This window comes from Gopherus evgoodei, chromosome 2 (genome assembly GCF_007399415.2).
Source record: "Gopherus evgoodei ecotype Sinaloan lineage chromosome 2, rGopEvg1_v1.p, whole genome shotgun sequence".
Classification (NCBI taxonomy): Eukaryota; Metazoa; Chordata; order Testudines; family Testudinidae; genus Gopherus; species Gopherus evgoodei.
In genome coordinates, this window is record NC_044323.1 from 2,763,702 (window position 1) to 2,833,911 (window position 70,210).

Genomic DNA, 70,210 nt, shown 5'->3' on the forward strand with positions numbered 1-70,210 from the left:
CCCTAGGCGCCTCAAAGAGGCAATGCTTCCCCTCTTGCAAGCACAGAGTCTCGGTGTAGCAGAAAAGGTTTAATACATGAGATAAACAACAAACACTAAATTGGGAAAAACACCTCAACTAGAGTTCATAGACCAAACCGTGAGCAAAGACCCACCCCAGGAAATTGGGCTGTGTCCTCTTTCCTGGGCTCTTGAGTCCAGTAACCCCTCAAATCACCCATATTCCCAAAAGTCCCACAATCCCAAAAGTCTCTGTCCTGGGTCAGTGCAGCCCCAAAGTTCGAGAGTCTATCTGCAGAGGTCCCCCCCCCAGCCTGGGCAGAAAGGGGCACCTCCTGCCTCTCCGTGGGTTCTGCTCCCGCCTTCTCCACGAAGTGCTCCGCTTTACTGGCCGCTCCACTCTGCTCCTCCAGCCGTTCTTACAAACTGCTCCGCTCCGCCAGCTGCTCTGCTCCACCAGCTGTCCCGTGAGCTGCTCCAGTTGTCCCTGCAAACTGCTCGGTCTGTGGGCCGCTCCACCCGTCTCACAGCTACTCCGCTCTGCCAGCCGCTCTGCTCCACCAGCCGTCCCCACAAACTGCTCCACTCCACCAGTGGCTCTGTTCCACAGTATAGCTTTGGGCTCCCCACTAGTTAGCACAGTACTCAGTGCTCTCAGCTCAGTAATTTCAGCTCTTTAGTGATTTTCAACTCTTAGTGATCTCAGCTCTTAGTAGGGGAGCCCCAGTGCTAGTGCACCATTAGCCCAAAGTTCAGCTCAGTAACCTGTATTTAGATTCTTGAGGGAATAAAAAAATTAACTCTGACATCCCACAGTGGAGAGAGGAGGGGCTAGAACTGGTGCGTCTGGCTCCACAAGGAGACTGCACCACCAGGCACAGATACCTGTCCCCAGCCTCTCTCAATTCTCTGGGTTTTGGAACCCAGGTTCCTTGTCTAGCAAGTACCACCCAACTGAGGGTGAGTCATTTGTCACCAAGCAGTCCCACAGCTCGGCAGTCTGGGATAGGGTAGGCGTGCCTATGCAAATACACTCTCTGAAATTCTTTCCACCAGATGTCAGTGTATAGCTTATCCTGACTCTGCTTACACTATATCTTGATTTTAGTAAAGCTTTTGACACAGTCCAACATGACATTTCATAGAATCATAGAAGATTAGGATTGGAACAGACCTTAGGAGGTCATCTAGTCCAACCACCTGCTCAAAGCAGGACTAACACCATCTAAATCATCCCAGCCAGGGCTTTGTCAAGCCGGGCCTTAAAAACTTCTAAGGAAGGAGATTCCACCACCAGCGGCAGCTCTAGACATTTAGCCGCCCCAAGCCGCAGGGGGCGCTCTGCCGGTCGCTGGTCCCGCGGCTCCGGTGGACCTCCACCGAAGCCGCAGGACCAGCGGACCCTCCGCAGGCACGCCTGGACCCTCTCCTGTCCACCACCTCCATTGGTAACCCATTCCAGGGCTTCACCACCCTCCTAATGAAATAGTGTTTCCTAATATCTAACCTAGACCTCTCCCACTGCAACTTGAGACCATTGCTCCTTGTTCTGTCATCTGCCACCGCTGAAAACAGCCTAGCGCCATCCTCTTTGGAACCCCCCTTCAGGCAGTTGAAGGCTGTTATCAAATCCCCCCTCACTCTTCTCTTCTGTGGACTAAACAAGCCCAGTTCCCTCAGCCTCTCCTCATAAGTCATGTGCCCCAGCCCCCTGATCATTTTCATTGCCCTCCACTGGACTCTCCAATTTGTCCAAATCCTTTCTAGAGTGGGGGGCCCAGAACTGGATGAAATACTGTGACGAACTGGGAAAGTTCTTAATGTTTGCTCAGAATACTGTATTGGTGCCTCAGTGTCCCCACGACAGTTCTTAAGTATCTGGCAGAGGAAGTGGCCAGTGCACCTAAATGCCTGACACTCTGTCTCCTAGCAACTGATGGCCTGGGCCCCTCCTCCGCAAAGATGCCAGCTGAAGGTGTTGGAGACAAAGAGGTCAGGTGACCTCCTGGCCCGCGAAAAGGGCTGAGCAGAGGGTAGGGGTGGGGGGGTTGTTAGGCTGGAGCTGGCTGGGGACAAGGAGTGAAATGCAGATGTAGGGGTCTGGCTCACTGCCCCCCAGAATGGACTCGGCCGAGGGGTCCGGTTCGCTGTATCTACAAGCTCTGTTTTAGATCCTGTTCCTGTCATCGAATAAACCTCTGTTTTACTGGTTGGCTGAGAGTCACGTCTGACTGCAAAGTGGGGTTGCAGGACCCTGTGGCTTCCCCAGGACCCCGCTGGGGCGGGCTCACTGTGGGAAGTGCACGGAGGGGCAGAGGATGCTGAATGCTCCAAGGAGAGACCCAAGAGGTGAAGACTTGCCCTGAACAAGTCTGCTCCAAGGGAGAGGAGGCTCCCCAAAATCCTGACTGGCTTGGTGGGGAGCAGTTCCAGAGCATCGCCCGGTGACTCCATGACGAATACTTCAGATGTGGCCTTACCAGTCCTGAATAGAGGGGAATAATCACTTCCCTCGATCTGCTGGCAATGCTCCTACTAATGCAGCCCAATATGCCATTAGCCATCTTGGCAACAAGGGCACACTGCTGACTCATATCCATCTTTTCATCCACTGTAATCCACAGGTCCTTTTCTGCAGAACTGCTGCTTAGCCAGTGGGTCCTCAGTCTGTAGCAGTGCATGGGATTCTTCTGTCCTAAGTGCAGGACTCTGCACTTGTCCTTGTTGAACCTCATCAGATTTCTTTTGGCCCAATCCTTCAATTTGTCTAGGTCACCCTGGGTCCTATCCCTACCCTCCAGCATATCTACCTCTCCCCCCAGCTTAGTGTCATCTGCAAACTTGCTGAGGGTGCAATTCATCCCACCATCCAGATCATTAATAAAGATGTTGAACAAAACCGGCCCCAGAACGAACCCCTGGGGCACTTGGCTTGATATCAGCTGCCAGTTAGACATCAAGCCATTGATAACTACGCATTGACCCTGACAATCTAGCCAGCTTTCTATCCACTTTATAATCCATTCATCCAATCCATATTTTTTTAACTTGCTGGCAAGATTACTGTTGGAGACCGTATCAAAAACTTTGCTAAAGTCATGATATATCACGTCCACCGCTTTCCCCATATCTACAAAGCCAGTTATCTCATCATACAAGGCAATCAGGTTGGTCAGGCATGACTGGCCCTTGGTGAATCCATGCTGACTGTTCCTGATCACCTTCCTCTCCTCCAAGTGCTTCAAAATAGTTTCCTTGAGGACTTGCTCCATTATTTTTCCAGTGACTAAGGTGAGGCCGACTCGTCTGTAGTTTCCTGGATTCTCCTTCCCTTTTTTAAAGATGGGCACTATATTTGCCTTTTTCCAACTGTCCAGACCCTCCTCTGATCACCATAAGACTTGCATAAGCAAATGAGAGGAATGTGGTTTAGAAGAAATACTAAAAGGTGTGTGCAACACTGGTTGAAAAAACACACTCAAAAAGTAGTTATGAATGTTCACGGTCAAACTGGGAGCGTGTATTTAATGGTGTCCTCCAGTGGTCTCTCCTGGGTCCATTACTATTCAATATTTTCATTAATGAGATGGATAATGGAGTGGAGAGTATGCTTATAAAATCTGCAGAGGACACCAAGCTGAGAGGGGTTGCAAGTACTTTGCAGGAAGGATTAAAATTCAAAATCACCTTGATAAATTGGAGAACTTTTCTGAGATCAACAAAATAATATTCAGTAAAGACAAGCGCACAGTACAACACCAAAGAAGGAAAAATCAAATGCACAAATACATAATGGGGAATGACTGGCTAGCTGGCAATACTGCAGAAATGGATCTGCGGTTACAGTAGATCACAAACTGAATATGAGCCAATGACGAGATGTTATTTTGAGAAAGCTAAATATCATTGTGGGGTGTCTTAAGAGATATGTCATATGCAAGACCCAGGAGGTAATTGTTCCATTCTACGGGGCACCGGTGAGACCCCAGCGGGAGTGCTGTGTCTGGTTGTGGGTGCCACACTTTAAAAAATACATGAACAAATTGAAGAGAGACCAGAGGAGAGCAACCAAAATGATAAAAGGTCTAGAAAACCTGACCTATGAGGAACAGGGGAAAAAACTGGGCATGTTTAGTCTTGAGAAAAGAAGACTGAGGGGGACCTGATAACAGTCTTCAGATGTGTTAAGGGCAGTTGTAAAGAGGATGGTGATCAATTGTTCTCCATGGACACTGAAGGTAGGACACGAAGCAATTGGCTTCATCCGCAACTAGGGAGAGTTAGGTTAGATATTAGAAAATACTTTCTAACTATAAGGATAGTTAAGCTCTGGAATAGTTTCAGCATTAACTGCACTTTTGATACCCTTCCCCCTTCGCCCTCATTCCTTGGCACCCACAATTTAAGCACACACTAAAGATTCCAGGAAGCACCCACCAGTCTTATGGGGTCCCTGCCAGGCCAAAGTCTTTCTAACACTTCTGCAAAGGTTGAGGCCCCCCTTGGACAGAAGGCCATGTCCGTTTGGTGGATCAGAATCCGTGTTAGTTTAAACTCAGACTATTTATACCAAAGCACTTTCTCTGCTTGTCTCTGGAAACCCCAGTTTGAACCAATCTATTGAAACCTCTCCAGAGGCAGATGCCTCTCTAGAATGGTTCAGTTTTAGTGACTCACCTTAATCACCCCCCAAATTTTTGTGGTTCTGGAAGTAGGTTTGGTACCCCTCCCCCAGGGAGTAGGACACAATCACACCGAAGCCATTTCTAGGTTTAACGCATTGATCCCCAAAGATCCTGCAGGGGGTCGCAGTAGCTGTCACACACAATTCTTTTCCCTCAGCTCAGGGTCTGCTGCTGAGCAGTGAATGTGCTGGCTGCCGTGGACACAGTGACCCACCAACAGGGCCATGCCGCCTCTCCTCATCCAGTGCTGGGAAGGGCCATCATGTCGCCCTACTAGGACACCCCTGAATGTCACTCTGACCTTGCGGGATTTGTTGTTTGTGCACGTGAGGTTTCCCAAAGGCTGTTGCTTCCTTTTGCAGGAAATATCTGTTGGCAAATGTGCCAGGATAGCAGAGATGGGAACTCAAGTCAGCTGGAATCATGGGGTTAGGCTGCACATCCCACATTCACAAGAGTGTACGGCTTTCAGTGTCTGGAGGGCAACAGCCCTTGCAGCTTTGTTTCAGGGAAACCCACCGCCAGGGAGATATCTCACTGCACTCATTCTGCTAGTGATCCTCCTGGGACAAATGTACCTGCATCTCTAGGCACCCAGGTTATAATCAATGGAAACCTCACCTGATGGTAACAGGCATAACTCCATTAAATTCAACAGATCAAGAGGCACTATTACCACCAAGGAATTTATCCCATAGGTAGGGTATGATTTTTTCCATTGTGTGTGATGGCATGTCTGCCTTGGGAGAGAGAGAGAGAGAGAGAGAGAGAGAGAATGTGTAGGTGTGTGGTGGAGGACAGACTGACAACTTTGTGCACACATTATAGACTGCTAGACACACTTCTGGGCAACGCTCACTTGTCATTATATGACTAAACTCTTCATTGAGTTTGACCTGTGAGAGACACTGGTAAAGCATAGGGACTGAATGGATTTGGAATTTTTATACAAAATATCATCTGACCGATAGATGCTTGGTCCAATTGACAGGAGCTGCAGAGAAGAAGGGTCTTGTGCTAACAATGATGTCATTGTAAGAAGAGGCAGAGATGAGGGAGCTTCCAAGCTTTTGCTGAGAAAGTTATTTGGAACCACATAAAATATGTAACTGAAGCTGCCGACCTTCATAGCTTTCATAGTCATAGTTGTTAAGGCCACCAGGGACCATTGTGGGCGTCTAGTCTGACCTTCTGCAGAAAATAGGAGAGGCCAAAGAACCTCAGCCAGTCATTTCTGCCTCAACTCTGTAGCTGCCATTTGAGCGAGAGCAGCTCTTTTAGAAAGAGATCCAGTCCTGACTGAAAGTCTGCAAGTGATGGAGAATCCAGAACATCCTGATGTAAATTGTTCCCGTGGTCAATTACCTTCACTATTCAAAAAAGCACCATATTTCTGCTCTGAACAGTACAAGGGCTCCAACTTTTAAGCTCAAATCTGCAGTTATTCTAAAGGACAGAATAACCTGTGCCCACATGGACCGCAATGAAGACACAATGGGGTGCCACATGGGTGCCAAGATCTGTCTGTCTGCACAATATTGTGGAATTGGGGTTTTACTTAGCACAGCAAAGAAATGGACTAGAAACTCTATTCCAGTGAGCAAACCACTGCGGGTGTTATCCAACTAATTTCTGTTTCCTACATTCGCAAAAGAAATACCATCGCATTTGGGAAGCAAACCTGCAACTGCCATAACGTTCCAGTGCTGTGTAGGTGAGAGCAGGAGACCCATTCTGAATAACCTCAGGACTTAGCTCGTTCAGGTCAAAGTACTTTGTTCTAAAAGCAGAATTTATATTACATTTTATGTACTCAGACATTGTCTGATTAACCCTCTCAACACCTCAGAGACCCAGGTCTAGAGAAATATTATAATCTCCTTTGCAGGGAGTTCCAGGCACAGATATGCCATTTATCTTTGTTTCCTCTAACAAAAGTATAACCCGAGAAAGGAAAGGCGCTATAGTTCTGTGTAGGGTAAATCACAGACTGTCCAACACAACAGGACACAACACACACGTGTAAGTCACAATGGGTGTATAGTGTTCTGAGATATTTGTATTGTGTGGTGATGGGCACAGGGTGTTTGAAAACCCCAAAGACATTTCTAGGGGAAAATGCATGGCAAAATTGTTTATTATCAGTGATTTACATCACAGCAGCCCCTGTTCAGAGCCGGTATGAGAGTCCCATTGTGCCAAGCACCATAACCAGGAATCAAGCCTGGAGTTGGTTGGTAGCCACCATTGATGAGGACAGTCTTTAAGGCCAGCCTGTACTGAGATGGCCCCAGGGTCCTCTTTAAACTAACCTGTCTTAAAAGCATTTCATGTAAACTAGGGGTCTCTCATTAGCTGAAGGCTTCAGGAGGGCACACAAAGCTCTATGAAAACAAGTGGGATTCCTGAAATCTGAGGCTTCGATCTCTGTGCTCTGGATCCTCCGAACTTTGGAAAGGGAGTTCAAGGCGTGTAGGTGCAGCTTCCTCGCTCTTCTGGGGCCGAGAGCTGGGGAGTTGTGGAGGAGCCTGCAGCATGGCACGGTTGTGGCGACCGTATGAGCAGGGAGGATTGCGTTGAAATCAGTACTGGCTGGTCCTGGAGGGAGGGGCTGGATTCCAGAATCTGGGGAGTGGGAGACACAGAGAAGTTGCGCTGGCTGGCTATGAAAACGGCAGCTTCCCTCCAGATCTGGGAGACCGGGCGTACAGGGAAGATACGTCAGTGAGATCTGGAGAAAGAGCTGCTTGAAGGACTTGTACTGCCACGAGGAATAAATGTGGGTCAGTTTCTCAAGGCCACATTGTGTTTCAGACAGAGGAGCCTGTGCTCCGTGCTCGGAGGCTTTCACTGTAGTGCAGACACACTGGTAACCAGGGCTGGCTCCAGGCACCAGCTCAGCAAGCAGGTGCTTGGGGCGGCCAAGGGGAAGGGGCGGCATGTCGGGCTCTTCAGCAGCAGGTCCCTCAGTCCCTCTCGGAGGGAAGGACCTGCCACCGAATTGCCACCGAAGAAGAAAGTGGCACAGTGGAGCTGCCGCCAATGGTGATCATGGCTCCCCACCTCCCGCGCCCGCTGCTTGGGACGGCAAAAACCCTGGAGCCGGCCCTGCTGGTAACACAGGGCAAACCAAGAAGAACCTCCCAAATTTCAATTAAGCAGGAGCGTTGGGATAAGCAGGGTTCAGTGATCAGGTTTGTGCTAGAGAGCTGCACGGAGAAAGCACAGAGACATCGGACAGATACAAGAGAACATCTTGTTACAGATGCACTTTCAAGAAGGAGACTGCAAATGTTTGCAGGCCCCTTGGCTGGGCAGTGCTAGACCTTAGGACTGCAACAGAGCTGCAGTGGGACTCTCAGAGCAACCGCTATTCAATAGAGCATCAGAAACTAAAGACTGGGGGCTGAATTCTTCACTGCCATGAGCCTCAGGCTTCTTATTTCATATGACACTAGCACCTACACATACCAACCAAGATCAGTTATGCTAAGAGCTGTACACGCACATAGGACAGGAGAATCATTGCCCTTACGAGTGTTCACTCTAAACAGGCCAGACGGATGAAGAGTGAGATCCCTAGTCAGAGATGGGGAACTGAGCCTCAGACAGATAAAGTGACTTGCTGGAAGTCACACATGGAGTTGACAGAGTTTGCAAACTAATGGCCAAATTCAGTCATCAAAATCCAAACTGTGACCAAGTACAAGTCTGCATCAAGCTATACCCTGGGGGGCACATGCAAGAGGCTCCCCCTAGGCTGAGAGGGAAATTTCAGCTGGACAAAATATGATTTTGTGATTACGGTTTTCCAATCATTATAATAAGTACATTAAATTTTATCAAGGTACAAGGATCAGATGAGCTAACAGGGGAGTGTTATAAGACACTTCAAGAATTTCTAGCATTTCAGCAACTGACTGATAAAGAAGCAAGTGGTCCGAGCGCACTGCCACCCAACCCCACCTGGCACAGCACCAGCTTTAATTCACATACTGCACAGGGAGAGATGGAATTGTCAGTTACAAACCCCGTCCGTCCTGCCTGGATTACAAAACCGTAGCTAAACGGTCAGCCAGCATGTGCAAGAAATGAGCTGAAGAAAGAATCCCGAGACTTCCTGTTCTCATCCTGTAGCAGAATCCTGATGAAGAGGGCTTCATAGCCAGCAATACTGTCCACGCTGTTTACTGTATTTTATGTAGGAGGGAAAGTATTGCGAGGGCCCCACTCGGGACACAGAGAACGTGCTCTAATCACATAAAAAGAAGAAGTCTGATTCTTTGATTGTTGTGCTTGACAGAACTGCAGGACCAGTGGATGAAGAGAAAGTGGTCGATGGGATATAACTGGCTTTTGGTAACACATTTAAGACAGCGTCTCATGAAATCTGACTCTCAAAATTAATTCAGCTTTTCCTGGGCAGGGACACAGCCACATGCAGTAAAATTGGCCATCTGTGAATACAGGATAAGGAAAATATGGCAGCAGCCTACAAAGGACTTAACCCATGAGAAGGGGATACATTTCTCAAGGGGGCTAGGAGTATGACTAGGAGCAATGGAATAACATTAAGAAGGGACGGGTTAGGCTGACTCATAGGAAGATTTCATGATAGCAAAATCTCTCAGGCTTTATAACAGAGTCTTCCTATTGGACATGGGGAGCCCCACTGCTAGGGATACAAAAGAGCAGGCTGGCCTCCCATGAGCAGTCCGGTGTGTGGTCATCCACTGTCGATGAACTGTACGTTCCCCTTGGATTTAGTGGTGGCACCATCAAAACCAATGACCTAGACCTACTGACTGGCTCTAGGGGAATGCTTGTTGTGCGATTTCTGGACTGAGAGCTGTGCGGTAAAGCTCTGATTGTCTGGACTTTAGGGGACAGGTCTTCTAGTGGTGTAAATCAGCATGGAACCATGAAAGTCAATGGAGCTATGGCAACTTATACCAGCTGCGGATCTGGCCCAACAGAATTAAGACGTAGCTCAGCCTTTCCCAACACAGAGGCCGGCTCTAGATGCCCCCTATCCACCACTAGAGCTTGTTTTGAAATTGGTGCACATGATTTCAGCAAATCCTCCTTTTCCTCTGACCGAGCTCCTCCCTGTTCCTGCCCTGGAGGCTGGCCAATGGAAACGTCCTGCAGATGGATGGGGAAAAGCCACCCGTTAAGGGAGGACCGAAGCAGGCAGTCAATGAGGCACTAGCCCACATGGAGGAGGCAGTGTATAAAAGGGCTTCCCCCAGAGAGAGACTGGGCTGCCCACCCAGCTCTCACTGAATGCCACAGGGCACAGGATGGAGACCAGCCTGAAAGTCCTGCTGCTCGTCGGGGTAGTCACAGCAGCCTCCACACCACCATCATTCCCTCTGCCAAGCCACGAGGATGCGGTTTTAGCTGCAGTTCAGATCTACAACCAAGAGCCAGGCACAACACTGGCCTATCGGCTCCTGGAAGCTGAGCCGCAGCCAGATTGGGTAAGTGACCTGGGGAATCGCTTTGTGGCCTGTGTATATACGATGCCGCTTGAGCTCGTGGAGCAGGTCAATGGAAATCGCTGCCTCTGATGCTAGACTCCTGTACCTACAGTCTGGTATTTGCAGCCTCGTCATTATCCAGGGCTGATTTCTGGTGGTGCCATGAAAGACAGTTTCTGTTCACAATCCAAGTAGGCAGAGGATGGGGAAGGGGAACAACAGGGAATTTATCGACAAGCCAGCTGGAGTCACTGAAAGCAGCGTGGCCAAAATTGATTATAAAGAGGGAGTGAAATATGTGCAGGGACGGGTAGCAGCCAGACAGCGATTTCCCTGTATGACCACACAGCAGTTTCCTGGTCCCATTGCAGAGGAAGGGCCTGACACCAGCAGTTCATTCAGATTCAGCAGGCAGAGAAGGTTTCCATTTGAATTATACTCTGAGCAATTCAGGGCAGGGACCATCTTAATCTGTATTTGTACAGCACCTGGCCCAAAGGGGGTGACCAGCCACTAGTGTTCAAAGAGAATGAGTCTGCCCTGAAAAAATCATGGGATTGGCTTACAGGTCTTGAATTTTCTTAAAGTAATACTTTTGTTTTCTTTTGTTTTTCCTGTCTGAATTCTGAGCCTTTACAAATTAATACTGATTGATCATTGAAGACTTGGATTTCTGAAGCTTTAAAAAGGCTTCAGAGGAGAAATTCTTTGAATTCAGTGCCCTCTCTGGGCCTCGTTGCGCAGAGAATTCCAATTTAGCAGCATGTACAAGACAGATTTAATTTAAAGACATTTGATAGTCCATTATTTATTAAGTGGTAACAAAGTGCTGGACACTGTTCTTCCCGGAGGGACCTAATTGAGATAATATTTATATCCTAGTAGCATTAGAGGTTCAAGCCAAGACCACAGCCCTCTTGTGCTAGGTGCTGTACAAATACATAGCAAGAGACAGTTCCTGCCTAGAACTTTACAATCTAAATAGATAAGAAAAAGGGTGGAGAAAGGACATATTATTATCAGCATTTTAGAGGGGGAAACTGAGACACAGAGCAATACCTGGCAATCAAAATAAGCATACACTATCCTATCTTCTAATGTATGTAATTTCTCATTAATGCCCTGTTTACTGACACCTATGCTGACTGGAAAAGTTGCCTGAGTTACTGTTTATGTTCAGTTCAAGCTTATGTTCCTTTTTACCTGCTCTGAAACGTGAGTGTGCCCCAAATTGGCATCCCCTTGCTCAGCAGAGCTGCTCCCTCTGCGTATGCAATCAGAGCTGTTGGCCAAGAGCTTTGAAAGCAACAAGTGATTTCAGGTGCCCAACTTGAAACACTATTTAAGGGTCTGATTTCCAGAACATGCTGAGCACCTGCCCTCTGAGCATCAGGCCCCATTCAGGATCTCAAATAGGGTGCTCAGTTACGAGGCACATAAATTCACCAGCCACGCTCTAAAATCCTGGCCCATGGCTAACAGAAATGCTCTCTCCTTTGTACTCCAGCTGGCTCTGCAGAGTGGGAGGTGGATTCTGTTCCTTCTCTTGCACCATCAACAGCAGGTTGTTTACTGCGTTCCCACGCTGAGGCAGGAGAAGGAAAAGCAGGGCCTGAGCTTCAGAGCAAAGTTCGGTTTGCAGGACTGACAGCTAGGGAAATGACCATTGTTTAATGACAGGCTTGTTCTCCTCTGGTCGCAGCGAGGTCAGTGGAAGTTGAGGGCACTCAGCCCCACACAGGAGTGCTCAGAGTGGTACCCGATCAGGCCCAAAAGGAGGAAACTTTGGGGCCCGATCCTGCAAACATTGGCACATGCAAGTAACTTCTGCAAGACAGGAACCTACATATGGAAATTGCAGTGAGGCAATAAGCCCTGGAATCCCAGGACCTCACTTGGACCATGTCATTTCTCACCAGAATCGTACTTTCAGGAATTAGAGCACATAGAAAATCCAGTCATCAGTGTTTGTGTAAGAGAAAGGCAGGAGATGGGGGAAGAATTGGAAGATTCCAATGATTTGTTCTGAACCTATTGATGGAGAGACATGAGCCAGACCTGCATCTGGTGCACATCGGCTTCACTTGCGACAATGGAGCTGCACCAGATCTAGCCTGTGGCATATAAAGTTGCCTTCCTGCATTAACGTTTGAACTGCATTTGAAATACGTAAGGCCCTAGACAGCAGCTGAGAATGATTATCAATAACTTATGACGTCAGTAGACTAGAGGAACGGTTCTCAAACTGCGGGGCGGCCTTGCAAGGGAGACGTGGGGATGTGTCAAGGGAGGCAGGAGCTGGCTGCTTTTTTGGAAGAGCTTTGGCTGTTAGCCCTGGCGGATAGGGCTCGAGAAGGGATAAAGGGAACAGATGGAGTCCTGCCACTCTGGGGCTGACAGCCAGAGCCCCGCCTCCCCGGGGCAGTCACCATCAGATTCCTGCCGCCGGGCAATACCGTAATACAAGATTAATAGAATTACAAGGCCAAAGTGGAGCCTGGTGCCTTGTTGCTCACAGTGAAAGTTTGTTTTGTTCTTTCATTTAATTCTTCTTAGGACGTGTCTTCAAAAACTATCCAGTCGCTGACCTTCACTGTGAAAGAGACAGTGTGCCTGGTATCAGAGAAACGTGACCCCAACCAGTGTGAATTCAAAGAAGACGGGGTAAGGATCACCTGCTGCAGGGAGACACCTCCCTCTGCACCTTAAGTTGACCAATAGCATCTGTCAGGTCCCAAAGCCTCACAGAAAATGTGTGTTTCCAGCAGAGACATAAAGGAAGGAATGGGGACAGGGGACAGGGCCCTTTCCGCAATAGCCTGTTTACTGATCCTTACATCAATTCACAAACAACAACCATCCATTCATCCAACCCCTAATTATAGGACTGGATAGTTTTTAATCTCTGGTTTGCTGTTGTCAGTGGGGGCACTATTCTACCGGGAAACCCTCACTGAAGGCACAAGGAGAAGGGAATGCAGCTTGTGTAAAATCTTATCAGTGATACACTAGCATTTTGATGTCCTTGATGAGATCAGGGCCCCCTGGTGTCAGGTGCTGCACAAACACAAACAGTCCCTGTCCCGCCCCAAAGTGTTCACAATCTAAATAGACCAGACCGAGAAAGGCTGGCCAGGGGGGAGTGCTCTTATCCCCGGGTCACCAGTGGGTGACGTGACTCGCTCAAGGTCACAGGACAGTGGCAGAGAGAATTCAACCCAGGTCTCCTGAATGGCCCCTCTCATGCAGCTGGAGTACACAAGGAATCGCACAGTGAATGCTTGCAAAGTAAAGAACTATTCAATATGAGCAAAGGCTACTTACAATGAAAGCTTCTCAGAGCAGGGACCATCTTTCTGATCTGTGTTTGTACAGCTCCTCGCACAATGGGGTCCTGATCCAATGTGATGTCCAAACCAGGCTGGAGGCTGAGCCTCCCAACCTCCTGCTGAACTTGTGACCAACCCACATCGGGAAGCAGGTCTCCACAGGCGAGTGGCCTGAGCGGTAGCGCTCCCGGACAGTAAGATGCTGAGGTCTCTTTTCTCTCCCTTGCAGCTGGTCAAAGACTGCTCTGGATTCTTCTCCACTGAACAGGACCCCCCTTCCATCATTATCAAATGTGAGGAGGCGTCTGAGAAGGTGAGTGGCCTAGACGGCCTCCTCTCTGCTCACGGCTGGGCTGACGCAGGGTTAGGGGTTTCCCTCTCTGAGATCCTGGCCAGGTATTTCACACTGACCAAGTGTCCCCAGAACAAGTGTCCAGCTCATCTGCTGGCAGCGAGTTGGCAAAGGCCTCCTGCCCCGTGAGCCTGGAGGTGGAACCTACAGCCACCAGCAGAACCGCAGGGAGCAAATTATAATCTCACTGGGATAAGTAAGAAACCTAAAGCTCCATATAGTGCCTGGGAGCGAGGCAAGGGCAAGGGAGCTGGGGAGGCTCCTTACCACCTGCCTTTGTCTGGCAGTGACATTTACATACGTTGTACGATGCAGACACTGAATGGCCCCTTGTCCCACACTCCAGATAAAAGGCCCCAGCATGGCCCCTCCTTCTTATCCTAGAACAGGGACCTGCCCAAGGTGGGCGTAAGGGTTACAGACAGCAAAGGGGGAGGGGATAATGGCCGAGTTTATAATCCTATGCCTTCAATGGCATGGCCCTTGCACCCTGTCCCTGCAGCAGGCAAGCTCCTGCCCCTCCCTCAGAGTCACTGAACAATGTCACCCTCTGTCAAAGAGCCCTCACTCTTACACTCTCTTACACTTACAGGGGTTACACTCACCCCTGAGGGCTACTCCTCTCCCCCACTAGCCACCTAGGCCCACAGTGACACTGGTCGGATGCCCTGTGCTGCTCCACAGAGGCCATGTGCTCCTGGGGAGAGGGCACTGGATTGGGACTCAGGAGACCTGGGCTCTACTTCCTGCTCTGCTACTGAGCAGCCGTGTGACCCCAGGCATGTCACACTGTCACCCCCTCACCCTTTACCCCTCTGTCTATCTAGACTGTAAGCCCCTTGGGGCAGAGACTGTCTCCCACTGTGCATGTGTACTGCGATTACCACAGCCCTGATCAAAGTTGGGGCCTCTAATCATTGCTAATAACTAATGAAACACAAAAGAGAACAAAGTAACAGCCCCGGACCTGCAGGAGACGGGTTCAGTCTGAGTGGAGAGTCTGACCCTGACCTCTTTTCTTTCTAGCCTAAAGTCGTCACACGCTGGGGAAGTTGGGGGAGAAGCATTGTTAGAGGTTTATTTGGTATCATTGGCTAAGAACATCCAAAGAGAGAGGAGATGAAAGTGAACCGATGCTGCCAGATCCAGCTGTGGCTCCGTTTCTCCTCCACTGGAAGCACCATCGGAAGCAAGGCTTAAAACAATCTGAACACCTTCAGAGTATCTGCTTCTATCCGCTGCTTAGCAGCTGTTGCAGTGCTGCTCCACAGGGCTCCTCTGCATAATAAATTGGCATTCTGCAAACCTATACTGTTGTCCTCTTTCTCCATATTGTGGGAGGAGATAGGGACATGAACTGGAGTGAGTCACCTGATTGTGCTACTGGCCAATGAACACCCTCGACTAGGAGTCACACGCCATCCTCATTAAAGAGACCCAATGCCCAGGGCTGTCCGGAGGGAGGGGGGCAAGTGGGGCAATTTGCCCCAGGCTCTGGGCCCCACAGGGGCCCTGTCATAGTATAATTCCCAAATCTGGACCTTAGTGTCCAAAATATGGGTACTAGCATGAATTCCCCTAAGCTTAATTACCAGCTTAGATCTGATAGGCTGCCACCAATCAGGACTTAAGTAGAGCGCCTGATAGACTCTGGTGTCCCCAAACCCTTCCCTGGGGATCCCCAAGACCCAGATTCCTTGAGTCTCACAACAAAGGGAAATAAACCATTCCCTTCCCCCTCTTTACCTCCTCCCAGATTTTTCCCGCCCTGGGTACCCTGGGAGATCACCGTAATTCAAATCCTTGAATCACCACTCCCCCCTCCCTTCTTCCCTGGAGAGAGATACACAGACAAATGCCGAGAGAAGGTTTTTCTTCCCTCTTTTCCCAGAGGTAATACAGCTTCAAGTTCCGTGAATCTAACACAAAGAGGAAATTTACCTTTCCCTCCCTGCTCTTTTTCCCTTCCCCCCACCAATTCCCTGGTGAGTGCAGACTCCCTTCCTTCGAGCCTTAACTAGGAGAAAAAAAATCAGACAGGTCTTAAAGCAAAGCTTTTAATAAAAAAAGGAAGCAAAAAGTAAAAGGTTTATCTCTGCAATTTAGATGGTAAACAGTTACAGGGTCTTTTAGCTTATAGAAAATGGATAAACAGCCTTATCCAGAAAAGATACAATTTAAACTATTTCCAGCAGACTACACAGTTGCAAATACAGAAAAACAATGTAAAAGCCTATTGTCTTTCTACCGTTGTACTTACAAATTGGAAACAGAACATTAGGGAGCCTGGAGATTCTTGAGGTCCCTCTCAGAGCCCAGAGAGAGAACAGCCCAAGAACAAAGGACCCACACTCAAACTTCCCTCCACCCGGATTTGAAAAAGTCTTGTTCCCTGATTGGTCCTCTGGTCAGGTGTTGTTTGTTAACCCTTTCCAGGTGAAAGAGACATTAATCCTTAGCTATCTGTTTATGACAGGCCCTCATGAAAATATAGTATTCTATAGTATTGCAACTTTTTTTTTATGGAAGGGGCCCCCGAAATTGCTTTGCCCCAAGGCCCCTGAATCCTCTGGGCACCCCTGCCAACGCCTTCCCTGTTGCTACAGAGATCCAGACAGTAAGGGTCAACTTGTTAAAAGTGACTAGCCACTGTGGGTGCCCAACACAGGATGTCCTCAAAGGGGCCTGGTTTTCAGAAAATGCTGAGCAGCTTCCCTCTGAAAATGTGTCCCCTTCAAAGCCTCTCTAAGTTTTGAGGCAGCCAAAATCAATGGTCACTTTGGAAAATTGAGTACTCACGGCATGTAATGCTTTAGAAACTGGAATTTGCATTCATCCACCACAAGATGGCAAAAAATTGGCCTTGAGGCTCTAAAGGCATGGGTTTAAATAGCACATGCAAGCCCTGGATATAGTCACTGAGGATCTTAAATGGGTTAACAGTCACATCCATCGTGGATTCATTCCCTCAGCCTCCCTGATTTACTGCAGGTTCCAGCCAGAAAGTGGGTAACACCCTCTGTCCTACTGGTTTTATGACCCAGGTAGCCCCATAACCCCCAAAGAAATCACTCCCTGCTGGTTCAGTACATTCCAGCAAGGAGGGACTGACAACATCCTGTGTTAAAGGCTTGATGGTGCTCAGGTCCCTTTGCAGACTCCCTGCCATGGGGGGAATTTTTCCCTAAAAAACAAGATGGGGCTGCTCCAAGGTTTCTCTCAACCAGGCACACCCGTACAGAGTTCAGTTTCCCAGCATAGCTTTCAGCATGGTGTTGATAATGAAAGAGGACTCCACAGCTCCTTTCCCACCTTCCTGTACACCAACCCACAGGGACAAAATCCCAAAGCAGGGTCATTAAAGGTACAAATTCCATCAGACTGAAAACCCTCCAGCTCTTTGGTGTGACAACAAACCTGATTCTGCCGCCCTTATGCTCTAACCTTAAAAATCTATCAGCTGAAGTCATCAATGATATGAAGTCTCAAGAGAGGCAAAATGGCTGCATCAGGCACTCTTTAGTGACCTGAATATTATAAAGTCGAAACATGGACAAATTGCTGAGGATGAGTAGAAAACAACAACCCAAGAACATAGGAAAAAAACAGGAATGCCTCTGGTATCTCTCTTTAACAAAGGGAACAAAGAGGACCTGCGGAATTACAGACAGTCAGCCTAACTTCCATACCTGGAAAGTTACTCAAACAGATCATTAAACAATCCCTGTGTAAGTGCCTAGGATATAACAGCATGATGAGTAGTAGACAAAATGGCTTGTCAAGAAGAAATCATGCCAAATCAACTTCATTCCTTTCTTTGTCAGGTTACTGGCCCAGTGGATAGGGTGAAGCAGGAGATGTGCTGTATCTTGATTTTAGTAAAGCTTTTGACACAGACCCACATGACATTTGCATAAGCAAATGAGAAAAATGTGGTGAAGATGAAATACTACAGCATGGGTGCAACACCAGTTGAAAAACCATACTAAAAAAGTAGCTATGAATGTTCACAGTCAAAGTGGGAGGGTGTATTTAATGGTGTCCTCCAGTGGTCTGTCCTGGGTCCATTACTATTCCATATTTTCATTAATGAGGTGGATAATGGACTGGAGAGTATGTTTAAGAAATTTGCAGAGGACACCAAGCTGAGAGGGGTTGCAAGTACTTTGCAGGACAGGATTCAAATTCAAAATCACCTTGGAGAACTTGTCTGAGATCAACAAAATAATACTCGGTAAAGACAAGTGCAAAGTTCTACACCAAGGAAGGAAAAACCAAATGCACAAATACGAAATGGGAAATGACTGGGTAGGTGGTAATACTGCAGAATATGAGCCAATGACAGGATGCTATTTTGAAAAAGCTGAATATCATTTTGGGGTGTCTGAAGAGAGATGTCATATGTAAGACCCAGGAGGTAATTGTTCCGTTCTATGGGGCACCGGTGAGACCCCAGCGGGAGTGCTGTGTCTGGTTGTGGGTGCCACACTTTAAAAAATACATGAACAAATTGGAGAAAGACCAGAGGAGAGCAACCAAAGTGATAAAAGGTCCAGAAAACCTGGCCTATGAGGAAAGGGGAAAAAACTGGGCATGTTTAGTGTTGAGAAAAGAAGACTGAAGGGGACCCGATAACAGTCGTCAGATGTGTTAAGGGCCATTGTAAAGAGGATGGTGATCAATTGTTCTCCATGGACACTGAAGGTAGGACACGAAGCAATTGGCTTCATCCGCAACTAGGGAGAGTTAGATTAGATATCAGGAAATACTTTCTAACTATAAGGATAGTTAAGCTCTGGAATAGTTTCAGCATTAACTGCACTTTTGATACCCTTGCCCCTCTGCCCTCGTTTGTTGGCACCCACAATTTACGCACACACTAAAGATTCCAGGAATCACTCAGCAGTCTTATGGGGTCCCTGCCAGGCCAAAGTCTTTCTAACACTTCTGCAAAGGTTGGGGCCCCCCTTGGGCAGAAGGCCCTGTCCATTTGCTGGATCAGAATCCGTGTCAGTTTAAACTCCAGTTATTTATACCAAAAGCACTTTCTCTGCTTGTCTCTGGAAACCCCAGTTTGAACCAGTGCATGAAAACCTGTCCAGGGGCAGGTGCCTCTTTAGAATGGTTCAGTTTTAGTGACTCCCCTTAACTGAGAGTAGAATACCATAATCCCGAAGCTATTTCTAGGTTTAATACATTGGTCCCCAAAGATCCTGTAGGGGGTCGCAGTAGCTGTCACATGCAGTTCTTCTCCCTCAGCTCAGGGTCTGCTGCTGAGCAGTGAATGTGCTGGCTGCCGTGGTCACAGTGACCCACCAACAGGAGCATGCCACCTCTCCTCATCCAGTGCTGGGAAGGGACGTCATGTTGCCCCACTAGGACACCCCAGATTGTCACTCTGACCGTGGAGGATTTGTTGTTTGTGAACTTGAGTTTTCCCAAAAGCTGTTGCTTCCCTTTGCAGGAAATATCTGTTGGCAAATGTGCCAGGACTAGCAGAGATGGGAACTCAGATCAGCTGGAATCATGGGGTTAGGCGCACACCCCACATTCACAAGAGTGTACGGCTTTCAGTGTCTGGAGGGCAACAGCCCTTGCAGCTCTCGGTCAGGGAAACCCACCGCCAGGGAGATATCTCACTGCATCCACTCTGCTAGTGATCCTCCTGGGACAAATGTACCTGCATCTCTAGGCACCAGGTTATAATCACTGGGAACTTCACCTGATGGTAGTAACTCCATTAAATTCAATAGATCAAGAGGCACTTTTACAATCAGGGAATTTAATTCATAGGTAGGATATGATTTGATCCACTGTGTGTGAAGGTGGGTCTGCCTTGGGAGACTTTAGACGTGACGTGTGTGTGTGTGTGTGTGTGTGTGTGTGTGTGTGTTGTGGTGGACAGACTGACAACTTGGTGCTCACATTTCAGACTGCTCGATGCACTTCGGTGCAACACTCACTTGTCTTTATCTGACTAAACTTCTCACTGCGTTTGATATGTATGTGAGAGGCACTGGTAAAGCCCAGTGACTGAGTGGATTTGGAATTTTCATGCAAAATATCATCTGATGGAGAGAGAGGAGCAAGAAGCCTGGTCCAAATGATAGAAGCTGCAGAGAAGCAGGTTCTTGTGCTAACAATGATGCAATTGTAAGGAGGGGCAGAGATGAGGGAGCTTCCAAGCTCTCCCTGAGAAAGGAATTTGGAAGCCAACAGACGTGTTACTGAAGTGTTGCTGCCGACCTTCATAGCTTTCATACAGTCACAGATGTTCAGGCCAGCAGGGACCCCTGTGATCATCTAGTCTGACCTGCTGTGGAACACAGAACAGGCCAAAGAACCTCAGCCAGCCATTTCTTCCTCAAGTCCGTAACTTCTGTCTGAGCGAGAGCAGCTCTTTTAGAAAGAGATCCAGTCCTGACTGAAAGCCTGCAAGTGATGGAGAATCCAGAACATCCCGAGGTATATTGTTCCTGTGGTCAATTATCTTCATTATTAAAAGATGCACCATATTTCTACTCTGAACATTGCAAGAGCTCCAACTTTTAGGCCCCAGATCTGCAGTCATTCTAGAAGACAGACCCCTGTGCACACAGGGACCCATAGAAAACAATGGGGTGCTACATAGGTACCAGGTTCTGTCTGTCTGCACAATACTGTGGAATTGGGGTTTTACATAGCACAGCAAAGAAATGGACTAGAAATCCTATTCCAGTGAGCAAACCACTGCACATCTTACCCAACTAACTTCTGTTTCCTGCATTTGCAAAAGAAATACCATCCCATTTGGGAAGCAAACCTGCAACTGCCATAACGTTCCTGTGCTGTGTAGGTGAGAGCAGGAGATCCGTTCTGAATAACCTCAGCACTTAGCTCGTTCAGTTAGGAGTTCTTTACTCTAATAGCAGAATTTATATTACATTTTACATATTCAGACATTGTCTAATTAACCCTCCCAGCATTCCTGAGACACTAGGTCTAGAGAAATATTATAATCTCCATTGCAGGGAGTTCCAGGCACAGTTATGCCATTTATCTTTTGTTTCCTCTAACGAAAGCATAACCCGAGAAAGGAAAGGCGCTATAGTTCTGTGTAGGGTAAATCACAGACTATCGAATACAACAGGAAACAACACACACATAAGTCACTATGGGTATGTAGTGTTCTGAGATATTTGTATCATGTGTGTAACAGACACAGCATGTTTGAAGACCCCAAAGAGCCATTTCTAGGGAAAAATTCATGGCAAAATTATTTATTATCACTGATATACATCACAGCAGTCCTCGTTCAGGGCCTCAGTCAGGAATCAGAGTGGTAGTCAGGGGTCGGGGTAGTCAGAGGGCGGGGAACAGGGGGTTGAATGGGGGCAGGAGTCCCGGGGGAGCAGTCAGGGACAGGAAGAAGGGGTTGTTGGATAGGGCAGAGGTCCCAGGGGGTGAGTCAGGAATGAGAAGAGGGGTTGGATTGGGTGGTGGGGGGAGGGCAGGGTTTCTGGGGGCTGGCAGGAGACAGGGAGGAGTGGATGGGGTGGCAGTCCCAGGGGGGCTGTCAGGGGACAAGAAGCAGGGGGGATCGGATAGGTGGCAGGGTCGGGCCACGCCTGGCTGTTAGAGGAGGCTGTGCCTCCCCAAACTGGCCTCCATACAATTTCAGAAAAACAATGTGGCCCTCAGGCCAAAAAGTTTGCCCGTCCTGGTCTAGATAATACTTAGTCCTGCCATGAGTGCAGGGACTGGACTAGAGACTTCTCAGGGTCCCTTTCAGTCCTATAATTCCATGATTAATGCCACTTAACTTTGCCTCCAAATAAGCCAGAGCCTGAAAAGTAGGGCCCTACCAAATTCACAGTCCAATTTTGGGAAGTTTCATGGTGATGGGATTTTAAAAATCATAAATTTCATGGTTTCAGATATTTAAATTTCAAAATGTTGTAACTGTAGGAGTCCTGACTGAAAAGAGAGCAGTGGGAGGGGGGTCACAGTTATTGCAGGGGATCGCAGTATTGCCACCTTTACTTCTGCTCTGTGGCTGATGGCAACAGGGGGAGGGATAGCTCAGTGGTTTGAGCACTGGCCTGCTAAACCCAGGGCTGTGCGATCAATCCTTGAGGGGGCTATTTAGGGATCTGGGGTAAAAATCTGTGTGGGGATTGGTCCTGCTTTGAGCAGGAGTTTGGACTAGATGACCTCCTGAGGTCCCTCCCTTCCAACTCATATTTTATGATTCTGTGAATGCTGCCTTCAGAACTGGGTGGCTGGAGAGCGGCAGCTGCTAGCCAGCAGCCCAGCTCTGAAGGCAGAGGAAGTAAGGATGCTCTGGTATGGTATTGCCATGCTCAGGGCCAGCACTTCCAGTAGGCGAACCTAGGCGGTCACCTAGGGCGGCAGGATCTGGGGGGTGGCATTTTGCCACCCTCGGTGGAAATTCAGTGGCGGGGGTCCTTCCACTCTGGGTCTTCAGCAGAAATTCGGCGGCGGGTCCTTCACTCACTCTGGGACCCGCCGCCAAAGTGCCCCGAAGACATGGAGCAGAAGGACCTCTGCTGCTGAATGCTCAGAGGAGGAGTGCTGCCCCCTAGGGCAGCAAAAACCGTGGCGCTGCTCCTGGCCATGCTACCCTTACTTCTGCCCTGCTGCCTGCACAGCTGGGCCCTCAGCCAGCAGCCACCCCTCTGCGGCCACCCAGCTCTGAAGGCAGCAGCCCAGCAGTACGGGTGGCATGCATAGGCAGTGGGTATAACAGGCCATGGGAGGCTCTACCTTCCCCGGCACTGCTGCAGCCACAGGACCCCCAAGTTGTGGGTTTGGTGGTGAAGTTTTTACTTTATTATGCCCCATTCAGCTTCCAGGGAGGCTGAGAAGGCACATACCACCTCCTCAGCCACCCTGGAACCTGCACGGGGCATATCAAAAGCATCTTCTAACAAACACTTTTCCTTGGGGTACGGAGACCCATGCAGGGCTCCTCCAGGCAGAGGTGGGGGGGTGCTCATGGTTTTAGCCAGCCTGGGGCTCCTGTGGCCAAGCGGGGGGTGGTGCCAGGCTTCTCCAGGTGGGGAGCTTGTGGATCCGGCTGCAGGGGGGAGGAGGGGGTGTCATAAACAGATAGCTAAGGGTTAATGTCTCTTTCACCTGAAGCACTTGACCAGAGGACCAATCAGGAAACCGGATTTTTTCAACTCTGGGTGGAGGGAAGTTTGTGTCTGAGTCTTTTGTCTGTCTGCCTGCTTTCTCTGAGCTTTGGAGAAGTAGTTTCTGCTTTCTAATCTTCTGTTTCTAAGTGTAAGGACAAAGAGATCAGATAGTAAGTTATATGGTTTCTTTTCTTTGGTATTTGCATGAATATAAGTGCTGGAGTGCTTTGATTTGTATTCTTTTTGAATAAGGCTGTTTATTCAATATTCTTTTAAGCAATTGACCCTTTATGTGTCACCTTAATACAGAGAGACCATTTGTATGTATTTTTTCTTTCTTTTTTATATAAAGCTTTCTTTTTGAGACCTGTTGGAGTTTTCTTTTCTGGGAAATTTCAGGGAAATTGAGTCTGTACTCACCAGGGAATTGGTGGGAGGAAGAAATCAGGGGGAGATCTGTGTGTGTTGGATTTGCTAGCCTGATTTTGCATTCCCTCTGGGTGAAGAGGAAAGTGCTTTTGTTTCCAGGACTGGGAACGGAGAGGGGGAGTCACTCTGTTGGGATTCACAGAGCTTGTGTCTGTGTATCTCTCCAGGAGCACCTGGAGGGGGGAAGGGAAAAAGGATTATTTCCCTTTGTTGTGAGACTCAAGGGATTTGGGTCTTGGGGTCCCCAGGGAAGGTTTTTCAGGGGGACCAGGGGTCCCCAGGGAAGGTTTTTCAGGGGGACCAGAGTGCCCCAAAACACTCTAATTTTTTGGGTGGTGGCAGCATGTACCAGGTCCAAGCTGGTAACTAAGCTTGGAGGTTTTCATGCTAACCCCCATATTTTGGACGCTAAGGTCCAAATCTGGGACTAGAGTTATAACAGGGGGTCTCAGGGCTCTAGCTGTGGGCGGAAGGGTCGGAGCCAGGGCTAGCCTCCCCAAAGGCTCTGAAGGAGGCAGCTGCCCTCCACATTCAGAGGACCTGTAGTGTGGCGAAGATATACCAGTGAAGTCTGAAGAGAGGCTGCTTGAGGGACCAGAACTGCAATGAAGGATAAATGCTGGTCAGTTTCCTAAGCTGGAGGAGCCTGTGCTGCACACTTGGAAATTCAGAATTTAGTGCAGACACCCTGTCAACACAAGGCAAACCTAGAGGACGACACCCCCAAATTTCAGTTAAGCAGGAGTTCTAGGATAAGCAGGGGTCAGCAATCAGGTTTGCACTGGAGACCTGCAAGGAAAAAGCAGGGAGACATCTGACTGCTACAAAAGTAACATCTTGTTACAGATGCATCTGCAAGAGGGAGACTGCAAATATTTGCAGGCCCCTTGGCTGAGCACTGCTAAACTTCAGGGCTGCAAGAAAGCTGCAATGGGACTCTCAGAGCAACCACTATTCAGTAGAGCATCAGAGACTAAAGGCGGGGCCAGATTCTCCACCACAATGCATCTCATTCTTCTATTATGTTACATGACACAGCACCTACAGGTTCTAGGCAAGATCAGGGCCCTATTGCGCTAGGAGCAGTACACACAGATAGAAAGAGAACATACCTTTATGGGCATACAGTCTAAACAGGCAATTCAGATGAAGAGTGGGAGAAAAGAAGGATCATTATTTACCGATGGGGAACAGAGAGATAAATTGACTTGCCTGAAGTCAGAGAAGGAATCGACAGATTTTGCAAACCATTAGCCAAATTCAATGATCAACATCCAAACTGTGACTCAAGTACTATTCTGCTTCTAACCTAAACCCCAGAGAGGCGCATGCAAGAGCACTCCCTGGGGCTGAGGGTGAAAGTTGGGCTAGAGAAAGGATGGTTTTGTGATTCGGATGTTATAATAATACAAATCAGTAATAACAACAAGAAGTGGATTAAAGAAAAGCATGACTCAGGGATCAGATAGGCTAATAGGGGAGTGTTATAAGACAGGTCCAAAACTTGTAGCATTTCAGCAACCGAATGATAGAGAAGCAAGTGGTATAAAGACACTGTTGCCCAGTTCTGTCTGGCACCAGTTTTAATACACGTATTAACCAGGGAAGGATGGAAATATCAGTTACAAACCCCGTCCATCCTGCCTGGATTACAAAACCATAGCTAAACGGTCAGCCAGAATGTGCAAGAAATGAGCTGAAGAAAGAATCCTGAGACTTCCTGTTCGTATCCCGCAGCAGAATCCTGATGAAGGGGGCTTCGCAGCCAGCAATACCGGCCACACTGTTCACTGTGTTTTGTGTAGGAGGGAAAGTATTGCGAAGGCCCCACTCGGGACACAGAGGACGTGCTCTAATCACACAGAAGAGATCTGATAGTTTGATTGCTGTGCTTGACCGAACAGCAGGAGCAGTGGATGAATAGGAAGTGGTCACTGTGATATAACTGGTTTTTGATAAAGCATTTGAAACTGTACCAAGAAATCTGACTCTGAAAATTAATTCAAATTGGCTTGGGTAGGGACACAGCCACATGCACTGAAGATTGGTCAACTGTAAATAAAGGATAAGGAAGAAATGGGGCATGAGGTTGTGGGTTCTGTCCAATGGGAACGTTATGGTTTGATCCGAGGCTCAGACTTATTGTAGACAGTTTCATTAACGATCTGGAAGAGACAAAAAGAGCCAGTACAAATTTGGGGATGTCTACGTGAAGCCATGATGTCAGAGCGCAGAGAGGTAACCATCCCTCCCTCAGTGGCTCGACAGAAGCTTAGTTCATGAGTAACTTTGCTGACTTGAACAGACTTGGTGCTCAGTGGTTTGAACAGGGGCCTGCTAAACCCAGGGTTGTGAGCTCAATCCTTGAGGGGGCCACTTAGGGGTCTGGGGAAAAATCAGTCTGAGGATCGGTCCTGCCTTGAGCAGGAGGTTGGACCAGATGACCTCCTGAGGTCCCTTCCAACCCTGAGTTTCTATTCTATGAAATAAGGGTCAGCAGGCTCAGGCCTTAGGATTCTGCTCTGGGCACCTTGCCTCCAGAAAGGGACTGACCAACTTGGGAGGAATTCAGAGACCAGCAGTCAACCCGACCAGGGAGATAGAGGGATCAACCTGTGAGTAAAGATTAAAAGGGCTAACCATGGATTGCTGGCCTAAGGGATGGCTGAGAGAGGACATGATAGCAGCTGGCAGAGGGATTCACACAAAGTGAAGAGGTGGGATATGGGGTATGACTGGCAGCAATGGCATAAAATAAAGAAAAGGAAAAGTTAGGCTGAATCACAGGAAAACCTCCTGATAGCGAGAGGCCTCAGGCTTTGGAACAATGCCCTCCAATGGTGACAGGGGAGCCCCATCGCTTGGGACACAAAGGGCATGAAACCCTGGAAAATGGCCTGTTGGGAGCAGCCTGGCGTGTGTTTATCCATTGTTCCTGCACTGTACATTCCCCTTAGATTTATGAGTGGCACCATCAGAAACAGCGTCCCGTGCCTGCCAATTGACTCTAGAGGAATTTCAGACAGAGTGGATGAGTAAAGCTCTGGCAATCTGGACTTCATAGATGTATTTCTGCAGTCGACATAAATCAGCACAAATCTGTGAAAGCCAATGGAGCTGTGGCAATTTATAGCAGCTGAGGATCTGGCCCAACAGAATGAAGACACATACCCCAGCGTTCCCCAACAGAGGCCCCTGGCCACTACCCCCCGTTGTGCATTATTTAGCAATTGGTGCACACAATTTCAGCAATTTAAATTAAAAATCCCTCTTTTTCCTCTGACTGACCTCCCCCTGTTCCTGCCCTGGAGGGTGGCCAATGGAAACGTCCTGCAGATGGAGGAAGAAAAGTCACCGGTTATGGGAGGACCAAAGCAGGTAGCCAATGAGGCACTAGCCCACCTGGAGAAGGCAGTGTATAAAAGGGCTTCTCCTGGGAGAGAGAGGGCTACCCACCCAGCTCTCACTGAATGCCACAGGGCACAGGATGGAGACCTCCCTGAAAGCCCTGCTGCTCGTCGGGGTGATCACAGCAGCCCCTGTGCCCTCATCGTCCCCTCTGCCAACCCACGAGGCTGCGGTTTTAGCCGCAGTTCAGATCTACAACCAAGAGCCAGGCACAACACTGGCCTATCGGCTCCTGGAAGCTGATCCTCAGCACGAGTTAGCAAGGGACTGATCCAAAGCCTGTTGAAATCAGTGGGAGTCTGGCCAGTGACTTTAATGAGCTTTAGCTCAATCCCCAAGACCCTGAAGTTTCAAATCCCCTGCAGTGTCCACATGGGGCAATTAGAAATGCGTCCACAGTCAGATCTGTGAGGGGAGCCCTTCCCAGTGCAGGGCTGTTGCCTTGGGTGAGAGGAGGATGGTAAATTATGCAGTGGCTGGGTTCAGGACTAGCATAGTGGCTTAGGAAGAGACTCAGAGGTGCATCCAACTGGGATAAAACTGAGCACAGGGTAATCTAGGTTAACATGTGGGAAAGAAATCTGAAGAGTGAAGTTCATTAGACTGGAGGTTTTTTGCAAAAAAAATTTGAAATGCTTCAGTTTGGTTTCTCAATATGGAATGAAAAAAAAAACATACAAAACTTTGATTTTTGCGTAAATGCAATTCTAGTTTTCCAGTCAGTTTTAATTATTAACCTTCTTGTAGATAGGAAAGCTGAAGCCCAGAGGGATATCTTGCAATCAAAATGAGCTTATAATATCAAATGTTCGTATACTAATATAATTTTTCATCAATGGCCTACTTGCTTGCCCTGACGTTGATTGCAAAAAAGTTTCCAGAGTCATTTTTTTATCTTCATTTCAAGTCTGTGTTCGCTTTAAAATGATGCTTCTCCTTTGAAGAGTGAGTGCGCCCCAAAATAGCAACCCCTTGCTCAGCAGAGGCTCCCTCTCCCTAGGCTGTTGGCTTTGGGCCAAGTTTTTGAAAGAGACAAGCGATTTCCTAGGCCCAACTTGTTGAGCTCCTGCCCTCTGAGAAACAGTTCCCTTTAAGGAGGCTCAGGACACCCAAAAACTCAAAGCACTCAAAATCACCAGCCACTTTCTAAAACCTTGGCCCATGGCTAACAAAAGTAGTTTCTATTTTTTACTCCTCTTACTCTTCAGAGACTGTAATCTCTTTAGGGCAGTGGTTCTCAAACTTTTGTCCTGGTGACCCCTTTCACATAGCAAGGCTCTGAGTACAATCCCCTTTATAAATTAAAAACACTTTTTTACATATTTATCACCATTATAAATGCTGGATGCAAAGCGAGGTTTGGGGTGGAGGCTGACAGCTCATGACCCCCCATGCAATAACCTGGCGACCCCCTGAGAGGTCCTGACTCCCAGTTTGAGAACCCCTGCTTTAGGGCAAGGACCTTCTCTTCGGATTTCAACAGTGCTTAGCACAATAAGGTTCTGATGCTGCTCAAGGCCTCCAGGATGATGATGTGCCATAAAATAAAGATAAATATAAAAGCCACAATGGAGCCTGGTGCCTTGTTGTTTACCACAAACATTTATTTTGTTTTTTCTTGAATTTCTTCTTAGGACACATCTTCAAAAACTATCCAACTGCTGAAGTTCTCCGTTAAAGAGACAGTGTGCTTGGCATCAGAGAAACGCAACGTCAACCAATGTGAATTCAAACCAGATGGAGTATGGAACTCTGGGTGCATAGAGACATCTACACCTCTCGTCTGTCTCATCTAACGCACATCTACACCTTCAGGTGACCTATAGGATCTACTGGGTCTCCAAGCCCAATATGGGCATGAGTGAAATTGCATGAACTACAGTGCAACTATCATGGGCAAAGGGGCCAGCGTGACATCTGCGCATCCCAAAGTTCCACTTATGCCTTATTTTGAGTACTTTGATGGGGAGGGTCTTTGGGCTGGCCATCTGCACCAGGGTGCACGTCACCCGGCATGCTCCAAGTTTCCTAGGCATTGTACAGAGAAATATGGAGATAAGGACCCTGCACAGAACAGCTTATTCTAAACAGCCATTATAAAAGAGAGATGAAAGAAGGTAGGAGTGAGATGCTGAAAGAGACAAAAGTTGAATCATGTCCGACAAGTGTCTTGTAGCATCTTATCTTTTGTTTGATTTTTTGTTCTGGCTCTGCTTGGTCATCATTTAAACTGACATTTCATCAGGGTGAAACTACGGCTTATATATACCTCCTAGAAGATGCGAGTCTCAAGCAGAGACTGGAAGGAAAGAAGATGGTATGGGACAGTGTCTTTCCTACTGTACTCTGATTACAGATCCTTACACCACACCTTGAATAGTGTGTGAAGTTCTGATTGCCCCATCTCAAAAAAAGATACTTTAGAACTGGCCAGATACAGAGAAGGGCAACAAAAATGATTAAGGGGATGGAACAGCTTTTATGAGGAGAGATTAGAAAGACAGGGATTGTTCAACTCAGAAAAAAAATGACTCTGAGGATATGAGAGAGGTCTGCAAAATCTTACTGGTGTTGAGAAAGTGAATAAGGAAGTGTTATTTATCCGTTCACATAACATAAGAACCAGGGGTAACTCAATGAAATTAATAAGCAGCAGGTTTAAAACAAACAAAAGGCAGTGCTTCTTCACACAACACACAGTCAACCTGTGAAACTCATTGCCAGGAGATGTTGTGAAGGCCAAACTACAACTGGATTAAAAAAAGAATTAGGTAAATTGATGGATGATAAGTCCATCAGTGGCTATTAGCCAAGACGGTCATGGATGCAGCCCCATGATCTTAAGCCTCTCACTGCCAGATGCTGGGGCTGGATCACTCAATAATTGCCCTGTTCTGTTCATTCCCTTTGAAGCATTTGGCACTGACCACTGTCAAAAGACAGAATACTGGGCTAGATGGACCATTAATCTGATCCAGTATGGCTGTTCTTTAGTTCTTACCCACGTCATAAACAATGTGCACTCGTTATAGCAGGAGGTGAATATCAGAAGTGGGGAAGGTCTGGCTGGGATCAGCTTCCCACAGTACAAATGCTGATCCAAAGTTACCAGAGTTTCTTTGCCATGGGAATCTCACCGAGAACAGTTTCCAGCAGTCCCTCGAGTTGTTCTACTGCTGAGGTCTCTTTTCTCTCCCTTGCAGCTGGTCAAAGACTGCTCTGGATTCTTCTCCACTGAACAGGACCCCCCTTCCATCATTATCAAATGTGAGGAGGCATCTGAGAAGATGAGTGGCCTAGATGGCTTCCTCTCTGCTCACGGTTGGGCTGATGCAGGGTTAGGGGTTTCCCTCGCTGAGATCCTGGCCAGGTATTTCACACTGCACAAGTGTCCCCAGAACAAGTGTCCAGCTCATCTGCTGGCAGCGAGTTGGCAAAGGCCTCCTGCCCCACGAGCCTGGAGGTGGAACCTACAGCTGCCAGTAGAACCACAGGGAGCAAATTCTAATCTCACTGGGATAAGTAAGAAACCTAAAGCTCCATATGGTGTGTGGGAGTGGGGCAAGGGTGGGGAGGCTCCTCACCACCTGCCTTTGTCTGGCAGTGACATTTACATACGTTGTACGATGCAGACACTGAATGGCCCCTTGTCCCACACTCCAGATAAAAGGCCTCAGCATGGCCCCTCCTTCTTATCCTAGAACAGGGACCTGCCCAAGGTGGGTGTAAGGGTTACAGACAGCAAAGGGGGAGGGGATAATGGCCGAGTTTATAATCCTGTGCCTTCAATGACACGGCCCTTGCACCCTGTCCCTCCAGCAGGCAAGCTCCTGCCCCCCCCTCAGAGCCACAGAGCGATGTCACCCTCCGTCCAGAGTCCACTCCTGAAGGCTACTCCTCTCCCTACCTAGGCCCACAATGATGTTGGCTGCTCTCTGGAGAGGCCACGTGCACCTGAGAATCAGAAGACCTGAGTTCTAATCCCTGCTCTGCCACTGACCTACCGTGTGACCTTGGGCAAGTCACACTGTCGCATCTCTATCTAGACTTTAGCGCCTTAGTGCAGATACCCTCTGCCACTGTGTGTGTAGATACCGCACCTTGCATGATGAGGCCTCTAGGCATTAATAATATTAAATAAAGCACAAGAGAGGCACAACGAACTAACATTCCTTGAATGTTTGGAGCCAGTATCAGCCTGCATGGAGATGCTTACCATTCTGTGCTCTTTTCCTTCTAGCCTAGACCCACTACAAGGTATAGAGCTAAAAAATTCTTTACAAAAGTTGTTAACTTTTTTTCATAACCAGAGCACGAAAACCGTACGGGGCATGCTCTCCATAGCTGAGAAGATCCAGGGAGAGAAGACGTAAAAGTGACTTTGACCCTGATAGACCCAGCTGTGGCTCCATTTCTCCTCCTCTGGAAGCATCATCGGAAGCAAGGCCCATAACAATCTGAACAGCTTCAGAGCATCTGCTGCTACCTGCTGTGTAGCATCTGTTGCAGTGCTGCTCACCAGGGCTTCTCTGCACAATAAACTGCCATGCTGCAGACTTATACTGTTGTCCTCTTCTTCCGTATTGAGGGAGAAGATTAGAGACATGAACTGGAGTGAGTCTCCTGACAGTGCTACTGGCCAAGGAAAGACCCCGACTAAGAGTCACATGCCATCCTTGTTAAGGAGAACCATCCCTGGCCCAATTGTAACCAAGATCCAGACACTAAGTCCTGGTCTGCACGAGAAGGAAAAGTCGATCTAAGCTATGCAATTTGAGTTATGTGAATAGCATAACTCAAATCAATGTAGCTTAGATCTACTTACCGCGGGGTCCACACTACGCGACATCAATGGGAGATGCTTTCCTATCCACTCCCCTTATTCTTCTCGATCAAGTGGAGTACAGGAGTCGGTGGGAGAGCGATCAGCGGCCGAGTTAGCGGGTCTTCACTAGACCCACTAAATCGAACGCTGATGCATCGATCGCCACAGCGTTGATCCTCCGGTAAGTGGAGACAAGCCCTAAGGTCCAACTTGTTAAAAGTTACTAGTAATTTTGGGTGCCCAACACAGGAAGTCCTCAAAGGGGCCTGGTTTTCAGAAAGTGCTGAGCCCCCACCCTCTGAAAATGAAGCTCCTTCAAGATCTCTCTGTTTGGGCACCCAAATTTTGACCTACCCACAATCAACAGTCATTTTGGAAAATGCATGGCCCAGGACATGTAATGATTTACAAACTGGGACTTTCATTCATCCACCACTATAGGGCACCAATTGGCCTGAGGTGCCCAAAGGAAATGGGCATAACTAGCATCCACAGCCCTGACCTCAGTCACTGAGGAACTTAGTTGAGTTAACGGTCATGTCTTCTCCACCGTGGACTCACTCAGCCTCCCTGATTCACCACAGGGAGAAATGGGTAACGTCCCAGACCCTGTTCATTCAATGACATAGGTAGGCCATAACTCCTCGTCCCTAAAATAAATTAACCACATCTATGCTGATGACTAACAGATCCACCTCTCTGTTTGAAACTAAAATCTCCTTCTGTCCAAATTAAAATCTCGGCCTGTCTCTGTGACATCTCCTTGTGGACGTCCAGTCATCAGCTCAATCTGAACATGGTTAAAACAGAGCTCCTCATCTTTCCAGGACACTGAGCTAGATGGATCATTGGTCTGACCAAGTCTGGCCATTCTTCTGTTCCCCACAAGCCTCCCCCGTTCCCCGGCACTCCGGCCCATATCTGGGCCGTCATCTTTGGGTAGGTGTACACTACCCACCGGATCGGCGAGTAGTGATCTATTTATTGGGGATCGATGTATCATGTCTCACGTAGATGTGATAAGTCGATCCCCAAACGTGCTCCCCATTGACTCCACCAGGGCAAGAGGCAGAAGTGGAGTCAACGGGGGAGCGGAGGCTGTTGATCCCATGCCACGAGGACGCAAAGTACGTCAATCTAAGTCGATCTAAGATACATCGACTTCAGCTGCGTTATTCTTGTAGCTGAAGTTGCGTATCTTAGATCAATCCCCCACCCCTAGTGTAGACCAGGACTTTGACTCTGCCCTCTTGCTAGGTCCTCACATCCAATTCTAAACCTGTATAATGCCTCCAAGACACAGCCTTTCAGGTCCATCCAGAGGGTTAAAACTCTTGGCCAAGTGCTCATCAGCTTGATCACTGCCGCGTCCTTCTGTCTGGCCTTGATAAATGTGATCTTGCCCCACTAATATCTATGTAGATGCTGTGGCAAAGCTTGTTTTCCTAGCCTCTCTCTTTGACCGTGCTGCCCGGCCTCTTTGAATCCCTTCACTGCCTCTCCCTTCTCTACCACTTTACACATGAGCTGCTTGTTTTCATTTTCAAGTCCCTTCACAGTTGATCTCCACCCTCCGTATCCTCTTCTCATTCGCCGCCAAGCTGTCGCTGCTTGCCTTTGGTGAGTCCGTGTTGCTAGTCTCCACTGCCCACTCCTTTTCAAACAGGCACCTTCCTGCTTTCTCTCAGGTTGCCCCAGGCACTCATGAGATGGCCTGCATAAACATCTGCCAAGCCACCTCATTGCCCCCCCATAGCTCTCGCCTCAAAACTCTCCTTTGCCGGGTTGCCTACGAAAAACAGCAAGGCTGTCAATGTGCTGAAACCTCCTCCTCTCCTGCTGACCAGCATTGTCTCATTGCTTCCTTGTCTGTCTGTCTCCAGCTGTTGTCCCTTGTCTTGCACTTAGACTGCAAGCTCCTTGGGGCAGGGACCATCTGGCTGTTCTGTGTTTGTACAGCCCCTAGCACAACGGGGTCCTGGTCCATGACTAAGACTCCTAGGTGCTGTGGCCATACAAATCATCATCATCATGAGCATGTAAAGAAATTACCAGCTCAGGGTTTAATGTACTTCAGCAAGGAAGGACTGATGGCATCACATGTTAAAGGCTTGAGGATGCTCCGGGCCCTGTGCAGCCCCTCTGTCATGGGTGAATTTCAGCCTAAAGAACAAGATGGAGCTGCCCCAAGGTTTCTCCCTACCAAACACACCCACTATAGCTCAGGCACCTAGCGCAGCTTTGAGCAAACCACACAGCTCCCTTCCCATCTACCCATACACAGAGATCAGCAAAAGGAACCAAATGGCACAGCAGGGTCATTAAAGATGCAAATTCCATCATATTGAAAACACTGAGGCTGTTCGGTCTGACACCAAAAATGATTCTGCCATCCTTTGGTTCTGGCCTTAAAGCCGTATGAATCTAGAGTCAGGATTGGGCCCTAGCATTGCAGACAGCCTGGAGAAATCACAATTTCAGTTCTTCGCACACTGACAAGGCTTCTGGGGGTGTCTTTCAAACCCGGAGCAGGGACAGCAGAAGCAGAGCGGGAGCTGGGCTCAGCATGAGCGGCAGCACTGAACATGCTCTGAGGCAGCAATTCCGAGGGGTGAGAGAATAAAAACCCAACAAGGCCTCTTCTAGGGTGTGCAAATTAGTTACCCGGGGGAAAGACTGAAGCAGCTGAATGCTTCATCAGAGATGGTTTGCTTCAGACATGGCCATGGCCATATCTAGCCCCGGGTAAAATGGCAATGACTCTCTCAAGAGCGCTAAACCCTTAGCTTGCTAGTCGGCCTCCAGCATTTCACTCTTGAGGTTTGAGAGCCTAGATGTGGGATCCACTATAGCCCTCACCTCTGGAGGAAGATTGTGTGCTGCTATCAGGAAAATATTTAGATGGAGTAACAGGCAGTGACATAGGTTGGGAAATACTCAGAGGGGGAAATTCACTCCAGGCCAGAGGACCAGCACTGTGCACTACTTACATCCCACTTTAGCATCATCACCACAGGTGCCTAGACCAGCCCTTTGCACAGGGATGCAGGTAGGACGTCCGGTCACTAAGGGGGCCCTCAAGGTGACAGAATCCCTGCCAAAGCCATCAGGTGCCCAGGACAGCACTCATGCTGCACCTACCCTTAGAAAAGTGCACTGTGCTTCCTACTCTGCACCTGACCAGCACTGGCAGGACCTCCACAGAACCCGTCCCCATTTGGGGTGGCTCATAGCCCCAAGGACACTAGAAGAGGCAGCCTCTGCACTCAGGGGAAGGGAGGATTGGTGCCCTGGGCCCTGGATTCCACCTCCACAGATGACTACAGTATGACCACAGCACTTTATAAACACTATATGTGCTGCTAAACATCTGCCACACACCAGACCAGAGGTGGCTGCATTTCACTAAACTAAAAGATTGTTACAAGGAGAAGGGAGAAAAATTGTTCTTCTTAACCTCTGAGGATAGGACAAGAAGCAATGGGCTTAAATTGCAGCAAGGGAGGTTTAGGTTGGACATTAGGAAAGACTTCCTAACTGTCAGGGTGGTTAGGAAATGGAATAAATTGCCTAGTGTGGTTGTGGAATCTCCCTCATTGGAGATCTTTAAGAGCAGCTTGGACAAACACCTGCCAGGGATGGTCTCGATAATACTTTGTCCTGCCATGAGTGCAGGGGACTGGACTAGATGACCTCTCGATGTTCCTTCCAGTCCTATAACTCTAATCCCCATTTGATGGACGAGCAGCTGTGAGACCAGAGCGAAACTTGTGTCAAACAGGGAATAACACTGTGAATCTCTTTTCCATTTTTATGTCTAGGGCCTGGTTTTCAGAACAGCTGAACACCCAAATTGCCCAGTGCAGTCAGTGGGAGCTGCGGGTGTTAAGCATCTCTCAAGGTCACACTGTACTTTGTCAGGTACTTTGTTAGCTTTGAAGAAAGTTCCTAACCAGCTGAGACAGCCTGGCTTTGCGGTTAATGAAGTGGAGTTGTGAGATCAATTCCCTGCTCTACCACAGAATCTTTGTGTGACCTTGGCCACTTCTCTGTGTCTCAGTTCCCTATCTGTATGTGATGTAACATCCCTGGACAGTGGGTTATCCGTGGGCATTGGACCCTTGGCAGAAATTCGGCGGCGGAGGGTCCTTCCGCTCCGGGTTTTAGGCAGAAATTCGGCGGCAGGTCCTTCACTCGCTCCGGGACCCGCCGCCGAAATGCCCCAAAGACAGGAGCGGAAGGAGCCCCGCCGCCGAATGCTCAAAGAAGGAGCGCTGCCGCCTAGGGCGGCAAAAACCCTGGCACCGTTTCCGGATCAAGCCCATCCTGCTGGTGAATTGCAGCTGCTGGACAAACACAACAGTGGGGTCTGGAACATCGCTGCTCCCCAAAAGATTTTGTTTTGTTCTTTTGTATCACCGATATTTATCTTTTCATTTACTATCTTAGGATGAAAACTCTCAAAGCACTCGGGAGCTGAACTTCCTCATTAAAGAGACTGTGTGCCTAGTGTCGGAGAAAGCTGTCACGGAGCAGTGCAACTTCAAAGGGGATGGGGTAAGGAATCACATGCTAGATGGAGAATTGTGATGTTTATAATGATTTGCATAACATTTGAATGTAGAAACCCCAATCAATAGCAGGGCTGCATTGTGCTTGGCACTGTACACACAGAGTGAGAATCAGTCCCTGCTCCAAAGAACTTACGGTCTAAACAAAGAGCAGGAGGTGAAACACATGAAGTGACTTGTCCAAACTCATACAGCAGTGCCAGGAATAAAGTCCTGATCTCCTGATTCCCAGCCCAGTGCCCTGTCGCTTCCCTATGAATTCATTGTTTCAATCTGATTTAACACTCAGGTCTCAAAAAATTCTGCAGATCACAGATCAGCTCAGACAAGGTTCTTCAGACCTTATACAAGGAACATTATCTCAGAGAGGTCCCCACCCAAAGCCCATGCCGTCACTCCAGGTACAAATAACACAGAATGGTACTTTCCAATGGATTGGTCAGTGCAGTGCATGAAAAATTTCTGTTGACATTTTATGGTTATGAGTTTAAGTATCTAAGAGTTGGGTGTCTGGGGGGTGGGAGGGAGAGTGACAATTTTCAGAATAACGTTAACTTATCCAAATGACACCTATTGTGATGGGGCAAGGCCAGATGCCTACAGTAAAGTACTGAGAAACAGGTATGTTAGCCCCAGGCTAAACAAATCCCTAGGCCCCTGGTAACCAAATGGTAGGTGCTCCAGGTTAATCAAGGCACCTGGGGCCAATTAAGATCTTTCTAGAAGGCAGTGGAGATAGCTACTTTAATTAGAACACCTGCAGCCAATCAAGGCAGGCTAATCAGGGGTTTAAAAAGGAGCTCACTTCAGTGAGGAGCCAGAGGAAAAGGAGTGTGTGAGAGGAGCTGAGGGTGAACTGTGGGAGGATTGAGGAGGACAAGCGCTATCAGACACCAGGAGGAAGGTCCTGTGGTGAGCATAAAGAAGGTGTTTGGAGGAGGCCATGGGGAAGTAGCCTAGGGAGTCGTAGCTGTCATGCAGCTGGTACAGGAGGCACTATAGACAGCTGCAATCCACAGGGCCCTGGGCTGGAACCTGGAGTAGAGGGCGGGCCCGGGTTCCCCCTCCAAAACCTCCCAACTCCTGATCAGACACAGGAGGATCTGACCCAGACTATGGGTTCCACAAGAGGGGAAGATCACTGAGGTGAGCAAATCTGCCAATAAGCGCAGGACCCACCAAGGTAGAGGAGGAACTTTGTCACAGTATCTATACAGTAATGTTTCTGATAAGTGGCAAATATAACATGACAGACTGTTAAATGCACAATGTTACACACACCATATTGAAATCTAGCAGATTCAACATATATGTTGCATTTTCCTCATCCAGAGCTGCCAAAGCACTTCACAAATATTAATGAATTATTCCTAATTATGAGGGCAATTAACCATTGGAAGCACATCCCAAGCGCTGGGCCCTCCAGCACTTGGTGTCTTTATATCAGAACTAGATGTCTCTTTCTCAAAGTCTGCTTTAGTCAGCCCTGGGTTATTGGATTTGATGCAGCAATCACTGGGTGAAATTCTCTAGCCTGCATTATGCAAGAGGTCAGATTAGATGCTCACATTGTGGCCTCAAAATCTATTAATTTCACTGCGAGGTAGGTCACTATTATCCTCATTTGCAGGTGGGTAAACTGAGGCACAGAGAGGGGAAACAACTGCAGAGCAGAAAGGTGTAAGGAGCTGTTACTAGATTGCAAACAGTGGTGCTCAGACTGCTGCCAGGTCTTTCTGTGCCCACAGGTGGGCACACATGGGGACAACGGCTCAGCAGCAGGAAAAACGTGATCTAGTGAGCTAAGGTTAGGACTGAGAGCAAGAAACTCCCCTGATCAGCCCCTGACCCACTCAGCAGCCTTGGCCAAGTCCTCCAAAAAATCTGTGCCTCAGTTTCTCCATCTGTGACATGGGGATAAAAATATTCACATTCCTTCCTAAAAGTTGAGGGCTGTAGCTATAGCCAGATGGGGGCAGCAGTGCAGAGAAACATGAGGCTAAGAGACAGAAAGCACTGTAGCGGAAGGCGGCAGAGACAGCAGACGCAAGAGCATGGAGTGAACTGGAGAGAGGCGAAATCAGAAGGAAGGGAATGGTGCTTTTCTGAGGGGGAAAAAAGGGGGTTAAAGAGGGGAAAAGCCTAATGAAGCAGTGGTCCGGAGCTGGCCAGAATGTGCTGGACGTGCTGGAGAGGGAAAGGGGAGATTAAAGAAATGGAAGAAGGAAATAAGACAAGACACATTCACCTTCTAGGTGCCAGAGTTGTTTCTGCTCCTTTCTTGTAGATGGCCCCTAGCCCCATGCGTGTGAGCAGCTCCTCTTCTGCTGCAAGCAGGCTGGTGGGAGCAGGAGGATCGCTCTTGTTGCTCCTCTGGCCAAGCAGTCGGGGCCTTGCGGGGTGGTTTGGGTGAGAAATCAGTGCTGCAGAGGCCGGCTATTTACTACTCTGTTTACAAAACGTACCCACGTTCCTGTGCCCCTGACCAGCAGTAGGAACAAAACCTCACGCAGGTCGCTCCTGGCGGCAGAAATGCCAGGTCAGATAGGGCAGCCCCGTCCTAGGCAGCGGCAGTGTTTGCTCTGGCTTCTCACCAAGTCTCCCTTGCTCATCCCAACCACTTAGCACACAGACTTGTTCCAGCCCCCGTGTCTGGAAGTTAGTAGCGCCAGGCCCTCCCTCTGGCCGCATGGGCAGCTCTGGTTGTCAGCCGCCGGCTCTCTGCAGTCAAATCAGCTGTTATGCACCACAAGAGCCTGGGTTACTCCTACTGTTGGTTCCTGATCACTTCTTCATGCAAGACACCTGGGACGAGGGGCCATTAGCACCTTTCAGCATAGCGTTATGCCCACGTTGTAATGTCCCTAGTTTAGCACCAGACCAGGAGGCAGCTAACAGGGACACAGCCTAGGAGGTACCAACAAACAGAATTTTGCTGCAGCTTCTCAGAGACCAAACTATCTGAACTCTGTGGAGCCAGGTCCACTTCCTGACGTGTGCTACCGTCAAGGCACACTGCACTACAGGAGGATGCTGGCCGCCATGCGCTGACTGATTTCCAGATATTTCAGAAGGGCGTGGGGCGGTCCCTGCTCCAGGGAAATCGGTCTGTACCTCAGCAGACCCACCCAGAGGCGCAAGGTCTGCTCCCAGCCCCAGGGCTGTGGAGATGAATGGACTGACCCTTGACTTCTTCTCTGCCTTTTTTGAGCTCTTATCACCTTCACTCCCTGGCAGCTGGTGAGAGACTATTCAGGATACATCTTCCCCGAGCAGCAGCCGGCCACCAACCTGATCACCTGCGACACAGTGGCTGAGGAGGTAAGGAAGGTTTCCGCTCAGGTGACCAGCTGAGGGACCTGCATGGTCATCATAGGAGCCTGGCAGAGTCAGGGCATCCTTATCTAGCTGGGTTCCTGGCCACAGATTCCACATGGCTTCAGCTTGGGGCATACTCCCATCGGACAAACACATCCACATGTGCGAAAGAAAGGTGCCATGCTAGGATCTATGGAGTTCACATGGGGCTGAGAGGTAGGCAGCAAAGGGGGGGGGTCTTGGGGCCCCTCTAGGCCACCTGCTTCTAGGTGGACCTGATGGGCTAGTGACTTTGGGAACGTTATGGGATGAAGATCCTGATTATAGTAGGGGATGTTCCCATGCCCACTCAACAGCCCTGGCAAAGGTTCTTCTCTCTTCATATTCCCAGAGAGGTGGGGAGCAGCTGCAGTGTCTGGATCTTTACCTTTGGGCCAGTATGAAAGTTCTTCTCCAGAACATCAGCCCTTCCTCTCCCCATCCCTCACAGCACCCATAACACATTGCCCTCTCCCAGCCAAGAGGGCAGGAGTCACACGCAGAGTCAGACCTCAGCTGGGGCGAAGGAGCAAAACTCCACGGAACTCTACAGAGCTGCAACGATTTACACCAGCTGAGGATTTACACCCTGATCCTGGGGCCTGCCCTCTAAAAGCTGCTCAATTCCCCAAAGGTGTGATTTCAACGGCAGGGTTTTCCCCCCACATCCCAGTGTGCAAGTATCATCTCCGGCAGGCCCCAGGATCAGGAGTGAAAAATCACTTGTGAAACTCAAGCGCTCCCTCTTAGGGCAGTGCAAAGCACGTAGGGGCCGGCCAGTGCTGTTCTCAAAGGAGAACCCAGAAACCCCTAACGACATTCCCTCCCCCCTAGCTGATAAGTGCCAGAGAGAGGAGTGGAGTTCTCTGAGCATCAGGTAGAGCGGCTCCCTGTTTTCCTGGAACCCCTTATGAATATGCTTCTCTCTCTAGCCTACTTGTGTCCAGCGGTCCTAGTTTGGAAGGCTTTTCAAAAAAGTGAGGAAGCAGCTCGGCCATGTTGTCCGCAACTCCTACATCACACTTGGAGGACGAATGAGATTCTCAGGCAGAACAGGGAGAAAGGCACAAACGTCCCCAAACATCCCTACAGCCACTACTGCTTCTTGTATCTGAGCTGTGCGTCTGGCTTGGTCCTGTCCCTTAGAGTCTCAATATAATAAATGGTCATTTTCAGTGGGTTGTATGTCACTCGCCTCAGGGCTGGTGCAAGGAAGTTTTGCGCCCTAGGTGAAACTTCCACCTTGCACCCCCCCAGCTCTGCAGCAGCTCCCCACCTGCCCCCCCCACCCTAAAGTGTTCCCCCCATTCCTGTGGCAGCTTCCCACCCCCTGGCCTGAGGAGCCCTGCAGTACCTCCCCACCCCAGCTCACCTCTGCTCCGCGTCCTCCCCGAGCACGCTGTCCTGCTCTAATTCTCCTCCCAGGCTTGCGGCGCCAAACAGCTGATTGGCGCCACAAGCCTGGGAGGTGAAAGAAGTGAAGCAGCGACTGTGCAGTGGAATCCCTGGGCTGCCAGCGGCGCGCTAACCCAGGGGACCCCCTGGGCTGCCGGCTGCCGTGGTGGCGCGCTGACCCAGGGGAGCCCCTGGGCTGCCGGCTGCCTCTGCCAGCTCAGACTCCCTCTCCATCCCAGCAGCAGTGGCCGCTCAACCACTTAAAAAAATTGGGGGGCGCTGCTTTTTGGCACCCCCAAATCTTGGTGACCTAGGCAACAGCCTAGTCTGCCTAAATGGTTGCACCAGCCCTGAGTCGCCTTCTCAGTGTCCCAGCCCTCCTCCATGCCTTTCCTTTGTGTAACGTGAAGAGGCGGGGAAATGTGACCAGTGAGTCACCTGATCATGCTATTAGCCAATGGAAGGTACCAGCGAGGAGATGTCATGCTCTGGTCCCCACCCTTTCTAAGGGTAATACTCCAGGTCAGAAACTCAAGGCACATAATGGGTTTATCACCTGGCACTTCGACTAGGACACCAGACTGGGAGAGCAACTGAGCTAAGTCAAGTACCAAGGATTCATGGGGGACTGCGTGCAACCTCCATGTGCAGCTATTAATTGAGTCCAGGAGGATGAGAGTGACCCAGATGTGGTAGCCAGAGCTTGACTCACCAGCAGGTCCCACCCAGTAAGTGGCATCATCTGCATCCTAAACAACCAAATGCTGGCCAAGTTTATAATACCCCCAGCAATCTCTCCTCAAATGTCCATATGGGGAGTAGCTCCCTGCCTCATTGTGCATCAGCAACACAGGGCATGCGAGAACTCCACCCTCATCCCCACCTCCCCCCTTGCACAGGAAGAGAAATAAGAAGGAAAGGAGAAAGAAAAGAGACAAGTGACTCGTCCCCCCCATAAATACATCCTCTGCAAATACAACAGCTGACCACACATCTCGCTTGACAGAGCTGGCTCGGGAGCGGAGTGCACAATGGGTACATTGGGAGCGGATTAGAGGGATGAGCACTGGGATTGGTGAAGCAGTCAGCTGCCAGGGAAGTGAACTACAGAGGGACTGTGAGACCCGTCCCCAGAGCTGCACATTCAAGAGGCTGAGATGTATCATTACAAGATAAAATTCACAGTAAATAAAGTTGCCCATCTCTGTTGTTGTTATAAACAACTCAAACAATTGTTAATGCCCTGGCTTTCCCTGCTGGAGCTAGCTGGGCCTTTTAGAAATTCAAAATGTATTCACCAATATGCATGATGTGCTGCGTAGAGGTGTGCGACCAGGGCTTGACCCTCTCTGAGGGCGGAGGGGAGCCACACCGGCCCGCTACACGTGGTCGGGTCCAGCCCTCTGCTTCCGAGCTGAGCGACAATGCACAGTCAATTCGGGGCTCAGACCTTCTGCTGCAAGGCTGAGCAACAATGCACAGTTATTAGGAGCTCAGGCCCCCTGTCTCAGGGCTGAGGAGCAAGATATAGTCACTTAGGATAAAGCCCAGGGTGGGGCAACACTCGGCTCAGGCCCCTCAGGAGGGGCTGAGCAAACAACTAATCTGAGTGGCCTCCTCAGGCCAGGGAGAGGGGGAGTCTGGCACTCTTGGGAGGGTGGCGGGGGAACTCAGGCCCTCCCACTCCCCTGCGTTCCAGCCCGGGGCCCTAGCAGCGGTTATCACCGCTGACGGTCAGTGGGGATCCTGACCGCAACACACTGACCTAGGCTCAGGTACATATGCAGCTTGACTGGGGTCGGCTGCCCCTGGGTTACTTCCAATCTCCCCCTCCGGGCCTGCCTGGTCCGTAGTGTCACCTCCCGGGAAGTCCAGCAGCAGGGGCTCCTCGCGGCCGGGGCTGGGGGTAGGTCCAGCAGCTCCTCTGGGAAATCCGGCCAGGCTGGGTCCGGGGGTTCCTCGGGGTAACAACAGGGACGGGGAGTCTCCGGCAGCTCCTCCGAATAGCAGGTGTGGGGAAGCTCCGGCGGCTCCTATGATGGAGTAGGGACTGTCTGTGTGGGGAGTGGGAGAGCAGGGGAGGACTTTAGGGGATGGATGATGCCAGGGCCTGTAACCTGAGCTAGGTTAGGGAGGGGAAAGGTCAACACCTTTGCCCGGGAAGGGGAAAAGGAAGGGAGCAGCAGGAGGGAAGCAGTTTGAGTTTGGGCTTGGGGCTGTTTGGGCGGAATTCAGGGTATCCTAGCTAGGATCCAAGCACCCTGAAAGCCCAGAAGGACTCGGTGGAGGGGTCCTGACTGTGCCTGCAAGCTCTGCTGTAACCTGTGTTCCTGTTGTCCAATAAACCTTCTGTTTTACCGGCTGGCTGAGAGTCACTGTGGGTCCCAGGAAGAGGGGTGCAGGGCCGGACTCCCCACACTCCGTGACAGACCCATAGGCCTCCTTCCCTCTCTCTGCTTCATGGCTAATTGCAGAAGCCAAGATCCCTCCTGTGGCTTTTCTCCCAGTCTGGTTCTCCACAGGCTGGATCCGCCTTCCCAGTCTTGCTCCAGGCCATCAGCCTGTGGCCTGGCCTTCTCCAGAGCCTCCCATCTCTCCTGCCACCCTCTCCCTTCCAGGCCAGTCGCAGGAGCCAATCTCCCTCCTGCAGTTCTCCTTCCCCAGCTGAGCTCTCCCAGCCCAGTAAGGAAATCCCCTCACTCCTTCCCAGTTGGGTCTGAGAACTGACCCTGTGCCCGGTCGCCCAGGATCAGCTGCGGGGGCACTGATCTGTCACAGGCACTGCTTCCTGTGCCAGGAGTCCTGCCCACTTACCTCAGGATTGAATTTGGCTCCCTTGACTCTGGCTCTTTTCCTCTGATTCTGTTACTTCTCCTCTCCTCCCACTTTTCCTTCTATCCTCCTGGAAACTTAGGACCCTACCTGCCCTCACTCGCACCAGTTTGGCCCCAGTGTGTAATTCTGCTAACTCCCAGTTGACATCATGTAAGTGAGAGGAAAACCGGGTCCTAGTTCCTGCTCAGTCGGCCTTCTCTCTGCTCTGGACCCACCCAACAAGAGACCATTTCTCTGTGCTCTCTTCCCTCCTGTCACTTTCCCTACCTTGAGTATGCTAGATACAGGGCACCCTGAGTTCAGCAAAGTCTGTGCAGTGGTCACAGAAACTATCACATCAGACATTCATAATGATCCCCGGGCACTGGGGGCTGGATTTTGATCTCTTGTGGGCCTAGGAGAGAACTTGGCATGAGGCCACCTAGACAACAAGATTCCAGGATTGTCACTTGAGTGTCTGTTGAGTCAACGTCAAAGGATGGGAACAGCTACGAGCCCTTTTGGTTTAAAATAGCGCCAGGTTCAATCAGCACTGGGATTTGCTGTCTGGTGCCCTCCAGTTTTTAAATTCTCAGTTATTTTCCATGTTTTACATGTTGTGAATTACACCTGTATGGCAGCACATGGGCTTTCACCTAGTAGAAATAGTGATTGTTTTGTAACTTCTGGAAGTGAAACACGAAGATCAGAATTTCTAAATACGATAGCCCAGCACAGAACTGAAGGTCAGGGCAATTACTTCGGTGGGAGTTAGATGCCTAGGTGCTTTCCAAAATCCCCCTAGGCATCCGGCTGAATTTTAAGGTGCCTAACTACATTTAAAACTCTGACCTTACATGACCTTGTGCTCTCTTCTGGCCTTAAAATCTACTAGCTCTGCAATGCTGCTGACAGCATGCAGACTCTGACTGTGAGAGGATTTGGTAACCGTGCAAGTTATCCATGGACGTTAACAAGGTTTCGCTCCTGCTATTGCAACAAATGAGAGTTTTGGTCAGCCGAAAGGGAGACAAAGAAAAGTTTAGGCAATAGCAGTTCAACGAGCAAAGCTCTTTCACTGAATTTGCACAACTGACTTCTACTTTGTGCCTCTCCAAAAATCCCCCCACCCCCAAATGTAATATTGGGGGAACAAACCCCCAACTGAAAGAAAAACTATGTGTAGCTGAGAGCAGGGAATAACTCTGGATTCAGAGATTCTGAGCTTGTAGGGCCAGAGTGGGCTGCTCATCATCTAGTCTAGTCTTCTATGTAACACGCGCCACAGGATTTCTCTGAAGAGATATCCAGGGATGGTGGGAGGGAAACGCCCGGGTAGAGCACAATGTCTGTTACCTAAGCCACCACCTCACCCACTGCTCAGCCCCCTCACATGAACAGAGTAATTTGCTCTTTAATCTAAAAGAAGGATATTCTGCTATCAGCATTGACAGCAGGGTAAAACCAGTGACCGTAGGAGTGCAGATGTGCCAAGACTTTTTAAAAAAAACAAACCAAAAAAATCATAGTGCAGTCATGATAAATTTAATAAATGTCATGAGTTTAGTGACAGTCATGTGATTTTTTTTTTGATAAAAAAATACCCTGACAAACGGAGGGCACCAACAACCCTCCACAGCCCCCTTCGCTCTGCCCCACAACCCTAGTTCCCATCCATGTTGGGAGGAGACGTTGGGAAGGGTGCTGAAGGCAAGCCCATCCCGCACTCGACCTGGGAAGCAGCCCACTCCAGGCATTGTAACCTGGCGTACTGGGTTGCAGCACTGGCAGGTTTGGAGGGGCAGCTGAGCCAAGCCTGAGAGGCACTGCAATCCCGCATGCCTGGTCACAACTCCTGGAGAGGGCCACTGGACCCAGCCCCGCGGAAAAGAGCTGCAGGAGCTGCCACTGCGGAGTGAGTCACGGATGCAAAAAAAAAAAATTCCTGGACAAACAGGAAAGTGACACTATTCAGGACTTTCTTCGCCACCACGACAGACTTTGAGCCCGAACCGTCGTCAGTGGAGCTATTCCCATGTGAACACTCAACAGTGACCACAAAGCGGGGATACGGTTATTTGGGTCTCGTAGGAGGTGAAATTTCCCTCTTCCCGAAGACACACACACTCTCTTTCAGTGCAAGGATTCTAAAATGTTGGAGTCTGTTTATTATTGGGAGTGGGGTGGACTAAATATCTAATTAGCAGCAATAATTAATTAATTAATTATATGGGAAAGTCCACTGCTACCTCCACTTTGAAATCAAGCAATTCACTTATTTAGAGGTCATTATTAGCTGCCATTATTGTTACTACTTGTTTTCATAGAGTTATAGATTCCAAGGCCAGAAGGGACAACAAGATCATCTAATCTGCCCTCCTTTATAACACATGCCTGAGAATTTCACCCCATTTCTCTCATATTGAGCCCAGTAACTTGTCTTTGACTAAAGCCTCGTCCAGGAAGGCATCCAGGCTGGATCTGAAGACATGAAGAGATGGAGAATCCACCCCTTCCCTTTGTTTGTTAGAAGAGATGAAGTGTTATCCCCATTTTACAGAGGGGAAACTGAGGCATGGAGCAACTAAGTGACATTCTCAAGGTCACACAAGGAGTCTGTACCAGAGACTGGAATTTAACCCAGGTCACCTGATCCACTGCCTTAGCCACACACACACCCCCACTCTCCCCCAAGTTTCCTTCAGTTTCTCTTTGCTGTAAAGGCCCCACATTGCACTGACCAGGACACTGCTCCTTCCCAGCGTCCCCCCTTTCGGTCAGGTATAAAGGCTGGGTTTAGACAGAGAATGAATAAAGCTGCTTTTCCTTCCAGGAACCAGGAAAACATGGGTTCTTGGGGCAGCAGCAAGTATTCTGTGTGATCAGAGAAGCAGCCAGTTTCAGAGAACCAAGGTCCCCCTCAACCAAACGCAGAAAAACAGCTCTTTACCTAGGAGAAGCCTTTTCCATTCACTGCACACACCTCTTCTACAACTTGCTTCACATTCCTCCTTCCATTTGTCTCTCGCTGGAAGAAGTTTTTAAAGGTCACAGGTAGTCCCAGGTCTCCATAATTAACTCGAGGTCACCTCTTTCAGCTCATAAGAAAGAAGGCTTCAGCCATTCTAAGACCGATGCACAAGCCTCCAAGAACTGTCAGGTCGCAGATGCTGCGTCCTAATGCGATCCTGGGATGCATAAACAGGGGAATCTCGAGTAGTAGAGAGATTACTTTGTCTCTGAGTTTGGCACTGGTGTGACCCAAGGCTGGAATCCTGTGTCAAATTCTGGGGTGCACAATTCAAGAAGGATGTTGATAAATTAGGAAGGGTTCAGAGAAGAGCCCCGAGAATGATTAGAGGGTTAGAAAACCTGCTTTATAGCAATAGGCTCAAGGAGTTTAATCTATTTAGCTTAACAAAAAGGAAGTTAAAGGGTGACTTGATTCCAAGCTATAAGTACCTACACAGGGAACAAACATTTAATAACTGTCTGCTAGACTGAAGAGAAGGAGATGTAACATTATCCAGATGAAGTTAGACAAATTCAGACTGGAAGTGAGGCAAGAATTTTTCAGAGTGAGAGTAATTAACCATTGGAACAATTTACCAAGGGTCATGGTAGATTCTGCATCCCTGACCATTTTAAATCAATGTAAGAACATAAGAACGGCCATATTGGGTCCATCTAGCCCAGTATCCTGTATTCCGACAATGGCCAGTGCCAGGTGCTTCAGAGGGAATGAACAGAATATTTCAAGTGATTCATCCCCTGTTGTCCAGTCCCAGCTTCTGGCAGTTGGAGGCTTAGGGACACCTGGAACATAGAATTGTTTTCCTGACCATCATGGTTACTAGCCATCGATAGACCTATCTTCCATGAACTTATCTAATTCTATTTGTAACCCAGTTATACTTCTAAGTATCTCCATGCACCTGAAGAAGTGGTTTTTTTAGAGACAAAAGCTGATGCCCAAATAAATCTGTTAGTCTTTAAGGTGCCACCAGACTCCTTTTTGTAGTTATACTTTTGGCCTTCACAACATCTCTTGGCAACGAGTTCCACAAGTTAACTGCACACTGTGTGAAGAAATACTTTTAAACCTGCTGCCTATTGATTACTGTGTTACATGCAGGGGTAAATAACAATTCCTTATTCTCTTTCACCATCCCAAGACTGGATGTAATGCTAAGAGCTCTGCTGTGGGAATTATTTGGGCAAAGTTCTGTGGCCTGGGCTATACAGGAGGTCAGACTAGATGATCACACTGGTCCCTTCTGGCCCTAGAATCTCTGAATCTCTGAAAGGCTCTGGCAAGGGTGAGCTGCTATCGGAGCCTTTCCCTGCAGGAAGGACCCTACACTACTGAAAATAGCAGTGTAGACATGGGAGGAATTGCTTGGGCGTGTCGAGAGCCATGTAGGCCAGTGGTTCTCAGCCAGGGGTCCGGGACCCCTAGAAGCCTCAAGCAGGTTACAGGGCGGGGGCCTCAAAGCAGCATTAGACTCGCTGGGGCCCAGGGCAGAAAGCCAAAGCCCCATGGCATAGGGCTGAAGCCTAGGTTCATGAGCCCCGCCACCCGGGGCTGAAGCCGAAGTCTATGCAATGTAGCTTTGTGGGGGGGCCCTGTGGCATGGGGCCCCTGGCAACTGCCCTGCTTGCTAATCTTAATGCCGGCCCTGGCTTTTATATGCAGAAAATCAGTTATTGCAGCACAGGTGGGCCATGGAGTTTTTATAGCATGTTGGGGGGGGGGGCTCAGAAAGAAGAAAATTGAGAACCCCTGTTGTAGAGTACGTAGCCTAAGGTTTCACCTGCTCGTTACTCTACTCACCTAAGACGTGTCTCACTATCTACACTGCTATTTCTAGCCGTGTGCATGCATTCTACACGCCACCATGCCGCGTGTGCAGTGTTGATGTACCCCTAGGGCACGGAGGCCTGTGCTTGCTTGCATAGGCTGGCAGGATTCCTATATCATGCTGTGCACAGAGGGGTGGCAAGATGTCCTCCAGGACACAACATCCCCTAAGCCCTCTGTACTCCTTGTGCTAGTTCAAAGGGGAAGGGGGGAAGATTCAGTCCAGGCTGCACTTTGCACCAGTGCACACTATTGGCCAAAAGCCCTTTCATAAAACAAAATAGGTCAAAACTTGAAAAGGAGGCAATTATGTGATGTCAGAAAGCAAATTGCAGTGTACAGATGCTGACACGCAGAGGCCGTGGTTCTCTGCTCATTTATAGCAACATAGGAATTGCCACATAGGCTCAAACCAAGGAATCATCTCTGGCATCCTGGCTAAGGCAGCGCCAGATGTTTCAGAGAAAGGTACAAGAATGAGCAATTATGGAATAAACTGGCCAGAAGGGAATTTTCTTCTTGAACTTATACACCACTTTCTCCCCAGACCCCAACAGCGTTAACTCCTGACTCTCACCAGCACAAGCGAGAGGAGAATCGGGCGCAGAAGGGGTTTAACTTTGCAACCTTGGATGGGGGTCGGGGCGTGCAAGGAAACTGGACTGAGTGAGCTGAGATGGAAAGAGCAGCAGCGCAGGGTTTTTAGAAGAAGTATTGAAAGGAGCCAGATTACAAGAGCCTGAGGGCCGTTACCAGTAGGGTGGTCAACAGTAAGTCTAGTGTTTTTACACAACCACTCATCTGCAATAGTGTTGCAAGGTTATTTCTAAAGCAATCGGTTGTCAATATAATTACAGAACGTCAAAAGAAGGAACAGAGAGGAATACTAGCAACTGCCAAATAAACAGAGGGAAAACCAGACCAACTTCTTTCATTAGCTCAACTGACACTAACAAAAGAGAACTCTCCAGAGATGGCAATAGAAAGAGACTATCACCAGACAATGGGTAACACGCTTGACAAAATCAGAAGCAAACACTGTGCTGAAGTCGAGCTGGAAACACTAATTGAAGAGAGAAGACCAAGGGCATCCAGTGCATTTGTCAGATTCCTTCTTTTCCAACACCACATGCATTACCCCAAGATCGATTCCATTCTGCTATCATGAATGTTAGCTGCAGTAATGGGAGGTGAAATAGAAGCCAACTGCAGTTAATGACACTGCCCCACATCACAGACTTGGTAATTAAGAGTATGTCTACACAGCAATCAGACACCTGCAGCTGGCCCCTGCCAGCTGACTTGGGCTTGCAGAACTCGAGCTAGGGGTCTGCTTCACTTCTGTGTCGGCTTCTGGGCTGGGGCTAGAGCCCTGGTTCTAGGATTCTGGCAAATAAACTGTCAAAAAATGTCACCCAGTTCTATTCCCAACACTGTAGCAGATAAGCGCTGAGTGTCTAAGACAATATTTGGTACCAAAACTATGAATTAAGTCAGCTGTAGCAGATACCAGCAAAATCTGCGTTATTTAAACTCCAAAAGAGACAGGAGCCAGCTGCAAAACTCGTACCCAGGCCATTAAAACAAACAGGAAACAAATTCAAATGCCATTGATGTTTGGGACAGAAAGAGGGCATCTGAAAGAAAGCAAGAGGATAGTAACAGAATATGCCATTAGTTACTCCAAAGCAGTGTTTGTTGCCCTGTAAGGGGCACGCGTCATTGGTGGGCAGCCACGTAGCAAGGAGATTAGAGAGGACGTGGACGGGAGATCTTCTAGGAAAACCCAGGTCCTCTAATAGGGATGATTCAATAGCTGGGGCTCTTCCCTCTAAGCTGCTGCTGGAGGTGGCATCTGTCAAACAAGATGCAACCTCCCTGTGGTCCTCCCACACAGGGCTATTATCTACCTCCGACACTTTGGGCAAGAATAGGGTAGTAGGCTCAACGTCCTGATTAAAGTATAACTGGGTAATTAGTCGCTCTCCTTTAAATTCCCCTGTAGTTGTAGCTGGAGATGGAATTCTTCCCTTCCCCACTGCTGTGTTGTACTGTGCTCAAGAACTGCTGCAACCTACCCTAGGCTCTTCTCCCTTCTAGCTGCCAGCGATCGCTGTGCATAGAATCATGGGACTGGAAGGGACCTCGAGAGCTCTCCTAGTCCAGTCCCCTGCACTCATGGCAGGACTAAGTATCATCTTACTACAGGGACTCAGTGTGTACTGCCAAATCCCCTGGCTTTTCTCTCTGGACGCTGTTGCCAACACTCCCCTCCATGCTGGTGCTGCCTTGTAACCTAGGGCTCCCACAGCACACACAGACCTCCCCACACCGTGGGCCCACTGCAGCAGGACGTGGCTGTGTCCGACGTTAATCCTGTGCTCGCTCTTCATTAACATGCATTCGACACAGCTGGAGCACATGGGGTTATCTGTGTCCCCTATGCTAGAGCGTTTAATAGTCCAGCTGAGTAGTCAGGGTTCAGTGGAAAGCAGCCGTACCCCTTCTCTCCTGGGTACATGAGATGGGAAGGGGGCCTGGAACTCTATTCTGTTGTTACATGGGATCACGGTCTGGAAAAGACTGGGATTTACAGGTCACTCATTTAGAAAGCAAACATATGCCCCACATGGCACAGAGATTAATCTGATTTCAAAAGCGCCGAGTCTCCTTGGAGTCAAACACATCCAATTTTATAATGAGAGTTGGTTGGGAAGGAAAGCATATTTAGCAAAACAAAATTCTCTAGATATTAACATTTTTGGTATAATTCAGTCTGGTGTCACTGGCAGCCAGGCCAGCGAGTGGCTGAAGGACTAGCCAGAACACCATAAATGATGTGTGATGATTGGCTCTGTCTCTCTGTAAGTGCTGATGGATCTATCGATCAAGGTATAATTCAATATTTTTTGTGAATTTGGGTCTTTCTTCCAACTAAAATGAAGTTTTGGGGCATTTTGGAAGTATTTGAAATTTTTCAAAGTATTTAATTTTATTGAGGAAATCCCACTCCCTCCCTCCTCTTGTTTCCAGTGGGGGAAAAGTGAAAGAAAATTCCCAAAGGTACACACGAAATGAAACAAAATGGTCTTTACAAGAAATGAAATATTGAAATGTTTGTATCCAAAGTTTTGAAATGTTCATATCAAAAGTTTTCATCCCCAAAAAAATTTTGTTTTGCAATTTTTGGCAAAACCAAAAACATTTTGACCAAACTGAATATTTTTCACAAGTATCTTTGCTTTGGTCAGAAGGATATTTTCTGGCAAAAAGTAGGTTGACCAGTTCTAGTGATAACACCTGTCCCTTCCCTGTGTAACGTAGGACATTGTTCAAATTGGATTGAAAGCACCAGCCCGTAAATCAGCCTCCCATATTGCCCTTAACACCACGGCCTATTTCCTAACATATTTTTTACCAAATAAATAGAATTTGTCACAACATAAGAGAGCGATCCCACAAACCCTTATGTGAATAGCTTGGTTGCCTGGAACAGAACTACCTGCGTGAGTAAAGACCACAGGATCATTGGCTTTAGACCAGTGGGTCTCAAACTAGAGCTGCCACTTGTTCAGGGAAAGGCCCTGGCAGGTCTGACCAGTTAGTTTACCTGCCACAACCACAGATTCTGCCGATCGCAGCTCCCACTGACCGCGGTTCGCCTCTCCAGGCCTAGGCATCCAATTTCTTTGCTGGTCTCTAGCTAGCAGAGGTGGCTCTAGGTATTTTGCTGCCCTAAGCACAGCAAGCAGGCTGCCTTCGGCGGCTTGCCTGCAGGAGGTCCCCGGTCCCGCGGATTCGGTGGCATACCTGCGGGAGGTCCCGCGAAGCTTCGGGACCAGCGGACCCTCCGCAGGCATCCCGCTGAAGGCAGCCTGCCTGCCGCCCTCGCGGCGACCGACAGAGCACGCCAGTGGCTTGCCGCCCCAGGCACGCGCTTGGCATGCTGGTGCCTGGAGCCGCCCCTGCTAGTCAGGTTATTCAGCAATAACCAGTTATTCACTCTCTTTATTTTTGTCTTAGGCTTGGTCTACACTTAAAAATTAGATTATGTCACGCAGAGCTGGGAACAATTCCTTCCCCTGAGTGATGTAGCTAGGTCAGACTCATCTCCGGTGCAGATGTGACTAGGTCAAGGGAAGAATCCTTCCATCAACATAGCTGTCACCTCTCAGCGAGATAGTTTAACTACATAGACAGAAAAACTCTCTTCCATCAGTGTAGGAAGCATCCATACTACAGCCCTACAATGGCACCACTCAGCAGCTGTCGAGTAGACAGGCCCTTAGACAGCTATTCATATATGTCAGTGAACGTGATTAGAATAGTGACTGTTAGCAAGTACAAGCCGGTCACCCCTGGTCCTCTGTCTTGCCATGTTCTTAGTAATGGAGGCAGCTCAAGCTGTGAGAGGCTGTCCGTTTTCTGGTTGCAGCTGTGGGGTGGGGGAGTGGGGTTTGTCTCCTCTCTTGGTATTTTTGCTCCCCTTATCGCACAGAGAGCTACACGGCGAGGTTTCGAAGCCCCTCTCTTTGCAGGCACTGGCTCATTGGCTGACAACACGTTCCCGTGGGAGAAGCAGAAAGCCACAGCTTTGAGGAAGAGCTGCGCACAGACTGAATGAGCCAATCATTCCCCTTTGCACGAAGCTGCTGAAGAGGCAGTGTATATAAAGCACCCGGGCACTGCCCTCCTACCTTACCTTGAAACAAAGAGGACCAAGGATGGCAAGCTGCTGGGCGGTCCTGCTGCTGCTGGTCACCGTGGCTGCTGCGGTCCCCGTGAAGACCCCTCAGCCCTACGAGAAGGCCATTGCCCGGGCCATCGCCTTCTACAACCAAGGACCAACGGTGAAATATGCCTTCCGCCTCCTTACAGCCACACCTCCGCCTGAAGTGGTGAGTACTGAAGGGTTCCCTTCGTTAGCTGCTGTTTGAAACCCAGGCACATACTCGGGGATACGTGATTCTCCCTGAACCTGGGCCCCCGTCACCTCTCACCCAGGTCACTCAGTGCCTGCTCCATAGCCCATGAAATAGACTCCAGTGGGGGTGGGATCAGACCCCTGACCTTTCACTGTTCTAACACTGAGAGGCAGGGTGGGTCGGTGGCTGAAGCAGAGGATTGGAACTGGGGGCACCTGGATTCTAAACCTGGCTCTGCCACTGACCTGCAGGGTGACCTTGGGCCTGTCCCATCCTTCAGCTGCCTGATGTAGTTAGATGATAAACTCCTTGGGGCTGAAATCTCTCTCTGTTTCTCACTACGTGCGCACACAGGGATTAGCTCAATGGCCCTCCGCCTTAGAGAAGGCTGTTAGATGCTAACAATAGTGACGATCCTCTCAACTTTGAGACTTCGCACTCCTCCAAATGTACAACTCAGCAGCAACCTCCTAAGGCCAACCAGTCCCACTCCACTAAGCAGCCTGTCCTCAATAAGAGTATCCAGCTCTTATCTAGTGCTTTGCATCAGTAGCTCTCAAAGGAGGCCAGTAACATCGTCCCCATTTTACAAATGGGGAAACTGAGGCACAGAGAGGGGACATGACTTGCCCAGTGGGCCAGTGGCACAGCCAGGAATAAATTCCAGCTTATTAGGCATTAACAAAGCTGGGATTGCTTCCTATCCCCAAAACAAAAGACACTGAAATAAAAATGCATTTCAGAACGGTTAACCATGGCCAGTTGTGGTGGTGGGGATGCTGGTGGAACAGGATTATCCTGAGACACTCATGGAGACACTGTACATACAGCATTATTGAAATATTCACAGCTGGCTGAATGGTGCAGTGCTGTCCTACCAAATTCTCAGAGCTACATCTAAAGTAAATGCAACATTCACTACATGCTAATGAATACCGTCGGATTGCTTCAATATGCATTTACCACAGTGTTTCTCAAACTGGGGACGCTGCTTGTGTAGGGAAAGCCCCTGGCAGGTCCGGACAATCGTGGCTCCCACTGGCTGCAGTTGGCAAGTCAATGGGAGCTGCTGGAAGCGGCACGGGCCGAGGGACTTACTGGCCACCGCTTCCAGCAGCCGCCATTGGCCTGCAGCGGCGAACCGCGGCCAGTGGGAGCCGTGATCAGCTGGACGTGCGGACTGGGCAGGTAAACAAACCAGCCCAGCCCGCCAGGGGCTTTCCCTACACAAGCAGCGACCCCAGTTTGAGAAACACTGATTTACCACATCACATCTCAGCTAAGGATTAGACACTGACATAGGGAATAGGAACAACATGAGTTATATAAATTGAGGTAAAATTGTATAAAGAGTACAACCACTACCTGCTGGAAGTTATGGACCCCCTTCCCCTATGGCAGGTTATTCTGTAATTGTCCAGTAGGGGACTTTGATACCTTCCTCCAAAGTGTCTGGTACTGACCAATGTTGGAGACAGGAGACCAGAGTAGCTGGCTAACTGGTCTGATCCACCATGAAATTTTCACAAGTGAGCTCACAGTAGACCACTGACACAAGGCTATCCCCTGCCTGCACCCGCCACCTCATTCCTTGCTTCATGCCAAGGCTTTCAGTGGGACTGCTCGTTTAAGGGTACCAAGGTCTGGTCCCAAAGACTCAGGCTACATTGGTACATGTCATCAGCTGCTAAACAAATGCAGTGGTTGAGCCCGGCGTGAAGCTACTCGCCATGAGAGGGGTATCTCATTCCTTTACTGGTTCTCTCTTAGGCCCAGGGCACCATATCCAATACTCTTCAGCTGAACTTCACCATCATGGAGACCACGTGCCCGGCGTCAGACAAAACCCCTGTGGAGCAATGCGCCTTCAAAGAGAATGGGGTAAGGAACAGCTCTGGGGGTGGAGATAGTGCCATGTTCTCTTGTTTGGCACACCTCTGCCGGGATGAGCAACAAGCTCTCCTGAGTCCCTGGGGCTACAGTGGACACCTGGCAGGCTTTTACTGCCTTTGGCTTTACACTGTGATGCTATGAACTGTAATGATCCAATGTGTCGTCACAGAACCTGCTGAGCCAGATTCACTGCTGTAAATGAAGCTGCAGGTTTCTTTTGCTTGTTCCACCAATGAACTTAGCCCTGTGTCCAGGGGGGCTGAAACAGTTTGTATTGTGGGGGTGCTGACAGTCATTGAACAAAACTGTGTAATCCCTGAATATAATGGAAACCACTTTGAACTGGGGGAACAGCAACCCCTACACCTCGGCACTCCTAGTTCCAGCACCTCTGCCAGTGTCATAATCACAACTCAGAAAAATCTGTTCTCAGCTTCACTCAGGTCTGTTAACCCACCAGCCCTAGCAGGGGGACAAATTACACTGAAGATCAGGAAAAAATGTGTGGCACAGTGTTTAGGGCTGTGACCCAAGACAAGAGATGGAAGTGCTGGTACTAGGGATTCTGAAAACGGGGCAGAACAGAGGGTTAGAAAAATTCCTGCGGAGAACAAATGACGGGGAAAAGGAGCGAGTGACGTACTGGTTCTCTGCCACCTCTGCCGTCTGGGATATATGTGTGTCTGTTTCAGCTGAAGGGAAGGATGCAGGCTTCCAAAATTCAGCAAACAATTTCACAGCCAGAATTTCAAAAACGGCCTCTTGCTTTGGGGCACTCAGCTTCAGGCACGTAGATGCCTGAAGTTAGGGACCTGCCATTCATCGTTAGGCCTCTAACTAAGCTTTTGACTTTCAGAGGTGGCGAGCGCCCACTTGAAGCCCCAGTCAAAGTCAATGTGAGCTCAGCACCTCTGGGGGAAAAAGCATACCACCATAGACCCACCGTTCCTAACTTCCCTGAATGTCTTCAACAGCCCCCAGACTGAGTGAATATCAGAAGGGAAGGATCCAGGGAAGATCAAATAGAAACATATTAAAGAAGTCAGTAAGTGATGCCAGCTGCTGACTGGATTTCACCTCAAATTGCAGCGGCTGCACGATCTAGTGGACAAGGCAGTGACATAGGGTGACCAGATAAAAAATGTGAAAAACTGGGACAGAGAGTGGGAGGTAATAGGCACCAACATAAGAAAAAGCCCCAAATTATCAGGATAGTCCCTATAAAATTGGGACATCTGGTCACCCTAAAGTGACAAGACACAGATTCAGCGATTTAGCACTACAGGAAGGGTGAGGTCTGATCCATACCTGCCCGAACACCTGCTTCCAGATGTGAGCGGTGGGGGGGGGGCGGGGGTCCATCAAGAGAGAAGAGGAGACTGTTTTTTTCTGCTAAAAGGATCTGTTTTGAGTTACTGCACCATGTGCCACAAGCCGAAAGAAGCACCCCCCTACTTCTTTCTGCTTTTTGCACAAGAAACGGTAAAAGAGATGAGCAGAAAAAAGACCCTCCTCTCCTCCCATGGAAACCCCCTGCATCTAGGAGCAGGCATCCAGGAATGCGTAGATCTGACCTCAACCCACCTGCAGAAGTCACCTGAGCTGCTGCAATGCTTCAGGGGACAGCAGTGATGGGCCGGGTTCTCCTGTCGCTGTCGATAATCCCCCGTCCCAGGTAGGTGGAGGGAAGAATTCTTCCCTCGACCTAGTGCTGTCTGCACAGAGGGCTAGGTGGGCGCAGATACATCTCTCAGGAGTGCGGCGTTACCTTGAGAGATGTAGCTATGCCGCTGTAAATTTGTAGTGTAGACCAGCCCTCAGTCTACCTAGATCAAAGTGAGCTGGGCTGTCCTTACGTGAGCTGGAGCCACACCTCCCCAAGTGCCGTTTAGACAGACTAGAAGCTATTGTCCCCTCCTCTCCCTCCCTTGCAGCTGGTCAGAGACTGCTCAGGACACTTCTCCACCCAGGAAACATGCTCTGTCTTCGCGATCACCTGTGACGTCGCCCCTCCGCAGGTGAGCTGTCCATCCCAATTACTCAGGGGGCGAGGGAGGGGAGAATTTATACCCTGAACAAGAGGGGCTGGGACAGCATCTCCCCAGGGTGAAAATGCCACTGGGGCATCTCCTTCTGCTTTGGGTGCGTTCACCTGCAAACCCACCTCTGCCAAACTGAGAGAGGAGTCAAATCCTCCCCCTTCGTGGGACCAAGACACCCCAGGGAAGTCGGATGTCCGAGATGGCTCTTTGTCACTGCACGGCCGGGTCTAACAAAATGAGTGTCTGGGTTTCAGCAGAAGACTCCCTTAACCTCATGCTACAGACATTAGGCCCCAGGTTGGCTTCCCGGTCTCTCCCACGAAAGGATCTGCCTTGGCTGGGATGGGCCAATCCTCAGTCGAAGTCGAAGGGCCTTATCCAGACATCAAGTGAAACCCATGACAGTCTTTCCATTGAATTCAATGAGCTTTGTTTCAGACCCGGAGAGACAATAGTACGTGATTTGGATCCCCATATGGAAGGGTTTCCCCAGAACATCAACCTTCCAGCTGGGAATCCCAGTTCCTCCTCAGCATAGACCCCATTAGTGTGGTGTCATGCAGCAGCCAGGAGAGCTGTCCTCCTGAAAGTGAGCCCTTCCCACATGTGCCCAGGAAGAGCCCCAGCTGCTATGGCAGACGCTTGTCCCGGGACGTAGAATTCCAGCCATCCCTTCCTGGCCATTCCCAGCTCCTCTTGGTCTAGCTCCAGTCTCAGAATCTGCTCCCCAGAGGGGCTACACAAAGGGTGTTAGAATAGGCCTCTTCCTCGGCCTCCCAAACCAGCCCTCAGATATTTGACAAGGTGCAGATGATGAAGTTGAACATAAACACCATTAGAAGCCTGGTGAGTCTCCATGGAGACACTAACACACTTCTTTCCACCTCCATACAGCCCGTTCGTGTCACCAGATGGTGGCCCCTTGTGAGGATAGGCGCAAAAATCCTTGGTCACGGCATTGACTACTACCGCAAAAGGGGTTAATCCAGAGATCGAGGAGGTTAACGCATGTTTGGAAGACCTGCCCGTGCCCCACACTGGAAGCTTACCAGGAATCACGCCGCAAGTCGGAACCGCCCCAGGGATGGCACTTTTTCTCACGGCCTAACTACCCCCTTAGTCCAATTGCATCTGCCAGGGCTTCTCTGTACAATAAATGGCTGTTCACAGAGCCGTATGGTTGTGCATGTTTCCTGCGCACCCGCGCACGTCCCCTCACCCCTCACCTTCCCATGCTGCCCCCATCTGTGCTTGCAGTCAGTGAAAAGCCCCCGTTAGGCACCCAGCTGCTCCTCTCCCCTGGCCCATTGCCAGGGAGGGCCAGAAGCCCAATGCCTGGAATGGCTTTAGCATCTGGACTTCAAGTCTAGCAGGGAGCTGAGTCAACGCGCGAAGCCCAGCGCGAACCAGACCCTTTGACTGCTGGCTTCACAGCCGTATGACCCCAGGCAGGCGGGGAGAGTCATTCGGCCTGACGGCAGCTGAGACTGGGGCGAGAGAGGGGCCAGTCTGAGGCCTGGGGCAATGACAGGTCAGTGATGGAGGGCCAGTCACAGACTCAACCTCAAAGGCTGCCTCTGGAATGCCAGTAGTAACATGCCAAAAGGAGGGAGACTCCCCCTGTACCACCACCCCAATTAGGAGTCAGTTTGCAGACCCTTAGCTCCTCCAGCCTTTAGGAAAGGAAGGCTGGTCTTGGGGCTAAGGCACACAGCTGGGAATCAGGAGGTCTAGGTCCCAGATTCCCTGTCTGGCCTGGGGCCTCAGCTCCCACTCTGTAAACTGGGGCTAATGACCCCTCCTTTCCCCCACCCTTTGTCTGTCTCAGCCATTCAGCCTGTCAGTTCTTCTGAGCAGGGCCAGTTGCTCACATTGGGTTTGTACAGCACTTAGCACCTTGGGGCCCTGATATCACCGGAGGCCTCTGGGTGCAAAGGCGGTACAAGTAACTAATAACCATCCTTCAGCCCCCCAGCTCCTGGTTCGCTACCCCACAGCTCCAATCCCTGCCCCAGCTCTTCCTCAACCCCTCTCCAGCCTCCATCTGTTCAGCCCTGATCCCATCTTCCCTGATCCACCCCCCAGCCTTGGTTCAAGCCCCCACAAGCCCTCCCCCAGCTCGTCCCCTCAAACACCTTCAGCTACTCCAATTCCGCATTGGCCCCAGCTCCGATCCAGATGCCCTGAGCTCCACTCGTCCCCTTCCCCAGCCTGAGCAACTCCAGCCCCTCAGTTCTGCTCCCGCTGCTCTCCCTGTCCCCCTCTGGCTCCGATCTAGTTCCCCCTCCCCTATTCCACCCCCACCCCATACAAAGGAGCCAATGCTTTTACCTTGTGTTTCATCTCTAGGGGCCCCCATGTCCCTTGGCTCTGCCTGCTGTGCCCCCCGTGTGTCCACAGCGCTGCAATGCCACCGTGCCTCCCCCGTGTGTCCTTGCTGGCTGCTCAAGCCTGGAGCCACTCCAAACAGAGCCACCCCCCATTCTAGCCACTCCCTTTGCCCTGCAGGGCTGGCGGATCCTGCTCTCCTCTGGGGCCCCTCTCCATTGCAGAGCATTGTGGCTCAACTTCTGGGGGTCTGGTAGTGGCAGGAACACGTGGGCTAGATCCAGGAGCCCTCCATGGCCAGCAGCCCACTGCAGCACCAGCACAGAAAGTCCTCCCCCACCCACAGCAGATCACCAGACGCTTGGGTTCTATCTATCTATGTTCTGGCTACACCTTCAGGCAGTGGGTATACAGGCTTCCAGATGCCTGAGTCCTATCTATCCGTACCTATCAGGGGTGCAATCCCCAGAGACCTCCAGCCTGGGACTCCTGCATTTGAAATCATACCCTGGTTGGGCCCCCATAACTTTGTGGGCCCTGGACTGGCTGGTTGCCCCATTGGGGCTGCAGTGATGGAAGCCAGAGGCGCCCACAATCCATGTCACTAAGCTGGGTGAGTCCGGGGTACGGGCCTCTTACATTGGCTCTGCCCGTGTGCTGGGCTTCGCGCGTTGACTCAGCTCCCTGCTAGACTTGAAGTCCAGATGCTAAAGCCATTCCAGGCATTGGGCTTCTGGCCCTCCCTGGCAATGGGCCGGGGGAGAGGAGCAGCTGGGTGCCTAACGGGGGCTTTTCACTGACTGCAAGCACAGGTGGGGGCAGCATGGGAAGGTGAGGGGTGAGGGGACGTGCGCGGGTGCACAGGAAACATGCACAACCATACGGCTCTGTGAACAGCCATTTATTGTACAGAGAAGCCCTGGCAGATGCAATTGGACTAAGGGGGAAGCTAGGCCATGAGGAAAAGTGCGATCCCTGGGGCGGTTCCGACTTGCGGCGTGATTCCTGGTAAGCTTCCAGTGTGGGGCACGGGCAGGTCTGCCAAGCTTGCGTTAACCTCCTCGATCTCTGGATTAACCCCTTCTGCGGTAGTAGTCAATGCCGTGACCGAGGATTTTTGCGCCTATCCTCACAAGGGGCCACCACCTGGTGACGCGAACGGGCTTTATGGAGGGGGAAAGAAGTGTGTTAGCGTCTCCATGGAGACTCACCTGGCTTCTAATGGTTTTTATGTTCAACTTCATCATCTGCACCTTGTCAAATATCTGAGGGCTGGTTTGGGGGACCAGGGGACAGTCCTATTCTAACACGCTTTGTGCAGCCCCTTCTGGGGAGCGGAGTCTGAGACTGGAGCTAGACCAAGAGGAGCTGGGAATGGCCAGGAAGGGATGGCTGGAATTCTACGTCCCGGGACAAGCGTCTGCCATAGCAGCTGGGCTCTTCCTGGGCAGTGTGGGAAGGGCTCACTTTCAGGAGGACAGTTCTCTTGGCTGCTGGATGACACCACACTAATGGGGTCTGTGCCGGGGAGGAACTGGGATTCCCAGCTGGAGGGTTGATGTTCTGGGGAAATCCTTTCATATGGGGATCCAAATCACGTACTTCTGTCTCTCCGGGTCTGAAACAAAGCTCATTGAATTCAATGGAAAGACTGTCATGGGTTTCACTTGATGTCTGGATGAGGCCCTACGACTTCAACTGAGGGTTGACCCATCCCAGCCAAGGCAGATCCTTTTGTAGGAGAGACCGGGAAGCCAACCTGGGGCCTAGTGTCTGTAGCATGAGGTTACGGGCGTCTTCTGCCAAAACTCAGACATTCGTTTTGTTAGACCCGGCCGTGCAGTGACAAAGAGCCATCTCGGACATTCGCCTTCCCTGGGGTGTCTAGGTCCCACATAGGGGAAGGATTTGACTCCTCTCTCTCTTTGGCAGAGGTGGGTTTGCAGGTGAATGCTCCCAAAGCAGAAGGAGAGCCCCAGTGGCATTTTCACCCTGGGGAGATGCTGCCCCAGCCCCTCTTGTTCAGGGTATAAATTCTCCCCTCCCTCGCCCCCCGAGTAATCGGGTTGGACAGCTCACCTGCGGAGGGGCGACGTCACAGGTGATCGCGAAGACAGAGCATGTTTCCTGGGTGGAGAAGTGTCCTGAGCAGTCTCTGACCAGCTGCAAGGGAGGGAGAGGAGGGGACAATAGCTTCTAGTCTGTCTAAACGGCACTTGGGGAGGTGTGGCTCCAGCTCACGTAGGGACAGCCCAGCTCACTTTGATCTAGGTAGACTGAGGTCTACACTGCAAATTTACAGCGGCGTAGCTACGTCTCTCAGGGTAACGCTGCACCCCTGAGAGATGTATCTGTGCCCACCTAGCCCTCCGTGCAGACAGCACTAGGTCGAGGGAAAAATTCTTCCCTCCACCTACCTGGGATGGTGGATTATCAACAGCGACAGGAGAACCCTGCCCGTCACTGCTGTCCCCCGAAGCATTGCAGCAGCTCAGGTGAATTCCGCAGGTGGGCTGAGGTCAGATCTACGCATTCCTGGATGCCTGCTCCTAGATGCAGGAGGTTTCCATGGGAGGAGAGGAGGGTCTTTTTTCTGCTCATCTCTTTTACTGTTTCTTGTGCGAAAAGCAGAAAGAAGTAGGGGGGTGCTTCTTTCGGCTTGTGGCACATGGTGCAGTAACTCAAAACAGATCCTTTTAGCAGAAAAAAACAGTCTCCTCTTCTCTCTTGATGGACCCCCGCCCCCCGCCACCACTCACATCTGGAAGCAGGTGTTCGGGCAGGTATGGATCAGACCTCACCCTTCCTGTAGTGCTAAATTGCTGAATCTGTGTCTTGTCACTTTAGGGTGACCAGATGTCCCAATTTTATAGGGACAGTCCTGGTAATTTGGAGTTTTTTCTTATGTTGGTGCCTATTACCTCCCACCCTCTGTCCCAGTTTTTCACACTTTCTATCTGGTCACTCTATGTCACTGCATTGTCCACTAGATCGTGCAGCCGCTGCAATTTGAGGTGAAATCCGGTCAGCAGCTGGCATCACTTACTGACGTCTTTAATATGTTTCTATTTGATCTTCCCTGGATCCTTCCCTTTGTTCTGATATTCACTCAGTCTGGGGGCTGTTGAAGACATTCAGGGAAGTTAGGAACGGTGGGTCTATGGTGGTGTGCTTTTTCCCCCAGAGGTGCTGAGCTCACATTGACTTTGACTGGGGCTTCAAGTGGGCGCTCGCCACCTCTGAAAGTCAAAAGCTTAGTTAGAGGCCTAACAATGAATGGCAGGTCCCTAACTTCAGGCATCTACGTGCCTGAAGCTGAGTGCCCCAAAGCAAGAGGCCGTTTTTGAAATTCTGGCTGTGAAATTGTTTGCTGAATTTTGGAAGCCTGCATCCTTCCCTTCAGCTGAAACAGACACACATATATCCCAGAGGGCAGAGGTGGCAGAGAACCAGTACGTCACTCGCTCCTTTTCCCCGTCATTTGTTCTCCACAGGAATTTTTCTAGCCCTCTGTTCTGCCCCGTTTTCAGAATCCCTAGTACCAGCACTTCCATCTCTTGTCTTGGGTCACAGCCCTAAACACTGTGCCACACATTTTTTCCTGATCTTCAGTGTAATTTGTCCCCCTGCGAGGACTGGTGGGTTAACAGACCTGAGTGAAGCTGAGAACAGATCTTTCTGAGTTGTGATTATGACACTGGCAGAGGTGCTGGAACTAGGGGTGCCGAGGTGTGGGGGTTGCTGTTCCCCCAGTTCAAAGTGGTTTCCTTTATATGCAGGGGTTACACACTTTTGTTCAATGACTGTCAGCACCCCCACAATACAAATTGTTCCAGCCCCCCTGGACACAGGGCTAAGTTCATTGGTGGAACAAGCAAAAGAAACCTGCAGCTTCATTTACAGCAGTGAATCTGGCTCAGCAGGTTCTGTGACGACACATTGGATCATTATAGTTCATAGCATCACAGTGCAAAGCCAAAGGCAGTAAAAGCCTGCCAGGTGTCCACTGTAGCCCCAGGGACTCAGGAGAGCTTGTTGCTCATCCTGGCAGAGGTGTGCCAAACAAGAGAACATGGCACTATCTCCACCCCCAGAGCTGTTCCTTACCCCATTCTCTTTGAAGGCGCATTGCTCCACAGGGGTTTTGTCTGACGCCGGGCACGTGGTCTCCATGATGGTGAAGTTCAGCTGAAGAGTATTGGAGATGGTGCCCTGGGCCTAAGAGAGAACCAGTAAAGGAATGAGATACCCTTCTCCTGGCGAGTAGCTTCACGCCGGGCTCAACCACTGCATTTGTTTAGCAGCTGATGACATGTACCAATGCAGCCTGAGTCTTTGGGACCAGACCTTGGTACCCTTAAACGAGCAGTCCCACTGAAAGCCTTGGCATGAAGCAAGGAATGAGGTGGCGGGTGCAGGCAGGGGATAGCCTTGTGTCAATGGTCTACTGTGAGCTCACTTGTGAGAATTTCATGGTGGATCAGACCAGTTAGCCAGCTACTCTGGTCTCCTGTCTCCAACATTGGTCAGTACCAGACACTTTGGAGGAAGGTATCAAAGTCCCCTACTGGACAATTACAGAATAACCTCCCATAGGGGAAGGGGTCCATAACTTCCAGCAGGTAGTGGTTGTACTCTTTATACAATTTTACCTCAATTTATATAACTCATGTTGTTCCTATTCCCTATGTCAGTGTCTAATCCTTAGCTGAGATGTGATGTGGTAAATCAGTGTTTCTCAAACTGGGGTCGCTGCTTGTGTAGGGAAAGCCCCTGTCGGGCTGGGCTGGTTTATTTACCCGCCGCGTCCACACATCTGACTGATCACGGCTCTCACTGGCCGCGGTTTGCCGCTGCAGGCCAATGGTGGCTGCTGGAAGCGGTGGCCAGTAAGTCTCTCGGGCTGCGCCGCTTTCAGCAGCTCCCATTGACCTGCCAACTGCGGCCAGTGGGAGCCACGATTGGCCGGAACTGCCAGGGGCTTTCCCTACACAAGCAGTGACCCCAGTTTGAGAAACACTGTGGTAAATGCATATTGAAGCAATCCGACGGTATTCATTAGCATGTAGTGAATGTTGCATTTACTTTAGATGTAGCTCTGAGAATTTGGTAGGACAGCACTGCACCATTCAGCCAGCTGTGAATATTTCAATAATGCTGTATGTACAGTGTCTCCATGAGTGTGTCAGGATAATCCTGTTCCACCAGCATCCCCACCACCACGACCGGCCATGGTTAACCCTTCTGAAATGCATTTTTATTTCAGTGTCTTTTGTTTTGGGGATAGGAAGCAATCCCAGCTTTGTTAATGCCTAATAAACTGGGATTTATTCCTGGCTGTGCCACTGGCCCACTGGGCAAGTCATGTCCCCTCTCTGTGCCTCAGTTTCCCCATTTGTAAAATGGGGACGATGTTACTGGCCTCCTTTGAGAGCTACTGATAAGAGCTGGATACTCTTATTGAGGACAGGCTGCTTAGTGGAGTGGGACCGGTTGCCCTTAGGAGGTTGCTGCTGAGTTGTACATTTGGAGGAGTGTGAAGCCTCGAAGTTGAGAGGATCGTCACTGTTGTTAGCATCTAACAGCCTCCTCTAAGGCGGAGGGCCATTGAGCTAATCCCTGTGTGCGCACGTAGTGAGAAACAGAGAGAGATTTCAGCCCCAAGGAGTTTATCATCTAACTACATCAGGCAGCTGAAGGATGGGACAGGCCCAAGGTCACACTGCAGGTCAGTGGCAGAGCCAGGTTTAGAATCCAGGTGCCCCCAGTTCCAATTCTCTGCTTCAGCCACCGACCCACCCTGCCTCTCAGTGTTAGAACAGTGAAAGGTCAGCGGGTCTGATCCAACCCCGCTGGAGTCTATTTCATGGGCTATGGAGCAGGCACTGAGTGACCTAGGCGAGAGGTGACTGGGGCCCAGGTTCAGGGAGAATCACGTATCCCCGAGTATGTGCCTGGGTTTCAAACAGCAGCTAATGAAGGGAACCCTTCAGTACTCACCACTTCAGGCGGAGGTGTGGCTGTAAGGAGGCGGAAGGCATATTTCACCGTTGGTCCTTGGTTGTAGAAGGCGATGGCCCGGGCAATGGCCTTCTCGTAGGGCTGAGGGGTCTTCACGGGGACCGCGGCAGCCACGGTGACCAGCAGCAGCAGGACCGCCCAGCAGCTTGCCATCCTTGGTCCTCTTTGTTTCAAGGTAAGGTAGGTGGGCAGTGCCTGGGTGCTTTATATACACTGCCTCTTCAGCAGCTTCGTGCAAAGGGGAATGATTGGCTCATTCAGTCTGTGCACAGCTCTTCCTCAAAGCTGTGGCTTTCTGCTTCTCCCACGGGAACGTGTTGTCAGCCAATGAGCCAGTGCCTGCAAAGAGAGGGGCTTCGAAACCTCGCCGTGTAGCTCTCTGTGCGATAAGGGGAGCAAAAATACCAAGAGAGGAGACAAACCCCACTCCCCCACCCCACTACTGCAACCAGAACACGGACAGCCTCTCATAGCTTGAGCTGCCTCCATTACTAAGAACATGGCAAGACAGAGGACCAGGGGTGACCGGCTTGTACTTGCTAACAGTCACTATTCTAATCACGTTCACTGACATATATGAATAGCTGTCTAAGGGCCTGTCTACTCGACAGCTGCTGAGTGGTGCCATTGTAGGGCTGTAGTATGGATGCTTCCTACATTGATGGAAGAGAGTTTTTCTGTCTATGTAGTTAAACTATCTCGCTGAGAGATGACAGCTATGTTGATGGAAGGATTCTTCCCTTGACCTAGTCACATCTGCACCGGAGATGAGTCTGACCTAGCTACACCACTCAGGGGAAGGAATTGTTCCCAGCTCTGCGTGACATAATCTAATTTTTAAGTGTAGACCAAGCCTAAGACAAAAATAAAGAGAGTGAATAACTGGTTATTGCTGAATAACCTGACTAGCAGGGGCAGCTCCAGGCACCAGCACGCCAAGCATGTGCCTGAGGGTACGTCCAGACTACCCGCCGTATCGGCGGGTTAAAATCGATTGCTCGGGGATCGATATATCGCTTCCAATCTAGACGCGATATATCAATCCCCGAGCGCGCTTATATCGATTCCGGAACTCCATCAACCGCAACGGAGTTCCAGAATCGACAGGGAGAGCCGCGAACATCGATCCCGCGCGGTGTGGACGGGTGAGTAATCCGATCTTAGATATTCGACTTCAGCTACGTTATTCACGTAGCTGAAGTTGCGTATCTAAGATCGATTCCCCCCCCCCCGCCAGTCTGGACCAGCCCTGAGGCGGCAAGCCACCGGGGGTGCTCTGTCGGTCGCCGCGAGGGCGGCAGGCAGGCTGCCTTCGGAGGGATGCCTGTGAAGGGTCCCCTGGTCCCGAAGCTTCAGCGGTCCTCCCACAGGTGTGCCGCCGAATCTGTGGGACCAGGGACCTCCCGCAGGCAAGCCGCCAAAGGCAGCCTACCTCCTGTGCTTGGGGCAGGAAAATACCTAGAGCCACCCCTGCTAACTAGAGACCAGCAAAGAAATTGGATGCCTTGGCCTGGAGAGGCGAACCGCGGTCAGTGGGAGCTGCGATCGGCCGAACCTGTGGTTGTGGCAGGTAAACTAACTGGCCAGACCTGCCAGGGCCTTTCCCTGAACAAGTGGCAGCTCTAGTTTGAGACCCACTGGTCTAAAGCCAATGATCCTGTGGTCTCTACTCACGCAGGTAGTTCTGTTGCAGGAAACCAACCTATTCACATAAGGGTTTGTGGGATCGCTCTCTTATGTTGTGACAAATTCTGTTTATTTGGTAAAAAATATGTTAGGAAATAGGCCATGGAATTGAGGGCAATATGGGAGGCTGGTTTACAGGCTAGTGCTTTCAATTCAATTTGAACAATGTCCTACGTTATGCAGGGAAGGGACAGGTGTTATCACTAGAACTGGTCAACCTACTTTTTGCCAGAAAATATCCTTCTGACCAAAGCAAAGATACTTGTGAAAAATATTCAATTTGGTCAAAATGTTTTTGGGTTTGACTAAAAATTGCAAAACAAAATTTTTGGGGGGATGAAAACTTTTGATATGAACAAAACTTTGGATACAAACATTTCAATATTTCATTTCTTGTAAAGACCATTTTGTTTCGTTTCATGTGTACATGTGGGAATTTTCTTTCACTTTTCCCACACTGGAAACAAGAGGAGGGAAGGAGTGGGATTTCCTCAATAAAATTAAATACTTTGAAAAATTTCAAATACTTCCAAAATGCCCCAAAACTTCATTTTAGTTGGAAGAAAGACCCAAATTCACAAAAAATATTGAATTATACCTTGATCGATAGATCCATCAGCACTTACAGAGAGACAGAGCCAATCATCACACATCATTTATGGTGTTCTGGCTAGTCCTTCAGCCACTCGCTGGCCAGGCTGCCAGTGACACCAGACTGAATTATACCAAAAATGTTAATATCTAGAGAATTTTGTTTTGCTAAATATGCTTTCCTTCCCAACCAACTCTCATTATAAAATTGGATGTGTTTGACTCCAAGGAGACTCGGCGCTTATGAAATCAGATTAATCTCTGTGCCATGTGGGGCATATGTTTGCTTTCTAAATGAGTGACCTGTAAATCCCAGTCTTTTCCAGACCGTGATCCCATGTAACAACAGAATAGAGTTCCAGGCCCCCTTCCCATCTCATGTACCCAGGAGAGAAGGAGTATGGCTGCTTTCCGCTGAACCCTGACTACTCAGCTGGACTATTATACGCTCTAGCATAGGGGACACAGATAACCCCACGTGCTCCAGCTGTGTCGAATGCATGTTAATGAAGAGCGAGCACAGGATTAACATCGGACACAGCCACGTCCTGCTGCAGTGGGCCCACGGTGTGGAGAGGTCTCTGTGTGCTGTGGGAGCCCTAGGTTACAAGGCAGCACCAGCATGGAGGGGAGTGTTGGCAACAGCGTCCAGAGAGAAAAGCCAGGGGATTTGGCAGTACACACTGAGTCCCTGTAGTAAGATGATACTTAGTCCTGCCATGAGTGCAGGGGACTGGACTAGGAGAGCTCTCGAGGTCCCTTCCAGTCCCATGATTCTATGCACAGCGATCGCTGGCAACTAGAAGGGAGAAGAGCCTAGGGTAGGTTGCAGCAGTTCTTGAGCACAGTACAACACAGCAGTGGGGAAGGGAAGAATTCCATCTCCAGCTACAACTACAGGGGAATTTAAGGGAGAGCGACTAATTACCCAGTTATAGTTTAATCAGGACGTTGGGCCTACTACCCTGTCCTTGCCCAAAGTGTCGGAGCTAGATAATAGCCCTGTATGGGAGGACCACAGGGAGGTTGCATCTTGTTTGACAGATGCCACCTTCAGCAGCAGCTTAGAGGGAAGAGCCCCAGCTATTGAATCACCCCTATTAGAGGACCTGGGTTTTCCTAGAAGATCACCCGTCCATGTCCTCTCTAATCTCCTTGCTACGTAGCTGCCCACCAATGACGCGTGCCCCTCACAGGGCAACAAACACTGCTTTGGAGTAACTAATGGCATATTCTGTTACTATCCTCTTGCTTTCTATCAGATGCCCTCTTTCTGTCCCAAACATCAATGGCATTTGATTTTGTTTCCTGTTTGTTTTAATGGCCCAGGTCCGAGTTTCGCAGCTGGCTCATGCCTCTTTTAGAGTTTGAATAACGCAGATTTTGCTGGTGTCTGCTATAGCTGACTTAATTCATAGTTTTGGTACCAAATATTGTCTTAGACACTCAGCACTTATCTGCTACAGTGTTGGGAATAGAACTGGGTGACATTTTTTGACAGTTTATTTGCCAGAGTCCTAGAACCAGGGCTCTAGCCCCAGCCCAGAAGCCGACACAGCAGTGAAGCAGACCTCTAGCCTGAGCCCTGCGAGCCCAAGTCAGCTGGCAGGGGCCAGCTGCAGGTGTCTGATTGCTTTGTAGATATACTCTTAATTACCAAGTCTGTGATGTAGGGCAGTGTCATTAACTGCAATTGGCTTCTATTTCACCTCCCATTCCTGCAGCTAACATTCATGATAGCAGAATGGAATCGATCTTGGGATAATGCATGTGGTGTTGAAAAAGAAGGAATCTGACAAATGCACTGGATGCCCTTGGTCTTCTCTCTTCAATTAGTGTTTCCAGCTCGAGTTCAGCACAGTGTTTGCTTCTGATTTTGTCAAGCGTGTTACCCATTGTCTGGTGATAGTCTCTTCCTATTGCCATCTCTGGAGAGTTCTCTTTTGTTAGTGTCAGTTGAGCTAATGAAAGAAGTTGGTCTGGTTTTCCCTCTGTTTATTTGGCAGTTGCTAGAATTCCTCTCTGTTCCTTCTTTTGATGTTCTGTAATTATATTGACAACCGATTGCTTTAGAA

General features: G+C 49.6%; 3 protein-coding genes across 3 annotated transcripts; 2 read left to right on the forward strand and 1 right to left on the reverse strand.

Moving 5' to 3' along the window:
* The first annotated feature begins 9,988 nt into the window (after positions 1-9,988).
* LOC115647274 lies at positions 9,989-39,576 on the forward strand. Its single transcript, XM_030554176.1, has 8 exons — positions 9,989-10,168; positions 12,725-12,832; positions 13,727-13,810; positions 26,761-26,775; positions 26,879-27,085; positions 28,461-28,568; positions 30,030-30,147; positions 39,434-39,576. The coding sequence occupies exons 1-8, from the start codon at positions 9,989-9,991 to the stop codon at positions 39,574-39,576; spliced, it is 963 nt and encodes a 320-aa protein (XP_030410036.1).
* Positions 39,577-53,373: 13,797 nt separating this feature from the next.
* Positions 53,374-58,576, forward strand: LOC115644818 (cathelicidin-3-like). The gene is made up of 4 exons (XM_030549284.1): positions 53,374-53,547; positions 55,345-55,455; positions 57,402-57,485; positions 58,404-58,576. Exons 1-4 carry the CDS (start codon positions 53,374-53,376, stop codon positions 58,491-58,493), a joined length of 459 nt encoding a protein of 152 aa, XP_030405144.1. The 3' UTR covers positions 58,494-58,576.
* Positions 58,577-60,837: 2,261 nt separating this feature from the next.
* Positions 60,838-66,011, reverse strand: LOC115644819 (cathelicidin-3-like). The gene is made up of 4 exons (XM_030549285.1): positions 65,838-66,011; positions 63,945-64,055; positions 61,917-62,000; positions 60,838-61,000 (listed from the first exon to the last, which is right to left on the reverse strand). The coding sequence occupies exons 1-4, from the start codon at positions 66,009-66,011 to the stop codon at positions 60,911-60,913; spliced, it is 459 nt and encodes a 152-aa protein (XP_030405145.1). The 3' UTR covers positions 60,838-60,910.
* Positions 66,012-70,210: the final 4,199 nt, after the last annotated feature.

What these genes read in the sequence shown, in the direction of transcription:
- LOC115647274 (XM_030554176.1), top strand. Translation starts at nt 9,989, where the DNA reads ATGGAGACCAGCCTGAAAGTCCTGCTGCTCGTCGGGGTAGTCACAGCA. An exon ending in CTGATCCTCAGCACGAGTTA is followed by an intron (nt 27,086 to 28,460) that starts GCAAGGGACTGA and finishes ATTTCTTCTTAG; the next exon opens with GACACATCTTCAAAAACTAT. An exon ending in GTGAATTCAAACCAGATGGA is followed by an intron (nt 28,569 to 30,029) that starts GTATGGAACTCT and finishes TCTCCCTTGCAG; the next exon opens with CTGGTCAAAGACTGCTCTGG.
- LOC115644818 (XM_030549284.1), top strand. Translation starts at nt 53,374, where the DNA reads ATGGCAAGCTGCTGGGCGGTCCTGCTGCTGCTGGTCACCGTGGCTGCT. An exon ending in CCACACCTCCGCCTGAAGTG is followed by an intron (nt 53,548 to 55,344) that starts GTGAGTACTGAA and finishes GTTCTCTCTTAG; the next exon opens with GCCCAGGGCACCATATCCAA. An exon ending in GCGCCTTCAAAGAGAATGGG is followed by an intron (nt 55,456 to 57,401) that starts GTAAGGAACAGC and finishes CCTCCCTTGCAG; the next exon opens with CTGGTCAGAGACTGCTCAGG.
- LOC115644819 (XM_030549285.1), bottom strand. Translation starts at nt 66,011, where the DNA reads ATGGCAAGCTGCTGGGCGGTCCTGCTGCTGCTGGTCACCGTGGCTGCC. An exon ending in GCGCCTTCAAAGAGAATGGG is followed by an intron (nt 62,001 to 63,944) that starts GTAAGGAACAGC and finishes CCTCCCTTGCAG; the next exon opens with CTGGTCAGAGACTGCTCAGG. An exon ending in GTGACGTCGCCCCTCCGCAG is followed by an intron (nt 61,001 to 61,916) that starts GTGAGCTGTCCA and finishes CCCTCCATAAAG; the next exon opens with CCCGTTCGCGTCACCAGGTG.